Source organism: Telopea speciosissima, chromosome 1, assembly GCF_018873765.1.
Source record: "Telopea speciosissima isolate NSW1024214 ecotype Mountain lineage chromosome 1, Tspe_v1, whole genome shotgun sequence".
Lineage (NCBI taxonomy): Eukaryota > Viridiplantae > Streptophyta > Magnoliopsida > Proteales > Proteaceae > Telopea > Telopea speciosissima.
This window is the reverse complement of record NC_057916.1, coordinates 74,297,839-74,363,146: the sequence shown is the minus strand read 5'-3', so window position 1 is coordinate 74,363,146 and position 65,308 is coordinate 74,297,839. Positions and strand designations below refer to the sequence as shown.

Sequence of the window (65,308 nt, the reverse complement as noted above, 5' to 3'; positions counted from 1 at the left end):
GAAACTGATTTAACCCGACCGAAACCGAGCTAAATTGATTGTTTGACACCGATACTTCAAATGGTGAGGTGGAGAGACACGAAGGCAAAATGGGTGGTAGAAATTGAACCTTCCAAGAAAGTGGAAGAAGTGAAATCTTCCAAGGTGGTTGAAGTCTTAAAGAAAATGGAGTCTTCTAATGGTGGAAGAGGAGTCCTATAAAAAGAGAAAGATATCTACCATGAGGAATAGTGATGATCCAGTGAGAATCTAAGATGTGAGGATCCAAGTGAGTCCAAGGGGTACAACACGGTTGCAAAGTGTGTACAACGACTATGCGAGAAGCCAATGTAGAGAGAATGAAGGGAGAGAGAAAGGTGTATCGAGGGCTTGGGTTTGGGTATCAAATCACAAGAGTTGTATTATTTCTTTTCTCTTGATTCTTAGTGATAGTTGGACTTCACTCCATAAACATATATTGTGTTGTCGAATCACATAAATCTCGTCTCTTTTATATGTTCTTGATTTTATTTCCTATGCTCAATTTTGCATATACGTTTTTACCAGATTCCGTAAGGTGTTCACATTGAAAATAGAACGTTGTTTCCACACTAGCAAAATACGTTTTTGTCCTTCTTTGATATGAGCAGGAGCCTCTAACCACATCTTAAATGATTCAGATTGAGCCTATGGTTTATTGTACCAAGGCAATTTTAGTTTTAATAGAATTGGGTTATGTGCTGACAGACATCAAAGTCGAAGCTGAAACCAAGGCTCTCTTTCAGGCCTCCAAACAGAATATAGGCAAGGATGGATTCTTGTTCATTTTGGACTAGAACTCAGACATTGAAGGATATGGTGACAGAGTCTACCAACTTTTTGTAGCCATGGAATTCTTTCTTCTTCTTCTTTTTTTTTTTTTTTTTTTTGGGAATTTGACGAGTGTTTCTCTGGATTTTTTTTGCATACAGTCAGAGGATGATGTAAGTCTTTAATTCTTTAATCAAATGGGTTACTATTCGAACGGTTAGCGTTCAAGAAGATGAAAGAGAAGTCAAATTATTCAGCTTCTGGAAATTGTGTAGATATACTAACCCTTTTGATCTAATGGAAAGTTTTTGGTTTTTCTCATCAAAACTGAGGAACCTCAACTTCTCCACTCTAACAAAAAGAAAAATCCAATCACAGGATGATCCTTGAAAACAGGTTATAAAGGTGAATTTCACTGTCATGAGCCATCCGATATTCCGGTATAGACCACTAGCATCCATGAACAGAGGATGGGAACTCGTTTTCGTCGCAGCCAACTGGATACCCGGGCAATTCTTTGCACAAATCCACCGGCCATGACCAAGCAGAATTCCTCTAGCTGAAAAACTGGGAAGGATCAAATAACCTCAATAGGAATTTCAAAATCACAGTGGTAGCATCTGTGGTCCTCCCAGTAAATCTTGGCTGGCAATCAAGTACACCATGCCAAACCAAGCCCAGGCTAGTCTAACCTTGTAACAGCCCATTTATCAGTCAGCCTTGGTTCGGGCCAGTTGGGATCTCTCGCCCTATTTTGGCACACATGAAATTCATTAGACTATGCCAAATCCAAATCATCTCTAATCTGGCTCTGCAAACATTAGATGTTGCTTTGGGTAGTGTGGACAGTCTTGATGTTTAATTTTTGCTAACATCACTGCTCTGTACAAACAAGGCACACTTGATTTTGGAACAAGGAAAGCCTGTTAATTAGAGAGAGGAATAAAAATCATTTTTACAACTGTGTGATTGGTATGTAAGGTTCATGAGACTATCAGTATCTCTGACGTTAGCATTTTCGGAGATGTTAGGCACAGATAGGCTGCTATTCCATTGGTAGCACCACCCTGGGCCCTGGCACCCTACTCTCGACTTGGTTCAACAAAGCCACTCTATCCTTTATTGCCAAATCAATCCCATCCCCTCAGCAGCAAGCTTTGAGTTCTGTTCGTGTCAACTATTGCAATTGCTGTTGTTAGCTCAAACAGCGACAAGGATGAGTACCATCACTGCCATCAGAAAATACAAAGGCCAAGATGGAAGTTCTATAAAAGTACATAACAGCAAATGAGGAGATGAGGAAATGAAATTAACATATGCACATCAGGGTCATTGTTGTTCAAAAAGGCAAGCTATCAACCGAAGACTCCATAAAACCAAGTAAATCAATTCCTTGTGTTGCTGCTTAAATCTATTTCTGGAACAACAAATGGATGACAACAACCGAGATTCTAGGGACTGCAAGGGATTCAAAAGCCTCAGAACACAGTTGCTGACGAATTTTTATATTACTGCAGAATAAACCTTTCATTTCTTTTCTGTTCTTCTTGATTTTCCTTCTTTTCCTCCTCGAAAAGTTAAAAAGTTGATTAGTTTCTGCAGGTAAACCTTATTCCATTGATCCAGGCCAGCTCATCATAATTCAATGCCCCAAATCCATACCCAACAGGGTAGGCCTGACGTCCAATGAACTGCTTTTTGTAATGAATACGATTAGCTGTCTTTGACCATCCAAGTAGGATCATCAAATGAGTTCAACCTTGGGCATGGCCCATCCAATACTACACAATAACTTAATGATTTCCAGATGAGCCCTGATCTCAGCTAACTGCCCAGAATACCCCAAAATTGAAACACAACCCCAATGGTTGGAGACCTTGCACGCTTAGCTAGAATAATCTCTATGTACGCTCTGCCAAAATCTAAATTGATTCAACAAAAACCAGGTGTTACTTGCTATAGGTCCTGCATGAACACATTTTCTCACATAACTCCTGCTGCTGCTATTCTTCTCCTTCTCCTCTCTCACTTGTTTTGGAGTTTCTCCTCTTTTTTTTTTTTTTGTGTGCGTGTGTGTGTGTGTGGGTGTGGGTGGGGGGGGGGGGGTTGGAGAGGGGGCATTCAAGGTTGTGGTTCAGTTGCCAAACAGTAAACACCATCATGTTATCATTTCTATATCCTTCTCCAAATTTCGAATGAGCTTAGGCAGACATTGTCACGCAGAGTCATCTAGAATTAATTAACATTCTGAGATCCTGACTCCTCGACAATAAATCACCATGGTTGTGCTAGCTATGTCACCTGATTATGTGAATACCGTAGGTAAGTTATAATAACTAAAAAACCATTAAGCACTTTATCCTGATCATGGAATTGGTCGGGTAAAGTCAGCAATGGGTGACAAAATGAATCTAAACCCAACTCAATACAACTAAACTAAGCCTTATCCCAACTAAATGGGGTTAACTTTATTCAAAAATATATTTCCTGTCAACCATATTCCATGCCTGTCTATCCTCACTACTCCAGTCATTTTAGGCCTACTCCTTGCTCTTTTTGCTCCTCCAACCCTAAACTGTATCTAGGTATCTCATAAAATCAGGAACAGGTGTACGGCACGATCTAGATCACCATCCACTACCTGAACTTTTAATCAAATAAAAAAAAGGATGCGTCAACCACTACTACAAGGATGAATGTGAATACATTTGCACACACGTACACACAAAGGAAGCAGTGTTCTGCGGGATCAACACATTCGCAACCAGATTGCTTTCAACTGCAAACAGATCATCAAGAACCATCTACTCAATTCAACTCAACTAAGCCTCATATCCCAAATAAATGGAGTCAGCTACACGGATCCTGTTTCGTCATTCAAATCTAGTGAAAGCCATAAATGTTGTCTTAATCCATGCAGGTCTTACTCACTTCTTCCAAAGTTTTTTAAACTGCCCATTGATCTGTTAGCTCCTCCAAACATGGCTTATTAAGGCCAAGAGATCAAATAATTAAGACACTGCCACTTTATTTTGGACATTTAACTACCATCTATGAATCCAAATCAACTTTTACTTGGTGGTAGCCTCCAAGCTAGCATTCCTTAGGGCAGCTTGCAATAGTTACGAGTTACTACTTCATAAAAAGGGCGTACCCAGTGCACGAGGCTCCAGCCACTGCGGGGTCGGGGGAAGGTCATAATGTATGCAGCCTTACCCTGCTTTCACAGAGAGGCTGTTTCCAGACTCGAACCCATGACCATTTGGTCACAATGGAGCAACCTTACTGTAAAGAATCCCAGAACCTGTAACCAGTGCCTGACAAAGAGAAGATAGAAGGATACTAAGGGAGAAGAAGAGAGAACAATGGGAGAAAGGGGCTATGCGATAGAATGTGCGTTCTATCGTACCAGCCAACATATATTTATATTAAAGCCAAAACAGAATTACAAAAGGAATATAACTCTTACCTAATTAAGCCTAAAGCCTAAAGCCTAAACAAAAAACTTACTTAGACAAGGAAACTAACAACTAAAGACATAAAGCAATGAAGTAAACAAACCACAATACATATCTTAACACTCCCCCTCAAGCTGGAGTACACGTATATCAAAGGAAAGCTCCAGCTTGGACCAACAAGAACAGATATGAAAGGCAACACCAGTCTTGAACACATGTAGTAGTCATAGACGCCAGCGAGCTCAAAGCAACAATCCAATCAATTATCGTAAATCCATCAACAATAGCAGCCCAAACAAATTCAATCAGCAACATGCCAACACAAAAATGCAGTACCCAATGGCTACATCAAACATCCTTCTCAATGAAGGTAACAAAATGCAAGTAGTAACCTGCTCAAACAAAGACAGATAAAAGTGCAACTCCAATGGCTACACAGAAGCCCATAAAAGTGCAGCTCCAGTGGCTACACAAAAGCCCATAAAAGTACAGCTCCAATGGCTACACGAAAGCCTATCTCGAGGAAGGCACTCCAACAACAATCAGACTCACTCCTAAGTCCCAAACAAATCAAAAAGTCTCTAATAAAATTGCTTGCAGTAGACACCTTCACACTCCCCCTCACTTGTAGCATTACACGTGGACAAAGTCAGAAAATATTCCACCAAAATATGGTGGCAATAAACAACATCCCATAACGAATATCCCAATAATCTTCAATCAAGAGTAGCCACATATAATTGCCAATAAAATAAACACCCGTCACGATAGCAAATAAAATAACAAACCGATGCGATCCGAGGACCACCAAAGCAAGATAATGGTGAACTTGTAATCAATCCATCAATCCCAATGCAATCTCAGTCTTAAACCCAATTATTGATCCACCCGAGAGAGGTAAAACATAAGTACAAGAAAGTAGTGGAAACTTGGTAATTAACTAGAATTTTCAAGTGACTCCGGTGTAGATAAATAGGGGAATGGCAGAATGGTAAATAACAGAAAGTGCATAGGGCAATTTGGTAGGCAAGGTAAAGGACACAAGGGATATGATGTTGGACTTCTCTCTCCTAGTCGCCTGATGGTGCCAGTGACATCCCTGGACATGTAGAGAAGCTACTTGGACACAAATGTGCCACTTCGTAATTTCATTGCTTTGGTTGCTTAACTGCAGGCCATAATGCTTAGGTCCTCCATTGGCATCCTCTATTCTTATACATGAAGTAGTAACTATTGAGGGCGGGCCTTGGTGCAACGGTAAGTGTTAAGATATGTAACACGACAAGGGGAGTCCCTTTATTGTGGTTGGTTTCCTTTATTGCTTTTTGTCTTTAGTTGTTAGTTTCCTAGTCTAAGTAAGTTTCCTATTACGGCTTTAGGATTAATTAAGACATAAATTCCTTTTGTAATTCTGTTTTGGCTTTAATATAAATATATGTTGGCTCGTACAATGTAACACACATTCTATTGCACAGCCCTCTCCCATTGTTCTCTCTTCTTCTCGCTTAGTATCTTTCTATCTTCTCTCTTCTCTTTGTTAGGCACTGGTTACAGGTTTTGGGATTCTTTTCATGGTATCAGAGCTATAACTAGTTGCCAATTTGAGAGTCTTTTTTTTGGGTTTGTTTGGTTTCAATGAAGATTCTTGTATGATGAAGCATGTGCCTATCGATTTGCTATTGCTACTGCTATTGACAGTGATCAAGTATTTCTGTTGTTCGAACAAGGGTTTCTTGAACAAGGTTTTCTGGTTTGAAGGGGTACTAGCGATGTTGTCTATTCTTCCGTTGGACTGTCTGGTTGTGGTATCTATCCATTGAAGTCGATTTGCAGATCCTAGGATTGCGGTTTCTGTTTCATGAAGTAATCTCCAAATCATGGTGCCATCAATTGCTTCTAGAGTTATCATTGTTGCGCAAGGGTTGAAGACTTGAAATCGATTTGCTTAGTTCTCGCACGGTATCGTTGTTGGCACTTGCTGCAATCTGCTACTTTGCAATTTGTTGCTGGTTTTATTGTACAAGCCTCTAGTTTACTGTTACAGTTATATGTTACTGTTAGTAGAAGAACTAGAGCTCAAGCTTGGATGTGTTAATTAACACCCAACCCCCCATCAATTTATAATATAAGAAAGAGAGAAAACGTTACACAATTAACCCCACTCTACCGACTCTATTAATTAGAGTCGGTTAGAGGGAAAAACTTCCTAAAACACCCCTACGGTAGCTATTCTAACACTCCCCCTCAAGTAGGAGCATAAATGTCACACATGTCAACTTGACTAAAACAGGATGAAAGACTTTCCCACTTAATCCCTTAGTGAACACATCAGCTAATTGATCAGCAGACTTTACAAAGGGAACACAAATCAGTCCTCCTTCTAACTTCTCCTTGATGAAGTGCCTATCAACCTCCACATGCTTGGTACGATCATGTTGAATAGGATTGTGAGCCATACTAATAGCAGCCTTATTGTCACAATACAACATCATTGGAACACGAACAGCAACTCCAAGGTCTTGCAATAAACCTCTAAGCCACAACAACTCACAGATTCTTTGTGCTATAACACGGAACTCTACTTCAACTCTAGATCTTGCCATCACATTCTGCTTTTTACTACGCCAAGTGACAAGATTCTCACCTACGAAGGAGCAATAACCAGAAATAGACTTTCGATCGAAAGAGCCAGCCAATCGACATCAGTATATGCTTCAACTTGTAGTCTTGTAGATGACCATGAGGAGATAAAAGAATCTCTTTTCACAGAGCTGACTTCAAATAGCAAAGGATACAAAGAACAACATCCATATGAGAGGAATAAGGATCATGCATGAATTGACTTACCAAACTCATGGCAATAGCTATATTAGGGCGTATATGAGAGAGGTAAATTAATTTGCCCACCAACTGCTGATAGCAACCTTTGTTAACCAGTTCACCCTCCTTGTCGTTGAGCCATGCAGTATGTCACGGCCTTAGACCTTACTAAGCAACCGCGCCGGCACTTAGCACTCACTCTAGCACTAAGTCAGCCTTTCACCAACTCTAGCAAGAGACTTGGGAAGAGAACTTAGAGAACACTAGAGAGACTTTGAAAGAATACACTTGAATTGCTTGAAACCTTTGAGTACAAGACTTAATAGCTTGCTTGCTTGGTTCCTTGGCCAAATGAGGCCACCTCTATTTATAGGCAACCAAGCCTACAATGAATGGCTATGATATTTACATATGTCCTCCATCCAACGGTGGAGAACCCTCTAGAATAGAGTCTAGAATAATCCTAGATATTTACAAGAGTGCTCTAGAAGCTTGCTAGATCTTTCCTAGCTTCTAGAGGTTCTTCAATGCTTCTAGAATGAGTCTAGCCTCTTCCAAGTATGGAGAGTTCTAGACCTTGGTTCTTCCTTGGCCCAAGGTCCATGTCAATGGGCCTTGCAAGTCTTAGCCTTGGGCCATAATTAGGCGGGCTGTGACATTCCCCCCCCCTAAGTTGGCAACGTCCTCATCGCGTCCTCGTGGAACCTTCGTATTTGTTCCTGAAACTGCCATAAAGAGTCCGCATGTTCCCAACTCGCCTCGCTCTCCGGTAGCCCTTTCCACTTGACTAAGTACTCCCTACTAGGAGGTACTCCTCGCTTCAGTCCGCATGTTCCCAACTCGCCTCGCTCTCCGGTAGCCCTTTCCACTTGACTAAGTACTCCCTACTAGGAGGTACTCCTCGCTTCCGCACAACTCGGTCTGCGATCATGTACTCAGCCTCCTTGTCGTAGGAAGTTGTGACACTCATTGGTGCCCTTGTTGACGTTCCACGACTTGGGTCTTCCATGTCTCCATGATAAGGCTTTAACATGTTTGCATGAAAGACTGGATGGATCTTGAGCTTAGGAGGTAGGCTCACCTCATAAGACACCTTGCCTACCTTCCTTGTGATTTCAAATGGGCCCTCGTACCGACGAACCAGCCCCTTGTGCACTTTCCATAGGGACTTGAATTGTTGAGGTAGAAGCTTCACAAGCACCATGTCCCCAACTTCAAACCTTGCTGGCCGCCTGTCCTTGTCTACCCACTTCTTCATCTTCTTAGTGGCTTTGTCTAAGTACGACTTAGCCACATCCACCTTCTCTTGCCACTCCTTGGCAAACTTGAACGCCGATGGGCTCTTCTCCGTGTAGCCTGTCATCACCGTATGTGGCGTCAAGGGTTGCTGTCCTGTGGCAATCTCAAATGGACTTTGATTGGTTGCCTCGCTCCTTTGGAGATTGTAGGAGAATTGGACCACATCAAGCAACTTAGCCCAATCTCGTTGGTTAGCACTCACGAAATGCCTCAAGTAAAGCTCCAACAAACTGTTGATGCGCTCCGTCTGTCCATCGGTTTGTGGATGGAAGCTTGTAGAGAAGTGCAGTGCCGATCCCATCAACTTGAATAGCTCCGTCCAAAACCTCCCCGTGAAGCCAGGGTCTCAATCGCTGATGATCGATCATGGCACACCCCAATACTTAACGACATGCTTCAAGAATAGTCTTGCTGCCTCTTCCGCCGTGCAGTCTCTTGGTGCCGCCACAAACGTGCCATACTTAGAAAATCTATCCACAACCACCATGATTGACCCACACCCCTCTGACTTGGGTAGGGCACTGATGAAGTCCATGGAGACACTCTCCCATGCTCTCTCGGGTATTGGGAGTGGCTCCAACAATCCCCTAGGTGGTTGTTGCTCCACCTTATCTTGTTGGCACACAAGACAAGTCTTCACATAGGCCTCTATGTCATCATGCATCTGAGGCCAATAGTACGCCGCTTCCAACAATGCTCGCGTGCGCCGTTGCCCTGGGTGACCAGCCCATTTGGTGTCGTGGTATTTCCAGATCAAATTTTTCCTCAAGTTATTCCATTTAGGAACATATAGTCTTCTCTTCTTGGCATAGAGCAAGCCATCTTGCTCCCAAAACTTCCGTGTCTTGCCTTCTTTGGCAAGGGCAAGTAAGCTCTTCAACCTTCCTTGATCAAGCCTATGAGCTCTCATTCCGTTTGGCTAAGGGAAGCTAACTCCGCCTTTCTACTTAGCGCATCAGCCACCTCGTTGGCCTTGCCCGGCTTGTACTCGAAGATGAAGTCGAATTCCGCTAAGAAGTCTTGCCATCTAGCCTGCTTGCTTAGCTTCTTCTGGGTCTGAAAGTAGCTAGTGGCAACATTGTCCGTCTTCACCACGAACCTCGACCCCAACAAGTAATGTCACCATGTTCTTAGGCAATGCACCACCGCGGTCATCTCCTTCTCGTGGACGGTGTAGCGCCGCTCCGTGTCGTTGAGCTTGCGGCTCTCATATGCAATGGGATGTCTTTCTTGCATCAATACCCCTCCAATCGCAAAGTCGGATGCATCCGTATGCACCTCGAATGGCTTGCCATAGTCTGGCAGGGCAAGCACTGGTTCCTCCATGACGGCCTTCTTTAGTTCATCAAAGGCATCTTGGCATGAGTCTGACCATTCCCATGCCTTGTTCTTCTTTAGAAGATCAGTGAGTGGAGCTGCCCTCTCCGAATACCCTTGAATGAACCGCCTATAGTAGTTCACCAGACCAAGAAAAGACCTCAGCTCGGTAACCTTTGTAGGTGGTTCCCACTCCTGTATAGCCCGCACCTTACTCTCGTCCATCCTTAGTGTTCCACCCCCAATCTTATGCCCTAGGAACATCACCTCCTCTTGGGCAAAAGAACATTTCTCCTTCTTAACATACAACTGATTGTCCTTCAGCACCTTGAAGACAATCCTCAGATGTTGTACATGCTCCTCTAGGGTGTTACTATAGACCACGATGTCGTCTAAGTACACCACCACGAACTTGTCAAGGTAGGGATGGAAGACCTTGTTCATCAATGTGCAAAATGTGGCTGGTGCATTGGTGAGGCCAAAGGGCATAACCAATAACTCATATGAGCCATACCGTGTCACACATGTGGTCTTAGCTTCATCTCCCTCAGCGATGCGGACTTGGTAGTAGCCCGACCGCAAGTCTAGCTTAGTAAAATACCTTGCCCCACCAAGTCTATCAAATAGATCAGCTATCAAAGGAATGGGGTATTTGTTCTTGATGGTTACCTTGTTTAGCGCCCGATAGTCGATGCATAGTCGAAGTGACCCATCATGCTTCCTTTGAAAGAGAACTGGGGTGCCATATGGAGCTTTGGATGGGCGGACGAACCCAGCATCAAGTAAGTCCTTCAACTGCTTCCTTAGCTCCTCCAACTCTGGCGGCGACATTTGATAAGGTGCCATGGCTGGTGGTTTGGCACCAGGCTCCAACTCGATCGCATGATCCACCTCCCTCCTAGGTGGAAGTCTCTTTGGCAGCTCTGGTGGCATGACATCCTTGAAATTCTCAAGGACCTTCTCCACTGGCTTGGGCAACACCTCCGTAAGGCTATTCTCCTTCTCGAGCAATGCCGCAAGGTAGGTGTCTTCCCCCTTCTTGACCCCTTTCTCCAACTGCATGGCTGAGAGTAGCTTGGGGCCTTCCTTGGTCCCTTGCACCGTTGGGACCATGCACGGTGCACCTTCCTCCATGATGCACATGGTGCTGATGAATGGCATGGGTATAGCCTTGACCCTCCTTAAGAACTCCATACCCAACACCACTTGAAAATCATCCATAGGCACCACCGACATGTCTACGGTGCCTTTCCACGTCCCGATGCTCATCTCGACCCCTCGAGCGACACCTTCAATGGGACGAGCTTGGGAGTTAACCGCCTTGAGCCATCCTCCCTCCTTGGACACCTTTAGTCCAAGCTTCTTTGCCTCCTCCATTGAGACAGTTGTGTGTGGCGCCTGTGTCGACCATAGCTTGCGAGGGCTTCCCGTTGATGTGCGCCTCAACATACATAAGCCCCTTCTGAGAGGTAGTGGCCTTGACCTCCGTCGCCTTGGCCTTGATAGCACCCAGTTGTTGTAGGGACCCCACGTGTGCTTCCTCTTCACCCTTCTCCAATAGGGCATTGAGAGCTTTCCTCTTGGGGCAATCCCTAGCCCAGTGTGGCCCGTCACACAAGAAGCACTTGTCCCTTGGAGTGAACTTATCCTTCTTGTCAAACTTGGCCTTACCCTCCTTGCTTGTAGTAGCCTTACTACTTCCTTCCTTAGGAGGGTATTTCTTGGGACCTTTCTCTCCCCCGCCATTTCCTCCATTGCTCTTCTTGGCCTTAGCATTATCTTCTCTCCTGGACTCCACCAATGACTCCGCTGCTGCTATGGCCGAAGCAAAATCTTGCACGCCTCAGCGTTGTAGTTCTTGTGCAGCCCAACCTTGGAGACCATCTATGAAGTTGAAGAGAAGTTCTTCATCGGTCATACTAGGGACCTTAAGCATAAGTGTTGAGAATTCCTTGGCATAGTCCCTAATAAACCCAATGTGTTTCAGCCTTTTAAGGCTCTTTCTAGCCAAGTAAGCAGCATGTTCTGGGTAGAATTACTTCTTTAATTCCTTCTTGAACTCATCCCAGGTGTCTATGGTGCACGTACCTCTTTCTATGTCGACATGCCTCCTTCGCCACCATAGAGTTGTTGTGTCGGTAAGGTAAAGTGTTGCGGTCCGCACCTTAGTCGCCTCGTCCTCGAGTGCCATCGCCTCGAAGTACCTCTCCATGTGCCACACAAAGTTGTCGACTTCCCGCGCATCTCTCTTCCCATCGAATGGCTTGGGCTTTGGTACCTCCACCCTAGGTACCTCAAGCGAGGTAGTGGCTCCCCCAGCCGCTGCCCTCCTACACATTGCCCAATCCGCTTGTACCTCATCGATGCGAGCATCCATCTTGGCCAATGCTTCCCACACTTGGGCCTTGAAGCTGGCAAACTCTTCCTATTGGGCTTGCACTATGGTGTTGAGAGTGGTTTGTAGGGACTCCTTGAGCTCCCCCATTTGGCTCACTAGCTCCTCCTTGAGCTCCATCATGTGGCCTTCGAGCTCCTCCCCACTTTGCTCCACAACATCGAGGCGCTCCTTCACCTCGTCCGTTGCTAGCTCCACCCGAGCTAGGCGTGGCTCCATAGCTCCACCAACGTCCACAGACTTGTCCTTGCCTCTTCGCCTCTCCTTGGTGAGAATGGCCTCCCTCCCACGGGCTTGCTTGCTCACCATCATGTCTAGTACTTCCGATTCGTTAGCCACGATGTCGAATCCACAAGTATCTTCCCTCGCAACCGAAGCTCTGATACCACACTTGTCACGGCCTTAGACCTTACTAAGCAACCACGCCGGCACTTAGCACTCACTCTAGCACTAAGTCAGCCTTTCACCAACTCTAGCAAGGGACTTAGGAAGAGAACTTAGAGAACACTAGCGAGACTTTGAAAGAATACACTTGAATTGCTTGAAAGCTTTGAGTACAAGACTTGATAGCTTGCTTGCTTGGTTCCTTGGCCAAATGAGGCCACCTCTATTTATAGCCAACCAAGCCTACAATGAATGGCTATGATATTTACATGTGTCTCCATCCAACGGTGGAGAACCCTCTAGAATAGAGTCTAGAATAATCCTAGATATTTACAAGAGTGCTCTAAAAGCTTGCTAGATCTTTCCTAACTTCTAGAGGTTCTTAAATGCTTCTAGAATGAGTCTAACCTCTTCCAAGTATGGAGAGTTCTAGACCTTAGTTCTTCCTTGGCCCAAGGTCCATATCAATGGGCCTTGCAAGTCTTAGCCTTGGGCCATAATTAGGCTGGCTGTGACAAGTAGCTTCCATAGGTGTATCAGAAGGATGACATCGCAACAATCCAGTCTCAGACAATAGATCTAGGATATACTTCCTTTGAGGAAGAAAGAGGCCCTTTGAAGATCGAGCAACTTCTATCCCTAGAAAGTACCTCAATTTTCCCAGACCCTTTATTCCAAATTCACGGCCAAGGAAGTTCTTTAATTTACTGATCTCATTACCATCATTCCCGGTAACCACAATATCATCAACATAAAACTATGAGAATGGTTACTTTATCACCAATCTTTTTTATAAACAGAGTATGGTCAGCATTACTCTACTTATATCCCAAAGCAACCATAACCTTGTGAAACCTACCAAACCAAGCTTGAGGTGACTGCTTCAACCCATAGAGAACACGCTTCAATTTGCAAACCTTGCCTCGGATTTTGTCGCATGAAAAACCAGGTAGAATATCTATATATACCTCCTCCTCAAGCTCTCCATGGAGGAAGGCATTCTTCACATCCAATTGTTATAAATCCCATCCAGATTTACTGCACAAGATAATAACACTCGGCCAATGTTTAGTTTTGCAACAGGTGCAAAGGTCTCCTTATAGTCAATCTCCTACGTTTGAATAAACCCCTTTTGCCACAAGTTGTGCCTTATATTGGTCCACATTACCATCTACCTTCTATTTGACCATAAACACCCATTTACATCCAACTGGTCTTTTCCCTAGAGGAAGAACCACAAGATCCCACGTATCATTTTTTGTAAGGCTCTCATTTCTTCCATCATTGCCGCCTTTCACTTTCCATCTGTAAAAGCTTCCTGCCAATTCTGGGGAATACGAACAAAAGAAAGAGAAGAAACAAATGCACGAAAGGATAGAGAAATAGAATTATAAGAAACAACATGAGATATAGGATATTGAGTACATGTCCTAGTACCTTTACGGAGAGCAATAGGCAACTCAAGAGAAGGGATCTTACCAGATATAGAAGTAGGTTATAGATCCAGAGTCGGCAACTGGAAGGGTACTGGTACTGTAGTGGATTGAAGTTGTTTGCTTCTGGAACATACTCTCTGATAGGTTTTAAGGTTAGAATCATCAATTCTCCTCTGAAACTCACCAATGGTTTTCTGGACTGGAGTGAGCTGGAACTTCATCATCATCATTATCCATAGTCTCCCCCTGTATAGGATCCCCTCCAGTTGATGTAGAAAAAGGGGCAAGAGCATAAGGAACAAGAGGAGTCATGTGAGGAACAAGGGGGTAGTGGACTCAGACTGGGAATACAGAAGAGGAGCTTCAAGGGTCAACACATCTTCACTAGAACACTCCCCTTAAAGAGACAGTGATGAATAATGGAAAGGGATTCGTGGAAAATAACATCCATACTGACCACAGTACGTTTGGTGGGGGGATAGCAACACTTGTAACCTTTCTGGGTGGGAGAGTAACCCAAAAAAATGTAACAGAGTCCACGGGGCTCAAGCTTACAAGGGGATCTAGTATCCCTAGCATAACAAACACAGCCAAACACCTTGAGGAGAACCACAAAGGAGGAGGTGCCAAGTAACACCTCAGCTAGGGTACGAGAGTTAAGGACCCTAGTAGGCATCTGATTGATGAGGTAGACAGCAGTGAGGACAGCATCCCCCCAATATTGGGGGGAACATGTCGAGCAAACATAAGAGCTCTAGCCACCTCCAATGAGTGGCGGTTTTTTCTTTCAGCTACTCCATTCTAAGATGGGGTATCGACACAACTGATCTGGTGTACAATTTCACAATCAACAAGGTACTTTTGGAACTGACCTGCCAAATACTTTTGGTCTGGGTGGCTTGGAACTGGGTATGAACCATCTTTTAAAAGTGCCGAAAACATGAAAAAACTTTACTTTTAGTGTGCATCAGATACACCTACATATTTCTAGAGTTACAATCAATAAAGGAAACAAATCAATGATGGCCAAAAAGAGAAGTTTTGCGACTAGGACCCCACACATTATGGAAAAGAGAAATTTCTTTTAATAGAAATTCAATAAGTTGAACGAGCCTGTTTGGCCAGAACAAAAGCCTCACAAAAAAATTCATCCCTATTACATTGCTTTACTAATGCTGGAAATAAATGAGATAAAGTTCCTAAAGGGGGTGATCTAACCGATAATGTCATTGTTGTAATTCAGAGGAGACCAAAGAGTTCTGATGTATTTGAGAGTATTGTTGTTTGAGGATGACAACCATCTTCAAGCAGGTACAATCCACCATACACTTTACCACATCCAATCATCTTCCCCATTACCAGAACCTGAAAAATATAGTAGGAAGGAAAAAAGGTTACTTTGCAATTCAGACCGCAAATTAGACTACTAATAAAAGAAAGATTAGCAGTGAAATTAGGAATATGCAAAACAAAAGATAAGGTTATGGAAGGATAGCAGTTGATGGATCCTTTTCCAGAGACAAAGGAGAGGGAACCATCAGCGACTTGGACTTCGTCTTTCCCAGAAGTGAGCGAATATCGGTGGAATAGGTTGGATGATCTAGTCATATGATCAATGACACCGAAGTCTATTATCAAGGACTGGAGACGACCGATGCACAGTGATCAGCAAATAAAATACCTGAACGGACAAAATTGGAACCTGATGTGATGGAGTGATTGGCAAGAGTCGATGTAGTAGATGCAGCAGAAGCCTTTAACATACGAGGAAAAGCCCACAGTTCTTCCTGGGAAAGACCAAAGTCAGTAGTGGGAGCCATGGGAACAGTCTCAGTATGATTGGCTTTAGTTTTGAACTTTCCACCACCAGCACGTTTGGCCTCAAAATTAGCAAGTTTACCATGAATCTTCCAACAAGTGGCTTTGGTGTCATATGGCTTGTTACAGTGTTCGCACTTCACAAGCCCCTTAGAAGAATCACTAGTACAAGGAGGCACATCAGATATGGGAGTAGCAGTGGCAACAATCTGTAAAGCTGATCGGTCAGTGGTGGGAGTATGCAACATAGCAGCCCGACGGTTTTCTTCAGAATGGACTAAGGCATAGGATTGCTCCAGGGTAGGAAATGGAGATCTGCTCAGCACTTGCACACGAATCTGGTTATATTCAACATTCAATCCAGCCAAGAAGTCATAAACTCTGATTTTATCCACATGTTTCTGATAGGCAGCAATGTCGGTTGCACTAGTGGGCTGATAATCAGTGTAATGGTCCAACTGTTGCCACAAACTACGGAGGGCAGCATAGTACTTGGAGATGGAGAGTTCCTTCTGAGTAGTGTCATGAACCTTTTTCCAAAATTCATACACATGGGCATCATTCCCCATCAGCCATAGGTTTCTTTTGTAGTAGACCATATTTGGGCAGCAGTTTCCAAAAAGCAAATATCCAATAGCAAGATCTGGTTGCATGGGACCAAGTAAATAAGAGATTATCAAAGAATCACTGGAGATCCATCGATCTTGGGAAGAACCAGGTGTAGTTGGCTGCACAATAGTGCCAGTAATGTGTCCAGTAAGACCCCTACCAGCAATAGCAAGGTATGTAGACCTAGACCACATCAGATAATTGAATCCATCCAGTTTAATAGAGTTAGCAGTGAAAGGGAGGTATTCATTACGACCTTGTCCATCAGCACCAGAAGTTGCAGTAGAGTGATCAGAACCAGACATGATGAAATCGGTGCAAATAGAGATTTAATCAAATCTCATAAACCAGCCACCAGAATGGCCTCAAACTGTAATCGAGATGCTCTCTAGTAGTCCAAAATCTCCTCCAAAAAACAGCTCAAGAAGATGAGCCAATGATGAGATCGATAGATGTCAGGGTTTTGAGAAAACCCTAATCGCAAGGTGGCTGTTGTGATAAATCCAAAAAATCTGAGGCAGAATGGACCAAAAGTGGATCGAATTCTCCTCTAATGGTGGGAAACACTCCAAAAATCAGCAGCTGCAGACAGCCAGAACCCCTAGATCGATATTGTCAGGGTTTTGAGAAGTTTTGAGAAAACCCTGATATTTGGTGAGGTCGATAGAGGGAGAAGGCTGAAATATGTTGATGGAGATAAAAGCTTGTCCAAAGAATCCCTGCTGTTCTTGATCTTCGAAGAAGGGAAGATTGATCCTCAATAACAGAGAAAGAATCAGTCCTCAAAGTTGAAGTCTTCAAAAGTCGCACGTAGAAGAGGCACAGCTTCTATCGAATTTTTTGAAAAAAATTGGGTATTAATGAAAGAGGTAATGGAGGGCAGCAACTAGATCCATGGATCACCTTATTAGTGCTGCCCTATAACAAGAGAAAGAAGCAAAAGAAAGGAAGGAAAGGAGATTGAAGGAAGAAGAGAGAAGGAGAGAGAGGCGAGAATAGGAAGAAGGGTTGTTTAGAGTTCGAACTTAACCTGCTCTGATACCATGTTAATAGGAGAATTAGAGCTCAAGCTTGGATGTGTTAAATAACACCCAAGCCCCATCTATTTATAATATAAGAAAGAGAGAAAACATTACACAATTAACCCCACTCTACCGACTCTATTAAGAAAGAGATTTCTGCTATAAAAGTTTATCTGGGATTTTTGAAGGAGTCGATGGAACTGACCCATGTTTCCGCCTGTGTTTTTCGCTTGTGGTTTCTGTCGAAACTCCCTGCCCTAGTTTGAGATTTGTTCTGTTGGAGTTACTTTCTCATTGAGGAGTTCTCTCAATTCTCTTTCACCGCTGCTGTTCTACTGCCATAACCACAGCCTGTCAAAGGGTTGAAGACGTGATTGAGAAGAAGACTATTCTGTTGATTGCGTGGTAACCGCCTCCCCCTTTCCTCCACGATTCTCATCCTACCCTGGTTTGTTGTTGCCCTTTTTGCCCCCTCTTTTATCTTATATTCTTTTTTTTATTTTAATCTTATTCCCAGATGCTACCATATGTTCTGAACTCATGGTCACCGTCAAGCATGCCTCTGCCAGCTCTGCTAGAACACATGTGATTCTGTCATATCACTTGTGATGTCCTGCCACACCATTACACTGCCTGTACACCTCTGTACTCACAGCTGCCATCTGTACTTCTGCTCTGTTGACTGTATTACACCAAGATGCACTGTATTGCCAACAAGCAACACACATGCACTGTGTTGACAACAATGACAACCATGCACCAACACAATCCAACAACTATAACCCAAGTACAAGAAGCGATGGTAATTTTGTAATTAAATAGAAACTCAAAAACCAATTCAAAGGATCAATGGCAAATCTGTAAATAATGTTAACAGTGGAGGGTCTTTTGGAAGATAAGACAGAATTAGGTCTAAACTGGGATAAGATTTTAGACAAGGAGTAATTTGGGAAGATAACTTAAAAGAGGGATATAATAAAAGCAACTTTAGTAAGTAGGGGCCATTATGTAATTTGAATGAACAGTGCCTTCTAGTTCTCAACAATCCAAGAGCCTACGGAGAACTCTCTCATATAGACTCCAACTGGTCTGAAATTTTAGGGGCGGAGTCGCTTAGCCCTGCTGAGCAAAACCAGTCCAGAAAACTGTATTTTAATGGGGCTGGAATGGTACTATGAACAGTCACAGGAAGAAACCCAGAAACACCAAGCCCTCCTGCCTCTCACATCCAATTTTCAGAAATGCATCGAAGGTTATGAATGTACTCATCCTATGCTTCACGAAAAACAATAGTATCTCCTATCAACAGGTGGACACCTCCACCCAAACCCCAACTCACTATCAGTTAAGGATAGAAGATTATTAAGCCCCTCCACAATATCATGATCCTCTACATATTCAACATGACATCCACTTCTTCCCTACCCATTCTAAAACTTTGAGTAATTAAAAAGACCCAGTTGATAAGAACTTCACTACAACACATGACAATTCTGTGATATTCTCATTGATGTTGAAAATAACCTCTGAAAAATCCATCCACCAAGTATAAAGAAGTGAACCCATGGGTATCATAGATCCTTTTTTCAACCTTTCACAAAATTAGGTATTCTCCAATAGGACTTGGCAAATTCAATTGGGGGGGGGGGGGGGGACCTTTCACAAAATTAGGTATTCTCCAGTAGGACTTGGCAAATTCAATTGGGGGGGGGGGGGGGGGCGGTACTCAAGCAACATTATCATATACTTGTTGAAGTATAATCTGCTGCAAGCTACTTGATGCAGATCGTAGAAGAGGAAAAATGTTTGGTTCCTTATTGAACCATTTTTTCCCATACCAGGCCAGATACGTGATTGGGATTCCTTGAAATTTTAATTTTCTTTTTATGGGAATTTTAGATAGAGTAGATACATAGGAGTCTTATTTCAATTTCTTATTTAGAGTAGTTTCCTAGTTTGTTTAGTTTCCTGATTAGATGTAATTTCTTCTTTAAATATGCTCGTAGTACGTTGGAGAAGTTAGTGGAATGTGGAATAGAAAATTGGTTTGAGTGTTACTGTCGGACCCGAACAATCTGTTCGATCTCTCTCCCACCTCTTTTCCTTTCTTCCTCATACCTTGGGGTTAACATCCCTACACTAGGGCGACCTAGACCCTTGGATCTAAACCCCCAAATCAAGCCCTGTTGTGAGAAGCACTACCAATTTCAAGTCTGGCTGGTTTCCACCAAGTCCAGTTTCAGATTCTTTGTACTAGCTCCCATGCTGTTGAATCAGATTATTATGTTGAATCCATAGGTTTCTGAGTAACAATCTCCACCTAAAACGCCAAATCAATTGGATCTTCAGAAAGGAAGAAATCCATTTCGAACATCTTCCCTGCCGCTGGTTCTGTTGGTGGAAGTTTGAAGAAGACTCAATTGTGGATTATTTCTAACCCTTATTTTATCCTTGTTTCCAGAACTCCCTCTCCCTTCTTTCTTTATCCTCTTTTGCCTTATTTTATAAACTCTTCCAAGTTTATCCCTAAACAAGAAATCCTAATACCTAATGTGTCCTTAGACCTTTTACATACCAAGTCCCCCCTCCAAATTTCTAATTAATTACAATTCTGCCACATACCCTGATGTAGGACAAAACATGAAGAAGAAGAGATTAAAACAGTGTTCACGTGAACAGTGTCACAGCCCATATTTTCCTTGTGTGGGGATATTTTTTAGAAGAATTTGTGGGCCCATCAAGTGGGGAAAGATTTTATCCTAATGCTGTCATAGTTTAGTTTCTATTTTCAGTTTTAGAAAGTATATTAGGTAGTTACTAATTTCAGTTTGTTACTATTTTGCTCTCTAAAATAGGAGTTTCTATTTTGAAATAAGGCAGCTAGATTTTTTAGGAAGTTTCTATGTTGGTTGTAAGCTACTTGGTAGCAAGTTACTTTCTATTTTCTATTTACTTGAGGGGCAAGGTACTGCTGCCTATATATGTAATGGCTCTTAGCCTCCAGACAATTAATGAAGTTGATTTGGTTGCTTTGTGCAAAGTTTATTATGTTATTGTGAGGTTGAAGGGTGAGAGGGCCTGACTGAGAGAGCTGAAACCTTAGGGCTGCTGAGAGCCTGGTTGGTGAGAGCCGAATCTCCTTATCCGCTTCTCTCTTCTTCTCCTATCTTCTTTTCATTGTCTTCTCACCTCAATCGAGCTATACCCCTGCTGTTACTTTGAGACATCAACTGTTTGCTGCTGCTTCAACTGAGAAGATCAGAAATCAATCCAAACAAGTACTGGAGTTGCTGTTGCTGAACAGGGGCCAGAAATCCCATCTCCGCACGTGCCGGCTGCAACCCTTTCAAGTTCTCTGCTGCTGCCATCGAAGGACATAAACCCTGCAGCCTTTATTCCATTGAAGGTGATAATTGGAGGACTGTTCCAGACCCCTGAGGAGACTATTCGATCCCATTCTTGGGCTCTGTTGTTGGCTGGATTGGCCTGCAACTCTACACTTTCTATTTTGGAGTTACCTTCTAATTCCAACTCCAGTTTAGATCCCTACTTCTGGCCATTGGAATTGACTGAAACTTGGGGTAGAGATTCTCTTCACCATTATCTCCACTCGACCTAAGTTTGGAGACATTATGTCGGCTGGTTTGGTTCTTATTTACTAAGTTACTAATTCTGATTTTGTTTCTAATATGATGTTCGGCTGCAACTATTAACGATCCTCCTGTAGAGTGGTTCTTAGCTGAACCCCTTCTACATTATACCCTTTTCTACCTTTGATATATTAATGGTTTTGCTATTACTTTGCAACTATTACCTATTGTGCATTTGGGTGGGCCCATAGCAAACCAAACAAGGTTTTCACGAACCCGGGATTGCATCACTACTTGCTAAAGATTGTTTGCATAGACTTTCCATGAGCTCCAAACAGAGTAACAGACAATAGATATGTTGACGGTTTTCAATACTTGAATTAGAAGTTGAAGATAACATTTACAAGCATAATAAAGGTGGAGTTGCTACCATTTTGTGCAAGATGTTACGCTTAAAGATAATGATGTTAGGAAACCACCTGTGAATCTAGACTGCATAGATACAGGTGTAAGTAACTGCCTGAATTTCACATGAATGCACAATGCCAGTTTCAGCCAATCTAAATATCAGGATCTGCAAAACTGCCAGCTGCCATTTATCCAGGCAATGTTAATGTTGAGAATTAGGGGTATTCTGGTCATAAATTGTGGGGTTCAGGTTTTTATGTTATTTTCTTTTCCTCTTGGTGTTAGAATGCAATTTGTAAGGAGTTAGGGGTAAATAGTAGAACTCCTAACTATCTTAACTATTTTGAGATTATTATTATAATTATATATTGGGGTAAGGGAGCCACGATAGAACATAACAATTCTATCGCAGGCTGCCCTTCCCAACCTCTCGGCAGTTTGGTTCTCTTCTCCTTCTTCTTCTTCTCTCTTCTCTCTACTCTCTACTCTCTACTCTTCTACTGGTTAGCTGATTCCTGGTCTGTAACATGGTATCAGAGCTCTCCTAATCAGTATAAGGGTTTTCTTCTCCCATCGACTTCTGCTGAATTCCCTTCTCGGTTTCTGGATTACTTGTGGTGTGCAGCCACCTTTTGCTGCTACTGGTTGCGATGGATTAAAGCCTCCCTTAACATGAATGGAGTGCTAATTTGACGTTGTTTTTTGGCTGGCTGATCTGAAGAAGTTGCTCTTACGTTTTGACTGAAGAATTCTACTGAGATCAATGGTGGTTTTCACCTCTTCTTGTGGATGCTGCTGATTCCCCAGTAACTGATCGAGAATTGTGGATATTATTAGCCCTATCGATTCCTCAATTTTTTTTGTTGTTGGTTGTTGACTGTGCTTGCTGGCCTTAGTTGTTATTTGTTGAGATGGGTGACAACAAGTCCTCTACTCCTGCTCCTACTGCTGCTCCTTCCACTGATTCAGTGAATGTAACTATAATTTCCATCAAGCTTAAAGGAAGTTCCAACTATTTACTGTGGGCCCAAGCTGTGAAAGTCTATATTATGGCAAGAAAGAAGTTACAGTTATTACCACAGACCCTCCTGCTTCTGATTCTAGTGATTATGAGGGTTGGATGCAAGAGAATGCCGTCATTCTGATATGGTTATGGAACAGCATGGAGCCTGATATAGCTGTGCTAATGTGATGTTTCACACTAATGCCAAGGGGGTCTAGGATGATTTGAAGGACACTTATTCTCAGGAGAAAAATATGAATCAAGTTTATGATTTTATGAGAAGTTATTTCAGCTCCATCAGTCTGGCAAGTCTCTTCGGGACTACTACAACACTTTTAAAGGTCTTGTTGAAGAATTAAATGTGTTCCAGCCTCTTACTACTGACATAGACAAACTAAAGGCTCAGCGGAATGAGTTCTATGTTTCCAAATTCTTGGCCGGCCTAGATTCAAATTTACAAAAGGTTAAGGGCCATATTCTTGCTGGTGAGACAGTTCCCACACTTGCAGACACATTCTCTCGTCTACAACGTATTGACTCTCCTGTGAAGACTGGCACCTCTCCCAAAGATCACTCTGCTTTTACTGCTGGTCGTGGTCGTGGTCGTGGTCGTGGCCGAGACCGTGGTCGTGGCTCAGGTGGCCCACCTAGTGACAGACCTGCTCGGAAATGTTCTAATTGTTGCAAATTGGGCCACACAGTTGACAACTGTTGGAAGAAGCATGGCATTCCAGATTGGGCAACTCAGTCTGCCAATCATCCAGTGACAGATGGTGGTCATGACTCATGATAATGATTCCTCTAGTGACTCTGCACAGGTTCTGATAATGGGTGGCAGTTCTACTACAACTCCGCACCGTGATGATCTCTCCCAGATATTATGGCGCTTATAAAACTTGGAGGCATCCAGTCATAAATCCCTCAGGCTCTCATCTTCCTCTGCTACTCTGGCTCATGCAGGTACACCTGCCTTCTTTTCTACTACTACTCCACCTTGGATCATTGATTCTGGAGTTTCTGCTCATATGACTGGTGAGTCGTCATTGTTTACATCCTTCTCACACTAGTCCATCATCATCTGTTATACTTGCTAATGGTTCCTCTACCTTCGTCTCTAGGCATGGTATAGTATCTCCTAGTTCCTCTATTAATCTCTCCTATGTGTTGCATGTTCCTCAACTACCATTGAATCTTCTTTCTGTGAGTCAACTAACTAAAGCTTTACATTGCTCTGTACAATTCTTTCCTACCCATTGGGTTTCTCAAGATCTTCACACGCGGAAGACGATTGGTGGAGGGTGTGAAAAAGACGGACTATATTATCTTGACTGCGTTGGTGCTAGGTTTTCTGTCGTTGTTGCATCCGTTGGTGGTGTAACTCCTTTTCAGTGGCACTGTTGATTAGGTCATTTATCTTTAGCTAGGTTAAAGTTATTATTTCCTACTTTTAAGTCTTTGTCTAGGATAGAGTGTGAAGCTTGTGAATTGGGAAAGCATCACCGTGCATCCTTCCCTTCTCGCTCTGCGGCTCATAGTTCGTCTTTGTTTACTTTGGTTCATTCGGATATTTGGGGTCCTCGTCGTGTCAGGAATAAGAGTGGTTTTATGTATTTTGCTACTTTTGTAGATGATCACTCTCGTCTTACATGGTTGTACCTCTTAAAGGATCGTTCCAAGTTTCTCTTTGTATTCTAAAATTTTTATAATGAAATGAAAACTCAGTTTGGCATGTCTATTAAAGTTTTTCAATCCGATAATGCTTTGGAGTATGTCCAAAATGAGATTTCTGAATTTTGTGTAGCCCGTGGTATAAACCATCAAACTAGTTGTTCTTATACCCCACAACAAAATGGGTGGCAGAACGCAAGAATAGGAATTTACTTTGAGGTCAATTCTAATTTTTCGCCCACTCCCTCGGCCTCTAGCGAGGAGTGGCCTGTTGTTACACCTCCTCCTGTACCAGCTGTAGTTCCTTTTCCGAGTCCACCCATATAGGTATATCAGCGACGATACCACCCCGTTCCCCGGAATGAGGTTCCATAGGATGTGATTCCACCTGCTCTGCCTGGTTTTTCACCTATACCCACTTCTTCCTTCGGTGAAGCTCCGCCTCCTCTTTCCTCTGATGACTTGCCAGTCACATTGCGCAAAGGTACACGTTCTTAGACCCAAAAGTCCAATTTTGTGTACTCTATTGATAAAAATGTATCCCTTTCCCATTTACCATCACCCATCCACACTTTTGCCCTATCCTTATCCGCTAACATTATCCTCAACCATTATACTACGGCTCTTCGAATTCCTGGTTGGAAAAAGGCTATGGATGTGGAAATGGATGATCTTTTGTCTTGTAATACTTGGAGTTTGGTAGATTTGCCCCCTGGTAAGGATCTTGTTAAGTGTCGCTAGGTGTACACTAACAAATACCTTCCTGATGGATCTGTTGAGCGGCTCAAAGCCTGTCTGGTTGCCAAGAAGTATACACAGACTTATGGTGTTGATTATTTCGAGACCTTCGCCCCTGTTGCTCGCCTGAACTCTATTTGCTGACTTATCTCTATAGATGTTAACTTTGCTTGGCCATTGTTTCAGTTGGATATTAAAAATGTTTTTTTATATAGTGATCTTCACGAGGTTTATATGGAGCAACCACCCGGGTATGTTGCACAGGGGGAGAACAGTTCTCAAGTGTGCAAATTGCGCAAAGCAATCTATGGTCTCAAACAGTCTCTCAGAGCATGGTTTGAGAAGCTTAGTACTATGGTGGTTTCATGTGGATTCTTATAGTGTAACTCTGATCACTCTGTGTTTGTCCGTCGTCGTGATGGCAAGTTGGTTGTCTTGGTTGTTTATGTTGATGATATTATTGTATCAAGTGATGATGTGGCAGGTATTACGGAAATAAAAGCTTATTTACAGCAGCACTTTCAGACCAAGGATCTAGGTTACCTCCACTATTTCCTTGGCATTGAGGTTGTGAGAAGCAAGAAAGGGATCAGCCCGTCCCAGAGAAAGTATGTTTTAGACCTTTTGTCTGTCACTGGTATGCTTGCATCAAAACCAGTGGATGTCCTTATGGATCCCCATCAGAAGTTTGGGGTAGATGATGATGGTCCTCTTAAGGATGTGCACCAATACCAGAGTTTGATTGGGAAGCTGATTAACCTTACAGTCACCAGACCAGACATTTCTTTTGCCGTTGGGGTCCTTAGTCAGTTCATGCAAGCCCCAAAGAAGGCCCATTGGGATGGTACTGTCCGCATTCTTCGTTACTTGAAGGGTGCCCCTAGTAAAGGGTTGATTTATCGTCCTAATGGGCATATGGATCTGATTGTGTATTCTGATGCTAACTGGGCTGGCTAGGCAGGTGATCGGCGTTCCACCACAAGTTATTGTACACTTGTTGGAGGTAATCTTGTTTCGTGGCGTAGTAAGAAGCAGACTATTATTGCAAGGTCGAGTGCTACAGTACAGTATAGAGCTATGGCACACACTACTACAAAGTTGATGTGGCTTCGGTCTCTCCTTATTAAGATCGGATTTCTAGTGCCCACACCGATGAAGATGTATTGTGATAATCTGGCTGCTATATATATTGTTAGTAATCCTGTCTATCATGAGCGGACCAAGCATATTGAAGTTGACTATCACTTTGTTTGTGATGCTGTCATGAAGAAGCTTGTTGAGACCCCTTTTGTGTCATCTTCGGATCAGCTAGCAGATGTGTTTACCAAATCATAGTTATCAAGGCGGGAAGATGACCATGGCATTTTAGAGGGTCAAAAATCAAGGCGACACAGCCATGGCGGCAAGGCAACCAAGGAGCCTGAACACAAGGTGACGCCTTGATAACTATGTAACCAAATCATTGTTTGCTCCTAGTTTTCGCATCTGTTGTAACCAAGGTTCGAAAACTCGAGTCTCGGTGGCATCTCGGCCAGGCCAGAAACCAAGTCGAGCCGAGATCTCGGCGAGTTGCTGCAATTTTTTTTTTTTGGACTCGGACCCCCAACTCGATGGGTTGTACACATATTTTGGGTCTAAAACTTGGTATCCAGCCTATTTCAGGCCATTTAAACACAATGGCATGCCCAGATTTGCCAAAAAAACAAGTCCAAATATGAGTTTCACTTTGGACCATAGGTTGGTAGGCGACGAGTCGTACTAAAACAACCTAATCTACATATAATTTAGTAAAACATAGTAAATTAGCAATCAAAACATTCTAATTAGTACACATCAATCAAAACATTGAAATAAAACGTACATTACATCAATGTTCACTTAATTTGTTACATAAAATGAGATTGAACAAGAAATTCATCCCCATATCGATCCACATAGAATTCCCATGTCATGGAATTGCTATAGTGTTGCAAATAGTGTGACACAGTTTCCATATAAGTCTTCTGATCAACATATATCAATCTCCTTATCTTAGGGGACATGGGAGGCTGTTGGTATGAGGTGTAAGATCCACTGCTAATAGAAAATACCTTTGAAATCTTGCAAATAGGTGATGATGCTCCAAATTGGCACTTGAATCTTCACTTTGGCACTTTAATCTAACTCAAAACAGTGCATTCCAGTCAACAATCGAAAGAAAGAAGAAGAAATTTGAAGGAGAGGTGTTTTTCCCCTTGGTTTAGAGCCTATCAAGTTCTGTCCCTGCTCTCTCTTATGTTGGAAATGGGTTTTTGGGTGAAAAATGGGCTGAATACAAGTAAATAGCACTTTTGGGCCCAACCGAGATCTCGCCAAGATCTCGGCGAGATATTGGTTTTTTTGCATTGAAAATACCCTGTTTTTTAGCCTCGAGATATCACCGAGATCTCGGCGAGATCTCAACCGAGAAATTGCACTCCTAGGAACCGACTGGTAACTCGACTAGGTATTGCCCAAAACCGAAGTTCTCGAACCTTGGTTGTAACAAGCTGAGCATGGGTGACCTATATGCTCCAGCTTGAGCGGGAGTGTTGAGAATTAGGGGTATTCTGGTCATAAATTGTGGGTTTGGGTTTTTATGTTATTTTCTTTTCCTCTTGGTGTTAGATTGTAATTTGTAAGGAGTTAGGGGTAAATAGTAAATTCTCTAACTATCTTACCTATTTTGAGATTATTATTATTATTATTATATATTGGGGTAAGGGAGCCACGATAGAACATAACAATTCTATCGCAGGCTTCCCTTCCCAACCTCTCGGCAGTTTGGTTCTCTTCTCCTTTCTTTTTCTTCTTTCTCTCTTCTTCTGTCTTCTCTCTACTCTTCTACTGGTTAGGTGATTCCTGGTCAGTAACAGTTAAAATAGCAGTCAATTCAATACATTAAAAGCATAATATAGGATTAAATAATAAATACCTTATATATTGTAATTGTACCAGATATCTACAGCCATCTAATAGTGTGATGAAATCACCTTTCAGGAAGTTAATTCAGACAATAAAAGCAAGATAAAATCATGAATGGCAAGTTTCTACCTACTGAAGTTAGAAGATCACATGGTCCTCTCTTCAATCTGGAAAGTTCGCTTAATTTTAAACATCAACAGAGCACATACAAATGTTCCATCAAATATGAATCTACACTCAGTATCATTAGCTACAAGAATTTGCATGAAATATGGAGATGATATAATAAGAAATCATTAAGTATTGCATGTAAGAGCAGAAAGAAGTTGAGATAACATTACCTAGTAGATGAGAATGTTGAAGAATGAAATTTTACTAGATTCAGAACTAGAATCTAACAAGATTGGAGGCACAAAGATTCCCAGTAAAATAACAACACAGCTATATCACAATCAGAGTAGTGACTACCTGCATATTTTCGAACTACCCTTCATCACAAGCAACACGAGCAGAATGGCTTCCATAATGACTAGCAGATGCAAATCAATCAAAGTATGCGGCAGAAGTTGTTTACGAGAAGTGGTACTGAACCGGAAATGTTGCTGTTTCTGCAGCCATGTACCAGTGGAGGTGTGTAACTGCCTCCTGGGGAGCATGGATGTACAGGAAATACTTCAAGCAAACCAATAAAATTACATGTAAAGAAGACACTCTAACATAAGTACTTCAAAGGACCACTAAGGAGAAAAGTCAACGTACAGATTGTCAGAAGAACCAAATCTAACATATCAAAGTTCTACAACATGGTTAAAAAAGTTAATGAAGCCTGTGCAGGAAACCAAACAGGGGTACTCCACACAGCAACCCAACGATAAAGATGCCAAAGCATGTATGGTAGGTCACAATCTTCATTGTACATAATTTACAATCCCACTTCCAACTAATGGTCTTCGCTTAAAAAGCTATAACTATGCTGAAGTGAGCAAATCAAGTGCTCTAAAATTACACAATCTCCTCATGTCTGAATCCACTATCTCCACAATCTGTACTGGGATCCAAACTGCAAGGCGAATCAAACCACTTAGAATTATCTGGGTAGAAGCTGTCTACCTGTATACCAACAAGACCGGCATCAATTGTACCATCATGCCTCATGGGCTTAATTAACTTAGAATCCTCACAATCAAGGATGCTCTTCTCATCAAAATCACCACAAGCATCTTTCAACCACTTATCAGATTTACAGCTATCACTCATCAGCACTTTCCTACTCCTACAGTCTGTCCTGATTCGATCCCAAGACGCAACATCCCCAAGTGTCCGCTCAAAACTGTCATCATCCTCTTCAATGAGCTCAGTGTCCTTTCCATCCCCGTATAACCGATCATGGTGATGGTCACCCCAATGTGCCAGCTCATTCTCTGCCACCAAAACATCATCAGCTTGATGCTTATCGTGCAGTAATCCGACCGGCCTAGACACATCCTCCCCCAGACTCCTAATCCTATTCACAATATTTGACAGTTCTCTAGAAAATGGCCCCAACAGCTCCTGCGGCGTTTTTATAATTTTCCCTTCAAGCAGCCCAATTTCAGCCCTTAGTTCCTGAACCTGGTGCAAAACTGTAAGCTGCAAATCACCATCTTCCTTACTCATTAGAGAAAATGCGTCCGTCTCGGTATCCTCATTCATCCCATAAATAGTATCCTGATCCATCAAGAATCCACCTTTATGCCCAACAACCCTATGTATGATCCTTGCATTCCCGTCCAATGGCCCTGGTTCATGCCCAGAATGCACAGCATACAGCTTGAACACAGCCATCCCTTCATCCTGATACACAAATGTCTTGTCCTTCTCATTATAGTTGGCAATCGGAACAATTGCCCTAATCCGGAACCCACAACCGCACCGTTTCGACGCATAAGGCTCCCTCTTCAAAATCCTCGATTTCTTCGCGGCAGGCTCCCCAGCCCGATGACAAGCATAATCTTTAACCTCCGCCATGAAGGGTTTGTACCTGATATACTTCTGACGAATACAAAGGACAACCTTGTGCTTCGCCGCCAGCTGCTGAAGACGGTGAGGGACCTCCTTGGCAGGAACATCGAAGGACTCCGTATACTCAAATCTGCGGCGTTTAGTCCTGGGAGCAGAACCCGACGCGTCGGAGCATACGGGACACGATGTAACACAAACCCTAATAAAGGATTCGGGAATTCCGTAGAATTTGGCACCAACGGTCCAAACTTGTTTAATTCGCTCAATTGTCTCCTTAAGCCCTAAGTGCTTGAGATCGGCATCACCATGGAAGCTCGTGACGATGTCCTGCCACTGATCAACATGGGATACATACTGCTGGGAATTATTCTTGAAAAACAATACCTCGTGGCCGTGAGCGTCGATGTGAGCGTTGAGCTTGTCTTGGATTCGCTTCCAGGCCGTGAGGTAGGCGGTGTCCTCGTTGCGGTCCTTCCAGACAGAGCGCCAGCTCTTTAGGACCGGCCGAGGTGTGGCACGGCGGATCTCTTCAGGCGTAGCAAGGCGGCGCTCCAGAATACACTGGACCATCAGAGCATGGGACTCGCGGTTGAAGGTGTAGAACTGAGAGGAGATATGAGGCTCGGGGTTGATGTAGACAGAGGCACGCTGGTGTATGCTGGGGGGAACGGTTCCAGCAGTGGCGGAAGAGGCGGCAGTGGTGGAGTGTTGGTGAGCGTCGTCTGCGTCGGAGGAGCTAGGGCTTGGTGAGTCGTCGTGCTTGTCCTCATCTTCTTCTTCGTCGTCCTCATCTCGAAAAACTACAATTTCGGGCATCGAAGGGAGACAGAAAGGTTCTTGTGGCTGAACTAGAGATGGTGATGACGGAATCGGAGGTTGCAATTCCTCTGGTTGCTCCATGATTTGGTGGTAGTAGAAGTGGTGGTGGTGGTGGTGGTGGTGGGGGTGGAACTGTAGGAGATCCTGTGTTTTGTTGGGGCTCATGAGAGAGAGAGAGAGAGAGAGATAGTTGATGGTGACGATTAATTGATCTCAGTAAATCTAAGCTTCATATTTCTTCTTCCTCTTCTTCTAACGGCTGACATCGGAGGTTTTTGATTGGTTTGTTCTCCTTCTCCCCCTTTTTTTCGCCCCTTCCTCGTGTCACTTTCGTAGGAAGCAGGAGGCTTTCACAGTGGGCACTGGGCACCGCCCGTGTAGGTGGCACTTCTACACGAGCATATTGTATCGGTTTTCGGTCAAATTCTACTTCTAAATTTGAACTAAAAAAATTTGAATCCCATAATAAGATAAGGGCGCGGTTCATGAGTCTTGAGTTCCCCACGTGCAAAACTTAATTGGCAATTTTTTTTTATCAAACATTTTGACCGGATATCCTTAACATTCCTTGATACCCAAGAAAATTACTATTATGTATCTTAACATGGAAGGTTCATATGGAATTGCAATCCGTATTCCGTAATAATGCAGGGTGTAGATTCTTGTGGGGACAAAAGCAAGATGAAAGGAAAATACATTGGGTGGGATGGAACTGCTTTTGCTTGCTAAAGCTTGATGATGGTTTGGGGATTAAACACCTAAACGTTCAGAATTTAATCTTGTTGGCTAAATTGGGATGGCAACTTTTCTCTATTTTGGGCTTGGAGAAATATGTTGAAAGGTCAGAACCTCTTGCAAAAGGGATTGTTGTGGATAGCTGGCAATGGCTCTTGTATATTGATTTGGGAAGACCCCTGGGTGCCTCTAATTGAAGGCTATAGGCTCCACTCCCCCAAACCCCTTGACTGTTCACTTGAAAGGGTCTCAAAGCTTTTTGGCCTGCATGCTCCGTGGAATTTGACAAAGTTGAGATCTCTATTTTCAGACCCTGAAGTAGATGCTATTCTTTCTATCCCCATTAGCTCTATGGGCTTCCCTGATCAACCTTTTTTTTTTTTTTTGGTGGAAAATCAACTCTTTTTTTATGGAAAGAGAAAAATATATATATATTCCTTAAAAAGTAGTATTTACAAAATATTTAGGGTATGACATGGCACAATGGTTCTTAAGAGTCAAATGCGCCACGTTTGTAACCTCGCGATAAAAAATTCAGTACTACACCAATTAAAACTAACACTAGTGAAGTAAGTTCCAAGGTAAACACATTGAGTCAGTAGGATGAAGGAGAGCGCAAAGATCTTTGTTGTAGCACCAAACTTATTTGAGTTTAATTTTAGCCTTCACAGTAGGTTTCCACCCCTGTAGAAGTCTGTAGAGTTCTGCTTCTCTTTCATCTGTTGTTGAGAGACTACCTGCAGATGTTAAAACACCCTGGCCAGCTAGCAAAACGCAAAAAACCCAACTGGTTAATCTTAGTTGAGAGTCATATATGCCTACGCAAATTAAACCAAGGAACTCTAAATAAAAGTTAGAAACCTAATGCATTCCATTTATGGTGTGTGTGCAAAGTGGAGATGCAGAGGTAATTGTTAAGTTGGATGGGGGATGAAGCATAAGTCAGAAAGCCATTGAAGTACATCCCTTAAGACCAGCATAGGATCTGCATTGGCCAACCCCTTAATAACTTTGTTCCTTCAAATCCAAATATAATAGCAATTGATAATAAACACTGGAAGAAAAAAAAATTTAAGATTGTTTATCAAGGACATTAGAGCAAAGGAGAGAAGCACACAAGAGTTCCAATGAAGGGCTGGATAGATGCTCGGTTCTCAATCCGAGAGGACCAGATGCCCAGATACGCTTAGTCCAATCACATAACAGGAAAAGATGTCAAATTGATTCATCATTATAACCATAAAAAACACATGTAGGCTCGACGGACACCCATTTCGAGATAGAAGCTTTGACAAGTAGTCATGCATGTAAGACATGCCAAAAGAATTGGTGCTCAGATTTCTATGGGCTCCCCTAATCAACTTTGTTGTGACCCCCCATCCAAAAGGCTCTTTCTCAGTGAAGTCTGCCTATAGAATTGGTGCTCAGATTTCTCCCACTTCTTCTCAATCAGCTGCTAGAGCCTTATCTATTCCAAAGTTGGTTTGGAAAATTTTACGGAATTCCAAAATTCCTCCCAAGGTGTAGTCCATCCTCTGGAAGGCATGCTTAGGGGCTATTGGTGTGATGAGCAACCTCAAGCATAAGAACATTGTTCAGTCAAATGTCTACCCTGGTTGTGGGCAAGCCCCTAAGACTGTTGAGCATGCACTCCTTTACTGTCCCCTAGCGCAATAAGCATGGTTTGCTTCTGCAGTGACTATGAGATTTTCATCCCTTAAAAGTGTGTCATTCTTTGAGTGGATCATCAAGTGGGGTCAAGTATTGGGTTCTTAAAAAACCAGGAGCAGCATAAGTTCCTTGCCTCTCTCATGCTACTGTTGTTTGGGAAATATGGAAGCTCAGGAACTCAAGAGTTTTCAGAGCCACTCTTCCTTCTTTCAGTACTTGGGTGTCTATGGTGAATAGAAATGTGGAAGAAGCCCTCTCTTTGATTCCAAGCTCTTCTTCCCCTCATGCCTCCTTGAGCCCATCTGTAGATCCCATCTGTTCAGTTGGTGAGTCCTTCTCTATTTTTACTGATGCAACGTCTTCTACCAGGCCAAAAGCAATGAGTGTTGGATGTTTTATCTTGGACTGCTTGAAGAATCATAGGCTTGTTGCAACTGACCATATGGTTGTCATGCCAATGCTTGTGGGGGAAGTTGTTGTTTGCTTGGCTTTGTCTTCTACTTGCCTTGTTGGTCTATCTCAGGTTACTATTTTTTTTTGACTCCAGGTGCTAGTTAACTGCTTCTCTCCTTCCCTGCTACTTCCTCCTTCTAGTATTGCCACTATAGTTTTGTATATCTTATGCATAAAGGAGGAGTTTAGTTTTTGCTCTTTTTTTCTTATAAGTATATCTAAAAATGTTGTGGCTCATTCTATTTCTAAATGGGCCACTTCTTATCCTCGTAGGGGGTTTTGGGAGTCCCCCTTTCCTGAGGAGCTTCTTTCCATTGTAAAGCAATTCTTGCCTATTTTGGTGTAATATATGTCCCCCTATGGGGGAATCTTTGCACAAAAAAAAATCCTTAACATATTAAATAATTGAGTTTAAGAGGCGGAAATCCCACCCAGGATGATGCTTGTGCATGCTCTTTCATTGGACAGCGTACGTGTGAAAGCTCTAGGGGCTCAAGCAGTGATCTTTTCCCCGTAATAAATAATTGAGTCCTCATGTTTCAAGGTGTTTTGATTGATATTCTTTAAGCACATCCAAGTTGCATAATTTGAATTTTGTTATATTTGTAAATAATGAATTAATAGGATTGTGATAGTCTACATGTGTGCTTTGAGAGCTTCATTTTTGTTTAATTCTATTTCATGTATGGTGGATGATATTGCCTTTTCTCCCTTTTATTGTATCTTCCATCCACCCAATGGAAATTTTTTTTTTTTCCATATAGGTGTTTCATAGTAATAAATCATGATAGTTTTTTACATAAAAAAATTAATAGGATTTTGATATATTCTATGTTGTTTTATTATTGATACATGCGACACAAAAAAAATTTGTTATACATACAAAGAAAACTGTTCTAGTAACAATTTTAGCATTCTTTCCCAAAAAAAAAAAAAACAATTTTAGCAACATGGCATGTCCATCGGCCAAGTTAGATAATTAAATGGGAAGAGGACATGATGTACTACTTGGAGGGTGTGAGAAGAAACCATGCATTGATCACATGTCAAATTTGGAGTCATACTGTAATCTTATGACAAAATATCTATTTTACTTTCTTACCCCCTGAGGAACCTTTGAATTTAAAAAATCCGCAATCCTTTTATACATCAATGTTTTTGTGATAATTTATTCTTACTTTATTTTAATAAGGTGATGTGCTTCCGAAAATCACAAGTCAAATATGAATTCTCTTCATTTATTTTTATTTTTATTTTTGTAATATAAACCATACCTCCCGTTTAGAGTTGGGATGGTGAACAGTAATGTCTAGAGTACTTGTACACATGCACAGATATACATAGGATGTGTGCCAATACAAAAGGGGGAATTTGATTAAAAAAGACTATGAAATTTAACACATGGCTAATTTAGACCATGTCTTTTTTGTCCAACGGTCGGAACGAACATATCATATATCCACATGATAAAATAGATGCCTTGTGATATTTGGAAATAAAAAACATTTGTGACAATAATAATTCACCTTTCAATAATTAATTAAAAAAATATATTTGAATTTATATTTGACTCATAACTACCTATATGAATAAACGAGGCTGGACCTGATTGTCAATGAAATTTGCTACTCACCAAGACTCTAAATAAGTTGTCCTTCTGATGAAGAATGGGTACTTGGGATGATATGGGTGCCTTTGGTGCCAAAAGCACACACATGATAGTGTACTCCTTGGCATGGATATGTTTGTAGCATAGAAAGGCTTCGGTTTGGGAGTTAAAGCAATGATGGCAAGGATAGCACATTTAAAGACTTGTACATAATTGGCTTTTTTTCTCTCAAAGACTGGTGATGTGGTGTGTCTCTAGGGGTGTTTCAGATTACTTTTATTTAATTGTGAGTTGTGTAGTAATTTCTTTACCAAAAAAAAAAAGTTGTGTAGTAATTTTAAACAAATTGTAATTAGTTGTAAGGATAACATTTTAACTCGTTTAGTAATTTTTTTAGCGGATCGCGTCTGTTAATCTAGTCTTTCGGTTTTCATTAAAAAAAAAGGGGGAAATTACAATGCCACCCCCTGAGATTAGTATCAATTACAGCGCCACCCCCTGTGTTTTCAAATCATACAACTACACCCCTTTAGTTTTGATGATTTGTTACAGTCAGCCCCATTTCGTTATGTCATTCCCATTATGTTGCAAGGAGATGGTAATTCATGACCTAAAATGACTCATTTACCCCTAATAGTTATTTGAGTTTCCCACACCCATCCTTGCCTTGTTATTCGAACTAAGGATCTTCCCTCCCGTTTTGGTTCTCTACAACTTCAGAAGAGGGAGATGTATATAGGGAGGGTTCATCGCCATCTCATCCCTGCTACATGATTTGAGAAGTGTGTGACCACAACCTGCGACCAGAACCTGAGAACTGCAACGTTGGAAAGCCATCACCGAGATCTGCAACCTGCGACAATAAGGAGGTAATCCCTTCCCTTTTTCCATTTCTGATGTTTCATGGCAGCAAGAAACTTTTAAGGTTCTTATTTGTTGCATCCAAGTATGTCGATTTAGTGTTTTGAATCCAAACATTTAGGGTTTTTTCACAGAAAAGAGGAATCGCATAGCACTTCTCTCCCCCCCCCCTTCCAATCATCTCCTTACTCCATCTCCTTGGTAGAACAAAGAATTCCTCTGCATCAAGTTTTTATACCAATGACTGCGGACCATTGCAATTTTTGAATTTAAATTCATTATCTTATTTAATTAATAATTTTCTTCAAGCTAGCTGTAATAAATTAAGGGGTTTAATTGGTTTGAGGTTGCAGGGCTGCAAGGTGTGGAAAAAGTTGCAGACTGAGATGGATTAACTACCTAAGATCAGAGTTGAAAAGGGGTTCTTTTTCTGAACAAGAAGTAAGAACCATCATTGATGTTCATAGAATTCTAGGCAACAGGTTTGTTTGTGTGATCAAATTCTTTAAAATCCCAACCCATCAAATTTGTCAGCATTTCCGATTTCTCTTCACATGGAATTCCTTCCCTTAATTTATTTATTTTTCACAAATGGGCCCAGATAGCAAAACATCTACCAGGAAGAACAGATATGAGGTGAAGAATTTCTGGAACTCAAGCATTCAGACAAAACTGATTGCACAAGGATTGGATCCATAAACTCACAATCTCCTCCCTTCTCATCAGTTTACCAGCAATTAAAATATCCCTAAAAATAACAATGGATGCAATAATCTTCATATCTACCAAGAACCCACTTCAATTTTCTCAATAAATTCACATATGAGAGATGGACCAATGAACACAAGTTCACTTTTTATCAAATTTTGAAATTCGCCAATTTTAGAGTTAATAGCAAATGAGAAAGGGAAAAAAAATCCGAGATGGAGTTGCAGTTGCAGATCAGAGATGGAGTTGCAGTTGCAGGGAGAATAGATGAGGGAGAGAAATAGATGTATACCTGTATGATGGAGTTGTAGTTCACCAATGGAATCGCAGGTCAGTGATGGAGTTGCAGTTGCAGGTTGGATTGCAGGCCAGCGATGGAGGCAACTTCACATTTGGGAAGAAAACGGTAAAAAGGGTTTTGGGTTATAATCTTATATCAGGGCAAATATGAAATTTCCACTAAGTTTAAACAACATATTAGACAAAGGCAAAGTTGGTATATAAAATGTATAAATTAACACCATCCATTTACCGTCAGCTTAGAGGGTGTAGCTGTATGATTTGACAACACAGGGAGTGGCGCTGTAATTTACCCAAAAGAAAAAAGAAAAAAGAATTCCACATAAAACTCCCTCCTTAATCCACCAGGGCAATAGATGTTCCTTTATTAATTTATTGCATTAAAAATGCAAGGCTAGTAAAGAAAGTTCCGGTCATTACTTAAAATAAACAATGATTTCGTCTTGAGAATCTATTTAAATGACTTTTAATGGCAGCAAAAGGTGTTAGATAAAAAATGTTGGGACTCAATCCACGTGTGTGTTAGAGCATTCGAAACGATTTCATATCAAAGTAGGGTTTAATCTTACCTCAAAACCCACAAGTGCAGTATCTTCTAAGGAATACACAACATTGAAACATTGAAACATCGAACTCATCACACAACTAAGGAATTGCAATATTGTCTTTCCTCTTCATAGTAGGGTTTCTCAAATTCTAGAATATACTCTCAAGAATAAGGAAGAGGAGGAGAGAAAGTGTTTGTGATTTAGACGGCCCACTCTTTCGTGAAATCAATCAAATGCATCTCCCCTTCACATAAAACGTATACGTAACTAATGCAAAAATTATAATCCTTATATTGAGTAAATATGCCAAGTGGTGGAAACTTATAAGGGTGATCCTATCATGACTACTAAGACTGCGTTTGGTGAGGAGGAGAGAAAGTGTTTGTGATTTAGACGGCCCACTCTTTCGTGAAATCAATCAAATGCATCTCCCCTTCACATAAAACGTATACGTAACTAATGCAAAAATTATAATCCTTATATTGAGTAAATATGCCAAGTGGTGGAAACTTATAAGGGTGATCCTATCATGACTACTAAGACTGCGTTTGGTAACGGTCTGAACAAAGAACACCCGTTCTTGATTAGAAACGTTCTTTTGCGTTTTTTGTCTGGAACGGCGTTCTGAGACAAAAAGGATGCGTTTGGTAACGATTCCGTTCTGAGAACGGTGTTCTTCGATAAAATGATCTTTTTCTGTTTCTTCTTCAAAAGATCATTTTTGTCCTACTGTTAGGCGTTTGGTAAATCTGTTCTGAAACTGTTCTCGAAATCATTCCTGAACCAAATGGTGTTTGGTAAAACATGGTATGGGACAGAAATTTAAAACTATTGCCATTATTTACATAAAAATCATTTCTGATCTTAATCCTAATACCCCTTTTGCCTGTAACCTTTAGAGAAAGGACATGATAAAAATAAATGTCAACTAGTCTCTTTTTCTTTTGAATAAAAGACATGAGTATCCCCAACACAAAGAAACCGACTAAGATTCCCCCTAGTAGTAATTCCACCATTGATCAGTTAAAAATCCTAAATTTTGGATGCACTTTAGTTTTCCATATTAGACGCACAACTCAAGCCAAGTCTTCCAAGAACAGATTTATTGTGCACAAAGCTCATGTAAAACCAAACCACTGCAGCTTTTTGGTTTACACACACGTGACCAGGGAATTAGAGAAATCTTTTTATAACCAGGAAATTTACCTCTCCAAAAAACGAGCACTAATCAAATCCAGCTGAGAATACGCAATCGCTACCACATAAAAGATTCTGATTTTTTCCCCCTATGAACACAAAGACGGTTACCGTACCCAACAAAAGAAATAGTGTATAGCTTCCATCTCTCTCTCTCTCACAGAACATCCTCTAATGGAAACTGCAGATTTTCTAAAACTACATAAGATGAAGCATACAAATACAAATTTAAAGAAGAAAAAAAAGAAGCATACAAATACAAATTTTAAAACAAGAATGAAGGGAAAAAACGAATTTGCAGAAGAAGAAGAAGACCTGAGATGCTCTTGAGTCTTGCGTCTTGCCGTCGAGACGTCCAGCGGCCTTCGTTCTTTTATCGTGGAGAAGCCTAAAGATTTTAAGATTTTATCGGGATTTCACGTACCAAGTTACCCTAAAATTGATCTTGGGAGTGAGAAACATTAGGTAACCATGTTTCTCCAAACCAATCTCCAGACCAGCTTTGGTACCCGGTTCGTTCTTGGGAGTGAAAACCAGAATTAGTTTTGCCAAACATTAGATTCCATTTTTCTGGTCCCAAGACACTCCCGGGCTTGAAAAACAACTCCCGAGATCGTTACCAAACGCGCCCAAAATGACTGTTTGGTAATGGTCTCAAGAACGCGTTCAGAACGAAAATGGTGTTTGGTAAAACCTGTTCTTCCAAATTTGATTTTAATTACAATAATGCCATTTCCTTCTAAATTATACCAAAAAAATACTTGTAAAATCATTTTCTGTTACCAACCTTAGCATAAAACTAAAATATCTCATTAACATAACCGAAGCGATTATAAAAATACGTCAAATTTCAAAGATGCCTTTAAAAATTGGGTTTTTATGTGGATTAATGCCATAACTGACTATGCTATGAACATTTGAATAAAATGGGCATTGGTGGATTCGAACCACCATCCCCTTTGAACATACTCATGTTCCAAGTGCTCTACCAATTTGAGCTAAAGACCCATCAAGTAGTATTCAATCAGTGGAGACAAAAGGTATTTCAGCAGCTAAGATGAACCAGGGAAAGAAGCACTCAACAGATGATTTTGGCTTTAAATTCTAAGCACCAATAGATCAAAGAAGCACACAACAGATGAATTGAGATAACAATATGATGGGAAAATGATTCAAGTAAATAATGAGCAGCACACCCATTTACTTGTTAACAAATGTAAAGAAAAGTATTGACTTGTCTAGCAAATATTAGGATAAACAATAGTATAATCCATTCACATACTTCCCCCTTGCATACACCCATTCACAACAGTAGTCGATCTTAACTGGGACTTAACCACATCAAACATTAACCATTTGCACTTTACTTGATCGCAACCTCTATCTATTCAAGGTTGGGTGAAGAAAAGGCAGATCTCTTGAGCTATGTAAGTTACATAAAGTGTATTACAGTTTTTTTTTTGGGGTAAAGAAGTGTATTACAGTTTATAACTAAGTTATGAAGTAACTTTCTGCAGATTTAATCGATGGTATATATATAAGAACTATTTTACAATTATTGGAGCATATGGTACCCTCTCAATACATACTCTCCATTGATGGCTGCCTCTGGGGATGAACATGGTCAAGAAAGAACTTATCATAGTTGAATCTTTCTTGCTGTACCATAACATGTTCTTTATTGGAGCATATGTTATCCAAACTCTCCATTGATGGCTGCCTCTTTGGATGAACAAGGTCAAGAAAGAACTTACCATAATTGAATCTTTCTTGCTGTACCATGACTTGTACTGAGTTGGTTTTAAATTTAACTCTACATGACTGTTGGGTATAGCATTACCTTATATTGTTCCATTTAGTCATCCCAGATTGGGGGTGATGGTCCAGAAACAGGTTTTGCTATCAGATGACTATATTTATCTGTCCAGTTAAGCATCCTAGATTATGGACTCTGATTCTGTGATATGGATCAATGAGCAAAGGAACTGGAGGGAGAATTAAGCTTATATAGTGCATGAGACCCAGTAAGTGATCATTTTTGGTGTACCTACATAAACTACAAACAGTATGAATAGAATACGATACTACCTTTAGAATTGAACATTATTGATTCTTGCTTCCTGGTTGAAAATAGGAATAGCCTAAAACCACTGATGTTCATTACATATATATATATATATATATATATCTTGAAGAGCTATAATTTGTTCCATTTGCTAAGTTTTTGTTTCGTCATTTCATAGGCCTGGAAGCTCTACCAAGAAGGAAATGCATTGGACTTAGTGGACCCTAGGCTTGCCGAGTTCAATCATGATGAGACAGCAATGTGCATTCAGATGGCATTGTTATGTCGTCAGGCATCTGTTGCTGAGAGACCAGATATGAATTCAGTGAGGTTGTAAGTAATAAGTTTACATCAAGAGAATCAGGTCTGAGTGAATGACCCAGTGATCAAATGCTCAACTAGAACCTGACCCAATTACTAACCGGACTGTTCTGTGTTGTGCAATTGAAAATAAAAATGAGGAAGCACATTCATAATGCACTTGAATTCACATGGCAGACAAGCACACGGCTTCTTCAAAATTCATATTCCATAATCTCAAATCATACCAAAAAAATCCCTAAAATTACAGACCATACAAAATTCCCAAATCATAGCAAAAAAATCTCTAAAATTACAGATCATACAAAATTCCCAAATCATACCAAAAAAATTCCTAAAATCCCATACCTTTTTGGCTGAATTCTTCCAAGTATAGGGTTGGTGATCCAATTCCTGAGACACAATGACACACAAAAACCCCCCATCAACCGCTGATTTTCGCACAACAGGGACTACCTAGACAAAAAGAGAGCGAGAGAGAGAGAGAGAGAGAGAGCGAGCGAGACAGAGAGATAGAGACAGAGAGAGAGAGAGAGCACGAGACAGAGAGAGTAAGAGGGAGAGAACGAGACAGAGAGAGCTAGAGAGAGAGAGAGAGAGAGAGAGACATGAGATCATGGTTTGGCCGTAGTTGCAGGTACCTTCTCTTCCTTTGCTCCTTCTATTTCCTTCTCTTCCCCAGATCTATCGCAAGGAGGCAACGAGCCTGTTGGCTTCTTTTCTCAAAATCACGGGTTTTCCCGATATCGCGATGTAATTGTCGTTCTTGTTCTTTAGGTGCTCAAGACCTCCAGTTCGTTCTAAAAGAACAAAAAAATGAACCGCAAAGCCAAACACTTTTTCATGTTTTTTTGTTCTTTTTGAACAAAAGAACTGTTCAGAACGCTGTTCTGAATGTTACCAAACGCACTCTAAGACTCACTTAGTATATAAAATATTTACCAATGAGTCACACTCATTGCAGAAAATAAACTATTTACACATTGGTGCAACCTCAATTAAATATAATCGATAAACCCAGGTTGATAGAAGCAAATACATTTAAGTCTTTCTACAAACATTATCATATGGTGGATTTGAGGGTAAGAAAAATTACATCTTCAAAATCCTAATTAGTCAAAATAAACAATACAGAGAATCTTGAATTCTTGACCGCAAATTAGATACAAAAACATTTGAAAAACACTTTTCAAATTAACTTAAATAATAGATAAAAGTTTCATGTGCATGTGCACGACCTCCATTAAATGCAGTTAGATTGGCTTAAATATCAATCTGAAATAACATAAAAAAACCTTGGCCCTTCTATTTGATGGAGTTGATGGGAGAATCTCTTGTGTACGAATACCTTCCCCTAAATAATAACATACTTTAAACATTTTTTTTTATGAGAAAAAGGAAATAAACATTAACTAAGAAACGATAATACAGTATACACAAAGTTTGAATTAGATTCCATCCCACAAGTTTTATGGGCTGAACTATTAAACAACTTAATTAATTAATCTAATATCCCCATCATTACAAAAATGAATTGTTTTAAAGTGTAATTCTAAAAAAAGAAAATATGTAAAATGAGTTCCACTACCATCGATTGTTCTCTGAATCCTTAAGCAAATCCTGCAAATTTTGAGAGACATTCCAGACTATAAAGTTAGTCCGTCCTAGCCTATTTCTTAAACACTATGGGATTGTTTGTTAGAATTGTCTAAGGACACCAAAACAAAATTACATTGAGCCAAAACACCGAAAACCTTATCCAGATTTGTTCAGAACTGTGTTAGTATATCCTGCACAAATTAAAATAGGATCAGTTAGATAAAAATTCATTACCACATTGATTTGGTATCTTAATCAATCTGTTCTCCGAAAAAGGAGACTATTTCTGACCCGAAATCCATCGACTAACATTGTAAATAATCTATTTTGGAAGCGAGGCTATATCCGATGAGATAACTTGATTCTTGTGTCTCCAAATGAAGTAAGTCGTGATACCCATGATGCTAAACACCCATTTTTGAGTAGATTTATTTGATGCCAAGGAATCGAAGAGATAGATGAAGAAAAGTTTGACAGAACTCACCCAAATCTTTCAGTGAGAAGGCCTAAAGGGCCAGCAGCCCAAATCCACTTGGTGAAAGGACAAGTGAATAGAATGTGATAAACTGATTCTGGGTGGATGTTATAGAAGGGGCAGTTTGTGTTCAACTCCAACCATTTTGCTAGAATGATTCGAACTGGAATTCCATTATTAATCACCCTGCAAATGATCGAACATTTTGAATTTGGGGTGGATACCCAATTTCCAGAAGAATATCCGACATTTGAGAGATTGAGTTTCCCAAATAGAATTAGAAGTACTCGGGGAACATGGACAAGAGAGATTGAACAAATATTTAGCGGCCAACTAGGTCGAAAAATGGCTAGATCGAGAGAGCTGACACCATCATTGATCATTATCATATTCATTGAAAATTGGGATCTTAATAATTTTATCAACCGTAAAAGGGGGAAAATAAGAAATGAGAAGGAAATGATTCCAAGATGAAGACCCAACAAATTAAGTGTTGAACCTTTAAATCCGAATTTAGAGATACTTGGGATTCTTGGAGTGAAGTATAATTAGGAGATTTTAAGGAGCCTAGGGATCAAATAAAAAAAAGTGTTTTTACTTAAACCAATTATTCGAGTGATCATAAGTTTTAGATGGGGAAATATACCTACAATACTATTCTAGGTCCAAGACCCCCTTTTTTTTAATGTGATTTGATCAAATAAAATTCTTTCAAGATATTCTCCCTGATCGGGAAGTGGATCCCATGTTGAGCATCTTTTTCATTAGCATAATAACAATATGAATCTAGCGCACTAATTTATAATCAAGAGACACGTGTCAACCATTAGTATACCAAAACTCATAAGATCCAACTATGTACGTACAATGGTAAAGACCTTACAGGTATGGAGACAAAAATAACTATCTAAGAGTCTTGTTTTCAGACAACTGACGGTAATCTATACAAGAGTCTCAAAATGATCATATTCGACACACATACAATATGAAACACTCACATTTATATTTTGGAATCACATCCCGAATTTTTTTTATGAGGTCTCGAAATTATATAATGTGACAACTCTAAGAATAAAATGCCCAATCCCGTCCCTAGTTGCAAACACTTATAGATTAAAACCTATTGACGATGTCCATAATATCATTCAAATTAATATGAATTAAAACCTATAAAATGAATTTGATGGATACACTTCCAACAAGTTCAATATTTTCCATGTGGCAAATAAGTTTGTGGTCTTGAGCAAACCTATATATATAGCTCCTTATTTACTTGTCAAGTTACAAGCCTAGAAGAGCCAGCATGGTCAAATTAGCTATAACAAATTTATTGGAAAGTGAAGTTTTTAGGGGGGAGGGGCAACCCTTGTTTTGATGCTGAACCTGTATCACACATTGAGATGCCATAAAGATGAAATGATTTCATTCCATATGGTTTACAAACAAAACTAAGAAGAAAAATATATGGATTTATGTTAGCATTTCCCCAAAAAAGGATATTTCAACAACATTAAAGCTAACTCAGTTCAATTATATGTCCACAACTTCTTCCTCATTACCAACCAAAAGATATGGAGAAGTAGGTCCAGTTTCCATGAGCTTCATGGGGATGGATATCTAGATCAAAGAAAAAGTGCAGAGACTTTGACAATCAAACTTGACAAGGACCAGACCTAAGATGAGTTGCACTAGTTTTAGTAATGGGGGCTTGTAAGAACTAGCTGGTCCCTAAATTGGCTCAACTTGCTTACATTCTAACAAGAATCCGGTGGCCGGAATCTTCCTCCTGGCAAGTATTTAGAGACAAACTCTCGTGCCAATGCCGGTAAATTGCCATTGTTAGGATCTTGATCAACTTGGTTCCAATAACTTGCCATTCCGAATATCTCTTGTACCTGCATTGGATCCAACAATGCTGATGTACCAGAAGCTGGTAGTGAGTTTTCTGAGAAAACATGGAAGCTTGCACAGGCAGTAGACTGATTTGGAGACATGGGCAGTGGTGGAAGCTCCAAGGTTGAGAGGTGAGCTTGAATATACGCTAGCTCCGCCTGCAAATTCACCACCTACATTTCAAGAAAACAACTTCTCTTGATCAGAATTTGTGATTATTACCCTAGCGAAGTAGCCAGTGATCAAGGCTACTGTCACTGTGGGGTCATGGAAGGTCATAATGTACAGAGTTTTACCCCTGCAGGTTTCATCTAGAGACTGTTTCTAGACTCAACCCCTGACCACTTGGTCACAATGGAGCAACTTTTACCGTTGCATCAAGACCCACCTTCTATAAGAAAAATTATCACTCCAATTCCTTGTCTGGCCTAGTTCTTCCAGTGCATGTAGAAGGGGGTGAACTTCACCCAGACAAAATGTTCGGACAGGGGTTGGGTGGTCATTGCGCCCCCTCTGTAAACCCTATATACAATTAAGTAATAATACAAGAAGGTAGCTAGTAAACCCCACATTTATAAGTATAAGACCATGTGTCTTAGGTTAATTTTTCTCCCTCGAGTTGATAAACACACGTAAAAGTCAAAATTAAAACGTTTAATTAAATATTTCTTGAGTTCCGAAGTTTCCTTGCTGACTCCGGCAAGCAACAAAGAGTCTCACAGAGGAGAGTCCAGTTGGCTACCTACCATGGCAGCCATTAATGGTGATGATCGATCTTCATTCAACCCACCACCACCACCACCACCACTACCACCAAAGACCCACAAACAGAGCAATATAAATATGTATATATATATATATATATATATACCTGTTGTTGAAGAGCAAAGATGTGTCCAACACAGCCATAAACAGGATCTTTAATACGAGCCAAGGCTTCATAAGAGATGGTAAGAGAAGCATCGACACGCTCATGGACAGGTAAGCGAAGGAGGAGTTTGGAAACGTTGCTAGCACCAAACACTTTATGAACTGCTGCGAAGTGGGAAGCTCCTTGTTCTGAGTTGAAGTAAGGTGCAAAAATACAACCTTTAATGCATTTCCGGCGTAAGAACTTACAAGCACCACAAGGCCCACTACCATCACCGCTACTTTTGCTCATTATCTCTCTCTTTCTAGCTTCTGAAGAGGCTAACAACAAAATCTCCTTTCTTTACTCAATGATGAAACACTCATCTCAGTGGGGTCTTCGTGAGTGAGAGAGAATGGAAAAGGGCAGGGAGGGTATTTAGAGAGAAAAGCTAGAAGAGATGGTGTTTGGGGGTGTTGAATGATTAATATAATAAAAGAAGTAGTGTTGTTGTTAGCTCTAGTGGGTCATAGCTAGCTAGTAAAGAGACTAGTTTTCCATTCTATGTAAAAATATTGTGTTTAATTTGATTCAAACTTTAAAGCCACGGCAGGCCCTGAAAGACACCCTTGCAGCCGCTTGCGTGAAGCAAACATACATCCGCGTCGATGCGATGCGATGCGATGCGATGGTAGCAAATCCCCAAGCCCTTACCCTTCAACTTCCAACTGCCGTTCTTCTGCTTGCGTGTGGCCCCCACGTGGGACAAACATCCCCTTCTCTGCTCTGCCCTTTCTGACTCCTCTCTTGTCTTGTCCAATTTGCTTTCTTTCCCCCCTTTCTCCAAATGCTTGTTTGGGTCTTATGTACTGTTTCATCTATTTATGGCTTCAGAGTTCAGAGTTTATACTTGGAGAGTTGGAGGTGGAGATATGTGATTCTGACACTAAATACTGCATATGTGACCAGGAATAAAATTGATGATTAAGAGACTCTTCCACTCTGACACTAAATCGAAACCAAGAATCACCTCAATTTTAGAACGGGAGGTGATTCCCATTTCCTTATCATAATTCATGGTGATAGGCAAAATATCTTTTCGATCCAATGGTGATGTGAAACTATGATTAGACTCTGGGTTCATCATTTACTTTCATTCAATGTTATTCATTATCGAAAAGACTCTTCTCTCACTCTCACTTGAATTAGAGTGTTAGATTGAATGGATGAAGAGATTCTCCATTCACTAGGAGTGGAGAGAAACTAGATCTAATTCTTGTGATCAATTATTGATTTCTAACTCAAGGGAGAATATAAAAATAAATATTTCCAAACATAATCTTAGAAGTTTACACTATGGACTGAGTTTCTTTTCACCCACGATGAAGAAATTTCTACTTTCATTGGTAAGGACAAACTTGGTATAATTAATGAAGTAAATAATCAATTTGTGGAAATGTTTCCTGTCTGAAAGTGTATGTTATATTCACAAGAAACAACCACTCACAACCCCCATTTGGTATAATTAAATCTTAAGTGTAAATTGGTTTGGAATCGGTTATTTAGTTTGATTCCATAGAGTGTTGGTGTGAGTTGGAATCGAATCGTGAAAAAATTCAGTTCTGATATTTGATACTCAAACCATTGCTCGGTTCGATTTGGTTTCGGTTCTTATTCGGTTCCAAAATTAGGTTCTTACACAGTTCGGTTCTAGTTCCTATACTCGGTCCATATACTATGATATATTAAACTATAATGTAGTAGTATTATAAGATCTAATACTAATGTTAGTAATTTTTAGTACAATATATTAATATATTAGTATTGTAAAAATTTGGTTCAGTTTCGGTTCCTATGTTGAAACTTGAACCGAATTGAACCAAACTCGGTTCCTACATTTCATAACCGGGTTGAAATCAAATTTGTTTTGGTTCGATTCGGTTTGACTTATTTGGTCTGATCTCGATTTTGATTTTGATTTTCGATTTTCGATTTTGGTGCCAAATTAACACCCTTAATTTAAAAGAGCATGGAGGTCATTACATAGGCAAAGGAGAGTTCTTTTTTTGATAATCAAAGGAGAGAGTTAGATACATAGGTCTAGGATGTAGGAATACTCCTGAATAGAGTTCTATAATTTTTCCAATTTATAATTTTGGGAAAAGAACATTGCTAGACTGCATAGTGTATGGTAGTGCCTCCTTGTGTCTATCTTTCCTGTCCTATAAAATGACATATCTACCCCTATTATAGTAAGAGAATTAATTTTGATCTTGATTTCCTTCACTGGTGAAGGAAAACTTTCTCATGATAGTTGAGACTTTAGATATTGGCCTCATAATTGATGGTTAAGGTCCATTTGGCCACATTGAATGAACCAGTTTCAACCATAAGAATGTTTGCTTTTCCAGTGAAGATTTAATTAGGCCCCGTTTGTTTAGCGGGGTTTTAGCGGTGTGGGAATTTAGGGGTGGGATAACTTGATAATATCCCATGGTTAAGGTAAAATAACTATGTCTGGATGTTTGGGGTGGGATTTCTCGTTTTTCAATAAAATCATTGTGGGGAGATGTCGAGAGCTAGTGTGTTTTTTCTGCCCCATCAATTTGATATTCTTGAGGGAAAAATGAGGAAAATGGTAACGATTATCTGGTTCTCTTCTCCCTTGCATGCTACACAATCACCTCTTCTTGATGATCCATTGTTCTTCACAGGTACTTAACCGCTACCAAATACACAATGTTTGATGCAACTAAGATAGCATACTCTCTCTCTCTCTCTCTCTGTGGCTCCACCCTCTTTCTCGTTCTTTTTGGATGGCAATCAAATATAAATTTAAAAGAAAAGAAGACTATTCATGGATATTTAATAAAAACAAAATTAAGGATATTTTTATCTAATGAAATATTATCCCACCCCATTGAAAAATGGTAACTAAACAGGCCAAATGTGAGAAAATACAACTTTTCCACTACTTTATTTTCGTTGTCTCCCACCCCTAAAACATGTAGGATTCAATCCTCCAATTTTTCAATCTCACATTCACCGTTAAACAAATGGGGCCTTAAGGACTTAAAAAACTGTTCAATCTAGCTGATTGCAAACTCTACCACGAGGGTCCTTGTGATTAAACGTCTAGCCTTACACTTTTCAATAGAAGTAGTTGGATTTGGGACTTTACCAAAAAAATAAAAATAAAAGTTGGATTTGGGACTAATTATATTACTTACTTTGACATCTAATTGTGATTATGATGCTAATATTAAAATATTCAATTACTAATAATTGTGAATTACTTTACACCATACTAAGTCGGAGAAAATTATGCTTATTACATTGCTAATTGGATTCAATAGATTAAAATCCTCTCCAATTCCTTAATTGCAGAGTACAGCAGACTTCAGGGTTGAGAGGTTGACACTTAACAAATGTGACATCCAACGGTCTCTGACTCCTCTACTTCCGTCTGTTCGGTGCTGTCGTGTGCCCTCACACACAAGCATGATAAAAAGGATCACCTTAACCCTGTTCGGGCAAGGTACTTGGACAAGGGTAAGGTGGTACATTTTGCCTTACTTCTGTGAGAGGCACACACGGCGATAGGGGCCGGCAGGCGGAAGTAGAGGAGTCCGACTGTAGGAATTAATAACTGCTACCTCATGCACGTGCAATATTAATCCACTAATATCGACCGCCCATCTGACACGTGGTAGATGATGACGTCAGTGATGTAGTTAGGCTATAGTAGCCTCCACCTTAAAGCAAAGAAGAGGTGGTTAGTTAACCTAGCGCTGCAGAGAGGCACAATGCTGGAGCATTGCATAAGCATGATGCAATGGTGACAACACAACACCCTCTCTCTCTCTCTCTCTCTGATTTCTTTCTCTTTCTCTTTTGCAGACACACGCATGGAGGCTGGAGCTCTGTATCTTCATTTTCAGAGAAGTGTAAATTGTAAGCTTTTTCTTTTGTTTTGGTCTATCTATTATTTTATGATTTATGGAATGAAATCGCGGCAATCTGCGCGAAGAGGCCGCGTTGTTCGCCACTTGTCTGGTATGGTCCCTCCGACGGACGGACGACGAAGTAAGGAAGCAACCAAGCAAATCTCTTTTTTTGATTTGATTTGGAAGACTATTTTGGATTTGGATTTGGATTGCAGAAGGAAGGGATGAGAGGGGGCGTCAAGCATGGTGTCACGTCACAGCGTGTGCGGTGTTACACTGTTTGATCATCTGATGAGCGTAGCTGACGTTACAGTTCGTGAAGATTAAAGCTAGGTTGGATAATAGAATATGATAGTATTAGCTTGCTAGACACAGGATCATGCTTGGTTTTCAGTGATTCGATCACCTCCAGTACTACCTTTTCTTCTTGACACGACGATTAAAAATCATGGTTCCCCTGGATTCGTCTCGCTTCAACTTTTAGTCTTCCATACTCCATAGACTGATTTCCCTCTTCAATAATAATGAAACCAAAGTTAGTTACTTAAAAACACATTCTTTTGCTTATTTAGATGGCATTGCCTACTTAACCTAAGCTCATTTAATTGATCCTCATTACTTCTCCTTAATCTCCTGGAAAACTGACTAGCTAGGGTCTTAATTATTCTTATGATTCCCACCATACATATCTTCAATTGACTCTTCAATTAATCTATGTTGCACCACCATAGTTAGCAAAAACAGGAATAACAAGAAAGAAAAAACAAAAAGAAATCGACGGATTTTAAACAACACAAAACTTTGATTGGTAATTTAAAAAAAAAAAAGTCCAAAAAGCAGAGAACAGCTAAAAACATAAACGGATGGTACTTCAAGTTTTAAAGATGTAGATTTCAAAAAATGGACCAAAAAAAGGTAGTATACTCATATAAATTAAACAATTATTACCCTCATACACATCTAATGTTCAAAACAACTATAACATCCAACATTAATGTATATGTATATATATTATAGAACCCATTATAAGTTTCAAGACATATCATCCAATATAAATTAAAAAATCTCATAATATAACAAAAAAACATGTCCAAAGTTCTATTAAGCAATGTGGCTTGGTTATAGTGTTGTTCATTGTCGTCAACATAGCCAACACACTCTTGAAGTGATGCATTTTCTGTTGGAGTTGGGAGTCATCACTTTAGAAACTCTTTTCAACAGATGCATACGTTTATAACTCAATTTCGGAGTATATGCATTGAATGTGAGAAATGTAGCCCTTCGAGTCAACTTTACATCGTTGAAAGAATCAAGTCGATCGGAGTTTGGGAGAGAGAGATATGATCAGTTATGCAAGGCATTGTCTTCCACAAGTCCAAAGTCTTAAAAGCACAAAAGAAAAATAAAAAAGGAAAGTGTTTTATACGGGTTTAAAAATGAAAATGCTGGTCGTTTGCCTTTTTTCTCATATTATTGGAAAATAAACAACAAAACACGTTTAAAACAATAATAAAATGAAAACATCATTTTAAATGGTTTTTGCCAACAAATTGTTACACTAACAAATAACTTGAAACCTATTTTATATTCAGATGTTCATGGCTTCAAGGAAGTGGTTGATTTGAAACACTCGATGTTCGGATCAAAATAATAATAATAAAAAAAATGGAGTTTGTCAATTAAGCGGTTGTAGCTTTAGCTAAGATTTGTTGAGAAGTGTACAGGTTGCTAGGGACTTGAGAATGACTCAACCTCAAAAGTTAACCTTTAAAGAGAAGGTGTCCAAGTACCTATAAGTCTTCACATCAAGCTACTCACATCCAATGTAAGATTATTATTTCTGCCTTCCGCATGGATCCCCAACACAAACATGTAATGAAGCCAAAAACATATACGATTTGCTATAGCCGCAGACCCTTTGGGTGGATAAAATATTAACGCTGCTTCAACATTGATAAATAGACTTTGGATTTCAAGTCCCTAGGCTTTCATGTAATTATATATAGGTGGTAAATGCAACGATCCATATGGCTGTACAAACTCTTTTTTTTTTGGCTAAATATTAGCAAATGAATTGTATTACTATAATGAAATCAAAAGAAAGAGATAAATACTATTGAACTACTAATCCACCTTTGGCATGGCCATCAGCAGAGAAGTAGCCCAATAAAAAAAAAACCAAAGTTACGAGAACCTATATCTGGGTCTTAGACAGATAATATCATCAGTTAAGAAAGAAGGTGGACTATCCAAATCTGTAGAAATCAAAGTAGTCGCTGCATGTTTCTCGAGTCTGTCCGCAACACAGTTAGCCTCTCGAAAACAGTGAATAACAAACCAAGAGATGATGGCCAGATGTTGGTTGTACAAGCTCAAAACAACATTAGTTTTATTAATTTGAAAATTATCTGTACTATATCAGTTGATCTAAGTTGACAAGGTATCATGAATCGTTCAACACGATCGATTCGATACCAATTCCTCAAACCGTGGTTACAGAGATTCTTTTCTCTCCAATCAACTATATTCAGAGTGCATGTTACTATTCCTAAATTATATATGCATGCATGTCTTTTCTCACTGCTTTTAATAGAGTCATTTTAGGTTTCCCCTAATTCTTATAACTCCTTCATTTTAAATTAAATCATCCCACAATAATAAAGTGCTCAAAGGCCTCATTGCGCATAGTTTTTGTTATTTTAATTTGGAAAAAAGAATTATGTGGTCGCATGATTCTTACATACTAACATAGACAAAAGAACACCTAAATTACTATTTTACCCCTATAAAATAAAAAATCACATCCTTATTGATGCCCCTGTACATATTCTCATAGACCCTACATCAATACAAAAACCACACGATCAGGTCTCTTACCCTTTAAATTTATGTTTTAACTATGAAACAATTCTTAATAACATCAGCAAATTTTCAACGTCAACTAAAACTAACACGTGGTAGTTATAGGCAACCGTGCAAGAATTCCACCTGATAGTCATGCAGTATTTGCATGGGACCATCCATGTTCCGAAAAGAGCAAAAATGTCTTCTATTTTTTTTGGGGGGGGGGGGGGGGGGTGGTTAAACAGTAGCAAAAATGTATCGATAATGATGAAAAGTAGGATTAAAGTAACCTTAATTAACTAATTGTATTACTTTAATGACCTACAAAGACGATCAAGTAAGTTCCCTGTTTTAAATGCATGCATTTAAGACTAGTTTAACGTTCAAACAATCCCTATAAGCTATATATAGGTCCCTCAAAATTCCATAAACGATGCCTTTCGGTGATCGATGTTCCTAACTCCTTTGACTTTCCTACTTTAATCATCTTTAATTTCAACGTTTACATGAAAAAAATGTAACATATATTCATAATTCATAAATATACAAGTATGCAAATATCCATTCATAATCATACAAAAGAAAGTTCAAATGACTCAAAACGTCAAACCTTAACTCCCGAAGCCCTTCCTTCTCATAAGCCTCCTTGTCCCAAATTGACACCCTTATTTCCTACATTCTCTGGAGTAGAGTAGTCAGTAAGGTTGTAAATCGATCCAAAACTTGTCTTCGGTTCGGTTTCATTTCAATTCTAAGGAGTGTTGGTGTGATCCACATCCGTACCAAGTCCTGTCTTAGTTCTGAAAATTGGTACCCGTATCGAACCTGTTCGAGTCTAGTACTTATTCGGTTTTGATTCATCTAATCGGTTTATATATTATATTGTAATATTATACTATGATATTGTTCGAAAAACAATGTAGCAGATTGACGATTTTGTAGAAGAAAATGAAATAAGAAAGAGAAATCACAGACATACACAAAAGACAAGATTTATATGGTTCACCCCCAAAAAGGAAAGCTACATCCACGGCCAAGCAATAGAACGAATCCACTATTTTTGTGAAGCTACAAACCCTGTCTCTCTCTCTCTCTCTCTCTCTCTCTCTCTCTCTCTCTCTCAAAAGAATTACAACAATATATAAGAAAATCTTAACCCAAAAAATAAAAAACTGCTCCTAGAGACCCACCCGGTCTGGTTCAAACCTAACCCAACATAGGGCGAAATACATATCAAAATCGAAGATCTCAACGAGCTCTACAGGAATTAGCACCTATGACGCTGGTGCATGCACTTTTTGGCCATTCTGGCGCGTTTCAAAGGCGAAACGGGCCACCAAAGAATCACCACAACACTTTCTGAACTGAGATCAGGCTTCACCAATAACAGATATCATAGCATTATAAAATCTAATACTAATATTAGTAATATCTATTATGATAATATATATATATCAGTATTATATAATATTAACATACTTATTAGTATTATACTATTTCAATAAACTATAATATATCGGTACTCAAATTTGGTTCGATTTCGGTTCTAACAGACGGTTCCTATGCTGGATCTAGAAAGTAACCAGGTCCTACCTCGGTTCTATTCCCTAGTTCCAAATTATAAAAAATTTCTATTCAGTTCAAGTCATGTCCGGTTATTAGACTCAGATCTGATTTCGGTTTTCGATTCCCATTCCAATTTGACACCCTTATCGCCAGCCAGTCTCTTGACTCATAAGAAAGGTCAGCATATTAATCGGATATCTTGAATCCTTGGAGAATGGATCATCTGCTCATACCAACAGGTGAACGTACATCTCAGAGCCAATCACATTTTAATTTTGTTTCCAGAAAAACCCCTTCTCCCCTTGTAAATGGCTAAAATAGGATAGGTGGTTGGCTCTCACATGTACGTTCACCTGTTGGTAAGTGCAGAGGAACCGAACTCGAATCCTTGGCCAGTTCAGCTGGATTGCAGGACAAGTGATTTCTATTTTTCTAAAACCCTGATGGCAATGTGGCCTCGTGGGCTCAATTTGGGCCTTAGCTAAACTGGACTTTGGCTTGAATATAGACCTAAGGAAAGAATGACAATGGGCCGACTCTAACTTTTGACCCACCCCGTGCTGCCCCTAAAAATGGAGTTGATATGGTTAGTATGGAATGAATCTTATCCGGTTAGATGTGAATCGGTGAGCCAAGTAAGCCACAGGATAAGTTTTAGAAAAGGTTGGATTTTCCAACCTAAAAGTCCTTTGCCAATTCTAACTCTGTTATGCCTTAGAGTTGTGGATTTGTAATTAGGCCCAAGTATTCTTGTCCGAAACAAAGCCAGTTGCTGGCCCATATGGCAGTGTCCCTTGTCGAGAGACCCTTACGGCCTTACCATTTACAGGTTTTGACTCTTAAGTTATAAATCTTGTCCTAACATGCTTATATTGAAGGGAAATTTTTTCCTTCCTGATGACTGTTCTTATTCAATCAGAATTGCTTTCATTTGCTTTCTTGTATGTGAATCTTTAGCTCAAACAAGTAGAGCACTTGATTGTGGAGAACTCAAAAGGAGCTTTACAATTTGTGGCATGAAAGGTCATAGAAAAAATATGAAAGCCTGTTATAAAAGCCCATATGACAGATGATTAAGTTTCCAAAAAAAAAAAGATAATTAAGTTTATGTCTAATCTACAAACTGTCAAACTTGTAGAATTTTTCATTTTGTTCTACTCAAATAAAATAATGCACTAAACCCAAGTTGTTTCGAATTTAGCTCCTTTCCAGGGAGGCATGCGCCCAAGGTGCTGACAGGGGGCATCCAACGGTTGAGCTATGCCACACACATTTTGGTGCACGTCTAGGGATATGTACGACATAGTCTAACGGCTGGCAGGGCCCTGGACGTTCCTGCTCCCTGGAGACGATCTTGATCCGGCCAGTTGTTTCACTCCTGGGATGGGAAACATACAAAACCAAAGAAATTTCTGTCCGTCGCTATCAAGCTTCTAGTTCTCCCACCTGACCCTTTTCAAAATCTCATCAAAATAGGTGGGACTTTGCAGAATTCTTGTGGAGAAATTACAACAGTCAATTCTAGGGTTAATAATCGGCTCCAAAATCTAGACCCAAGATGTCTCAATTATTAATGGGACAGCTCCGTTCTACTCCGGTAAGAGTGGGTGGTAAAATTAACTTCTAAGTAGTTTTCAGGGAAAAAAATATATTGACCGACTAAAACCTCAATCGATTTCGATTTAGTTGAAATCAGCTTAGAATCTATCAGAATTGCCCAAACCCTAGAAACTAGTATGGTAACCCTAAACTAGTAATAGTAACCTGAAGGTAAATGTTTGTCGCAACCACTTATTTTTAATTAAAGTGATATGCTATTTTATTTTTGATCAAAGGTTTCATACATGGTAATGTAGGAATACGGTCAACACTTCAACTGTTAAATAAGAATATTCGTTTTAGTTGGAATCAACTAGAATCAACTTAAACCTTAGAAATCCAGTAAATAAATTTTTTTTTTTTTGTGGTAATAATATCATAATGCTAGAAGTATTAGTAGTAATGTTTCAAACATATTCTTTTTTATCATAATACAATTTTATTTAACGATGATTTTTTATTTACCAATATATAAAGTATTTCGGAATGATTAACTCTAGGGTTTCTGGGACTGGATCAGTGGGTTTTTAGATTTGAGGGTTGATTTTAGAGTTTACTGATTTCAATTTGATCCGGATCGGAATTGATAGTGACTGATTCAATCTACAATTTCGAGTTGGTTGAATTGGTCAATTTAGATCAAAGTCGCGGCCATGACTGATCTTGATTTCGGTGTTACGCAACAACCAATTCTAGGGTTTTTGGGAATGAATGTTGAGTTTTTTAGATTTGAGGGCCAATTCTATGATTTTTTTGAACTGATTTCTACCAATTCCGATCCGATCCAAATTGGAATCGATAGGTAATGATTTGCTCTCTGATGCCGAGTTTAAAATCCTTGGTTGAATTGATGGAGAGTTAAATTCAACATTAAAGATCAAATGATTTTTTTAAAAATGTATAGGCCCTAAGAAGAGTTGAAATCATGACCTCTTAATTGTTAGGTGTTGGTCTTTGCCAATTGAGCTAACTCTTATTGTCAATGGTAGGGGCATCAAACCCTAGCCCAGACCAGTGAAATCGGTTTGAACCGATTTCTTATTAGTTTGGTTTTATATTGGGTAATGTGGAACATGCTGAAAATGGATTTTACCAAATGTGAAAAATCGGATTGAAACCGAATCAATATAAACCGATACCAACCCAAAAATCATAAAATAACATTTATATATATATATATTTTATTTTTTTTCATAATTATGCATATATTTACATAAGTGGGCGAGCCTTGGCGCAACAACTAACTTGCGCTATTGCAACCATCAAGTTGTGGATTCAAATCATGGAAACAACAGTGAAGTGGGGGTAAGGTTGTGTACATTTGTCCCTCCCAGATCTTGTAGTAGCGGAAGCCTCGTGCACTGATCTACTCTTTATTTACATAATAAACCGAACCCAAAAAAGACCGTTTAGAGAATTTTCTTTTCAAACATTCTGATATTGCTGCAAAGAAAGGGGTGATTTGGCAATTATGATCGTTGGATATGTAGGGTCTAGATTGGCAGTCAGAGATATGGAATGAGTGTAATTCACCTTATCGTTTCATACGATAGAGGTGTGTATTTATAATGACAATCACTGTAACAATATTTCAAAATATACAAGCTATTTTACAAGTGATAAGGTTGAGTTTGATTCAAACTCTGTTCAAGGATGGAGAACTTCCAACGTACTAGGAGTCTTGCCAACTTGGGTTGACCGATTCAACTGTGAGTTTAAATTTGAATTGCAGTGATCGTTATCCTTATCTGTTACACTCCCCCTCAAGCGAAATGGTCTGCTGCAGACAGTGAGCTTGGCCCTTAAGCTTCTAAAACGTGGACCAGGGAGTCCCTTGGTTAGGACATCGACGATTTGATCTTGCCCAGGAAGAAACCGGATGTTCAACATTTTGGATGCTACCTGTCCACGCACGAAATGATAGTCTATTTCTATATGTTTCGTGCATGCATGAAATAATGGGTTGGCAGCCAGATATGTGGCGCCGATGTTGTCACAGTAGAGCATCGGTGACGAAGACTGTATACCCAAATCAAGTAGCAATTGACACAGCCACATGAGTTCCGCTGTAGCATTTGCTACGCTCTTGTATTTGGACTCCGTAGAAGATCGCGCCACCGTATGCTGTTTCTTGGAACTCCAGGAGATTAGATTTGGTCCAAGATAGACACAATAGCCACTTGTTGATCTGCGATCATGAGGGCAGCTTGCCCAATCAGCATCGCTATAGGCGGTGAGTTGAAAAGACGACGAGGGTCTAACTTGAATCCTAAGATCCACAGTATCTTTTAACATATACATATCCGATCTTGTTAGAGTCAAGTACTGAAGGGCTCCCACTGTGCTACGGTAGAGAGTGAGGTCTTCAAAAGCTACACCAACTCCTGGTGAGAGTAAGGATGTTGAGGTTGGTGTTGGCATCGGCTTCGCAGCTTCCATTTGGGCTTTGTGCAACAAGTCCAATGTATACTTTGTCTGGGACAAATGTAGACCCTGTGGTGTGCGAAGCACCTCGACACCAAGAAAGTAGTTCAAGTCACCGAGGTCTTTTATCGCAAATTCCTCACCAAGCTTATTAATTAGATCTTGAACCAGTGTAGTGCATGTACCGGTGACTACTATATCATCCACGTACACTAATAAATATACAATTGAGCCTTTCCAGGTGCGAACAAAGAGAGCTGTATCTGCTGCCGATGACTTGAACCCAAGAGACACAAGAAATTGGCCAAGTCTGTGGGACCAGGCACGGGGTGCCTGTTTCAAACCATAGAGTGCTCGTTTTAGATGGCAGACATGTGTTGGATAGGCTGGATCTATAAAGCCCTGTGGCTGTGACATAAAAACTTGCTCTGTCAAGTCACCATTGAGAAAGGCATTTTGGATGTCCAACTGTCGAATTACCCAACCATTCGAGACTGCAATTGAGAGAACAATTCGAATTGTTGCGGGTTTGACAATAGGGCTGAACGTGTCAAAGTAGTCTATACCTTCACATTGATGGAAGCCTTTCGCCACTAGGCGTGCTTTGTATCGATTAATTGACCCATCCGAGTTTCTCTTCACACGATACACCCATTTGTTGCCTACCAAATTCATTGATGGCTTATACGATACCAATGTCCATGTTCCATTCCGAAGAGAGCGTTGAACTCATCACTCATTGTTGCCCTCCATTTCGGGTCCTTGCTTGCCATGGTGTACGAGGTTGGTTCAACATCAATATCAGTCACGGCTGAGAGCAACGCAATTGAAATTGGGTGTTTAGTTGCTATTAAATTCAGCTTTAATTAAGGTTTGGAAACCCCAGATCGACTTCTAGTGACCATTGGATGAGAGGCTCTTGGACGTGGCTGTGGTTGGGTAGGAAGATGGAGAGTGGGTTGGGCAGCAGTAATGCCTTGGCTTGGCAAAGCCGTGAGTTACTGGTTGACTTCGGTTTGGGGTGGAAGACTGAATGGAGCTATTGTGGTGAGTTGTTGGCTCTCGGTGGGTGGTGTTGGTGTGACTTGTTGGTTCTCGGTGGGAGGTGGGGCTGGTGGATTGGTTGGGTCTTGTGCCAATCTGATGTTAGCACTTTGTAGTGAAGATAGGGCTTGGTTATGAGGTAATTTGGAAAGAATATTGTCACTGGTTATAATGACAGGGTTATTGGGTTGTTGAATAGGTTTGGTGTTGGTGGATGAAGGCTTAATTGAGAAGGGGAACAGGCATTCATCAAAGGTAACATGCCGTGAAATGTATATCCGCCCAACCGTTGGGTCAAGGCACTTATACCCCTTGTGACTACTGTTGTAGCCAAGAAATACGCACTGAGTCGATCTATATTGCAGCTTGTTTTTGTTGTATGGTCGCAGCCAAGGGTAACAAGCACACCCGAATGTGCATAGGATCTTATAGTCAGGATTACTACCAAACAGTACTTTGAATGGACATCTATTTTAGAGCACTGGTGTGGGGAGCCTATTGATTAAGTACGCTGCTGTTTCAAAGGCTGCTGGCAAGAACTTTAAAGGAACAGAAGCTCTAGCCATTAGCGATAACCCCATCTCTACAATATGGCAATGCTTGCGTTCTACTCGCCCATTTTGTTCTGACGTGTGAGGGCATGAATACTGATGAGTAATGCCCTTTTGCTTAAAAAAGGAATCAAATGCTTGGCACTCACGAGCTCCATCAGATTGAAAAATCTTAATCTTTGAATTGAATAGATTTTCAATGTGAGAATTAAATTGCATAAAAATAGAAAATGCCTCTGAGCGGCGTACAAGAGGATACACCCAAGTGAACCTGCTAAAGTCATCCACAAATGAAATATAATATTGGTAACCTTGAGCAGATGGAGACGGTGAGGGGCCCCAAATGTCTGAGTGCACCAGCTGAAAAGGAAACTTTGCACTGGACTTATTTATTACAAATGGAAGCTTGTGAGCTTTACCCATTTGGCATAAAACACAAACCAATGGAGGTCGTGATGGATGATGTGGTAGGCTTGAGCAGCAGAGGAGAGATTCCAAGCTCTTCAACGATGGGTGTCCTAATCGGTCATGCCATATCGATTTGGAAACCCGTTCGCCAGCATAAACACTAGGCAACAATTTGTTATTTGAAGTAGATGATGGAGAGGCTGCCTGACATAGCCTATAGAGGTCGTCTTCAGTTGTTCCTTGGAGTAGGATCTTCCCGTTCGTGAGTCCTTCACATAACAACAAGTTGGATGAAATTCTACAATCACATTGTTGTCAGTAGTAAACTTGCTTACAGATAGCAGGCTTTTGGTAATAGTTGGAACATGTAACACATTATTCAAAAATAAATGTTGTGAAGAAGATGGAATTTGAGATGTTCCAATGTGTGCAATTTTCAAACCGGCCCCGTTACCGACGCGCACTTGATCATTACCAGTGTATGGAGAGCTGAGCGTCATGTTTGCCAAATCAGAGGTGATATGGTGGGAGGCCCCAGAATCGGGGTACCAGCTGAACCAGTAGGGGCTGCAACAAGGGCTTCCAGAGTGGAGTTGGGTGCCTGTTGCGGTGTAGTTTGATAATTAGGATTAAAACGGTTGTAGCACGTGGCGACAGAGTGATTGGTGCAATGACATATTTGACATGGTTGTGAAGGAGTCGGCAGCAATGCTGGTTTCTGCTATTGGCCATTGTTGGTGTTCCCACGACCACGATTACCATTGTGATAGTAGCCACGGCTACGACCACGGTATGATGAATAACCTTGGCCACGAGTTGAGATGTGAGCAGAACTTTTGGCAGCAATATTTGCTTCAACAGTGGGGAGTTCTAGATGCGATGTTCGTTGATCCTTCAATATCTCTTGGCTTAGTAGAAGGCCAGTGAATTCATCCAAAGGAAGTGGATCAATGCGAGTGGTGATGGAAGTGGCGAAGGACTCATAATCAGGTCCTAGACCTTGAAGAATACTCAGAATTACATCGGATTCTGAAACTGGATTTGCAGCAACGGCTAAGTTATCGACCAGTCCTTTGACGCGCTGAAGGTATTCAGCCATGGATAGAGTTCCTCTCTTTATCTGGAAGAGCTGATATTTCAGCTGCATCACACGGGCTTGGGATTAAGACGCATAAATGCGTTCAAGAGTGGTCCAGGCCCTATGTGAAGAAGTGAGACCAACGATCTGTGCAAGAGCACCTTCACTGAGAGATGAGATGATCCAGGTTAGGATCATTTGGTCTTGCCTGCGCCAAGCTATGTACGCAGGATTTGGAGTAGTGATAATGGTGGAATCTGATGCTGGAGAGGATGATATGTCCTGGGGTGAACTGGGATTACTGCCATCGACAAAGCCGTTTAAGTCGTGGGCATGAAGAAGAGGAAGAAACTGGGATTTCCACAGTAAATAGTTGGTTTTGTCCAGCTTGATTGGCAGAAGGGAAACAATGTTTGTTGGAGAGACTAGAGAAGAAGCATCGGTGGTGGTGGAAGAGATGGTGGTTGAGTTATCTGAAGTAGCCATGAGGATCGATGACATTGGTCAGCGGCTCTGATACCAAGTCAGAGATATGGAATGAGTGTAATTCACCTTATCGTTTCATAGGATAGAGGTGTGTATTTATAATGATAATCACTGTAATAATATTTCAAAATATACAAACTGTTTTACAAGTGATAAGGTTGAGTTTGATTCAAACTCTGTTCAAGGATGGAGAACTTCCAACGTACTAGGAGTCTTGCCAACTTGGGTTGACCGATTCAACTGAGTTTAAATTTGAATTGCAGTGATCGTTATCCTTATCTGTTACATTGGCCACCTAAAAAATTTATAACTCAAATTGAATCTTTTATTATCCCTGGTACTGGAATACTCGACAGTGTATATCTTTGCATCTAGTGGTCATAGTTTTTTAATAATATATTTAGTTACTTAGAATACTCTGCTAGCTGAAACTTGACATGTGAGCAAAGGACATAGGATATTAAACAATACTCCCCTCCTTAATGCAAACACATCCCCATCCTCGTCTTCAGCTCCCGTCCCATCCCCTGCTCTTTGCCGCACATCCGCCCTTAAGCATCGAATGTAGGAACATGCCTTTCAAACACCAAGATCTCCCATGTCTCTACTTCCTTCCCTAGCGCATCACTGGCATCCGTAATTGCCAATGAAACCCCACTTGCGGATAGAACTAAAACTCATGTATCCTCATCGTTAGACCTTCACACTTAAAATATGTACTCATGTTGAACGAAGCACCCTAAAAAGGAAGGGTGGTTCCCTGCAGGGTGGGGATTCAAATTCGTAAATATAGGTGTAGCTTAGGGAGTATGGATTGCCCTTTATTTATTTATTTATTTATTAATGTTTAAGGTACAAAATATTTTAAACAAGTAGAGCCTAGGGCTTAAAATAGATACCAAGATTCAGCATTAATAGAGTTGGTCAAATGGTGAAATAAGGCTTTGGGTATCCATTAAAAATCAAATTTCTGAAAATGGTTTTGGAAGACTTAAAAAAGAAATTTTGATTGAATTTGGCTATGGAGTTTGACAAGTGATTAATCCAAATGGTACACAATCTGTCAGACAATTGAAATTACCATGTCACCCTTCCACATGGAATTAGGGAAAAACTTCCTTGATCAACTATATAAAGAACCTTTTGCCATCATAAACACCTTCTCCCATAGTGTAATATTAAGTATTAAGAATGACTAGATAGACCACCAATGTATTATTCATAAAAAAAACATTTATTCAAAATAATAAATAATTAAATCATAAAATAATTATTGTAGGCACTGCTAATGGGTGCCTTAAAGTCATTTTTTCAATAATAGAAATCATAAAACATTACTGTGATAAGATGCATGTCAAGTGTTGTTAATTAATTATATATTAAAAGGCATGCATTTGTTATGAACAATGGATATACAAAGTCATACACATTATTGGCATGATGTATGGTTATTACAACTCATAGTCCCTTTTCATCGAAAAAACAACTCATAGTCCCTCATCCAATAAAACAAACTCATATATAGTCCTAAGTACCTACCATACATAAACCATTATTCTTCTTTCCCATCTCGACATAGATATATGTTGTTAGAATTCGAAGAAGAATTATGAAGATGAACGTTCAAATGAAGACTAAGACATTGGAGGAAATCATAGAATTTATCTTGTAAGTATATTTTTGCCATAGACCTTTAAGATTGTTTTTCCTTTAATAATTGAAATCACAATTTTATTATGCTTGTTACATACAATTCATGCTGATTATACTGCAATTGCTAAAAATATGAATGATTTAGTTAATTAGATAAATGCATTATTTTGCTTTTAAATTTTGATTTGTTTATTCAGGAATGATAAACACTATTCTATAGTTAATTGCAAGCATATATATAATTTTTTTCATTTGTCATATTTGGCTTGATTTTAGTTCGCTACATATCATAATATGAAAATTGATTGTTAGCTCGAATTATTAAGAAAAAAAATGTTTGGACTCCTAAATTTGGAGAAAAAAAAATCTTGATACATGGTCCACATTATTAAAATGACCACAAAATTTGTTTATTCCAAATCCCAAGCATACCATATCTAGTGAGTTAATGAGGTTCCATTTTTCTCCAAAAGAAAATTCCTTTTAAAAATTTATGTGAAAATGATTTTACCTTAAAGTTCTTTCAGATCCATTTGGTTGCAAGAGAAAAAAGGGAACTACTAAAGTGAAAATTTATGTAATCCTTCACATGATGGTGTAACTAGGGGTGTAAATGAATAGCCGAAATCTGTTTTCGTGTCCATGTCCGTATCCGTTTAGCACTATCTGAGTCCGTTCGAAAGCTAAACGGATGCGGATACGGATAGGTTATAGCTATCCGAAAAGCTATATTTACATGTAAACGGATAAAATATCCGATCCGTATCCGTGTTCGTATCCGTTTAGCATTATCTGAATCCATCCGAAAACTAATCTGATGCGAATGCGGATATAGCACTATCCGAGCCAAATCCGATCCGTTTACATCCCTAGGTGTAACTAACTCCAAAACATATCAAATTTGATGGTTATTAAATTTCAGTTTGTGTTCCAATTAAATTCCAGTGATTTGAAGAGTAAAATAAATTTTGTGTTGAAAATATACTTACCAAATATGGCAAGAGTTTCAGTAGGTAACATAATCTTGATTATGAATTTTTTTATTTTTCTTTTCAAAAGTGATTTCATTTTTCTTTATTTTCAACTAATAAACGGGACCATAGATTTTGTTTTTTCACATGAAAAAGAAAAAAAGATTGAAAAAAAAATAATTGAGAGCCATCATTTTGTCGGTCTCTTGGATTGAAAGGTGATCCCTAATAGAGGATCAATCCAGCTGCAGCCATTATAGGGACATTGCTACTGCAATTAGATTAGAGTCAAGTCGGGAGGCAGAGCATGATTTGGGTTCGAAATCTGGTTACTAGGGTTGTGTGTAATGTTAGTATTTGCTTGCTCCAATAAGATGATGTTAGTACGATCACGGACCTTTATCTGCTTTATTTCTTGGATAGTTCCATTTTCTCAAGTTCTTCTAATGGAGGGGGGTGGATATGACCATCTTACCCCTGCCTGAACACACTGCCCAAGAGGGCTCCATCCCCCCTCTATTAGAGGAATTTGGGGAAATGGAACGGGCAAGAAATAGAGTAGATAAAAATACCTCACCTTATACCCTCATGATAGAGTCCATCCCAGTAACATAGCATTGGTACGGTTTATTCCAGTAGTATAATGTTGGTGCGATCATTCATCTTGTAACCTTGTGATCAAGTCCATTCTAGTAACATAACGTTGGTGTGGTATACATTAGTATATAATTCTTAAGACTTAAGGTCATGAGAGCTAAGGTCAAAACTTTTTATTATTTTAGTTTTTCAATTTTGAGTGTAATTATTGTTTCATATATTATTTTTAGAGGAAATTACTTGAGCACCCCCTATACTATGGTCATTTTGCTTATAATTACCAACGTTTGAAACAATTACTTGACAGCCCCCAAGACTTGACGATATTAGTCGACTGT

General features: G+C 40.1%; 2 protein-coding genes across 2 annotated transcripts; both read right to left on the bottom strand.

The window, feature by feature from the left end:
* Positions 1-28,459: 28,459 nt before the first annotated feature.
* LOC122671508 lies at positions 28,460-30,803 on the bottom strand. The gene has a single exon (XM_043868768.1). It carries the CDS (start codon positions 30,680-30,682, stop codon positions 28,700-28,702), a length of 1,983 nt encoding a protein of 660 aa, XP_043724703.1. The 5' UTR covers positions 30,683-30,803; the 3' UTR covers positions 28,460-28,699.
* A 13,886-nt stretch (positions 30,804-44,689) lies between these two features.
* Positions 44,690-46,211, bottom strand: LOC122646022 (LOB domain-containing protein 19-like). The gene is made up of 2 exons (XM_043839480.1): positions 45,824-46,211; positions 44,690-45,125 (listed from the first exon to the last, which is right to left on the bottom strand). The coding sequence occupies exons 1-2, from the start codon at positions 46,112-46,114 to the stop codon at positions 44,814-44,816; spliced, it is 603 nt and encodes a 200-aa protein (XP_043695415.1). The 5' UTR covers positions 46,115-46,211; the 3' UTR covers positions 44,690-44,813.
* Between the last annotated feature and the right edge of the window lie 19,097 nt (positions 46,212-65,308).

Bases quoted from the DNA above. Each gene is read 5' to 3' on its own strand.
- LOC122671508 (XM_043868768.1), bottom strand. From the start codon at position 30,682: ATGAGCCCCAACAAAACACAGGATCTCCTACAGTTCCACCCCCACCAC.
- LOC122646022 (XM_043839480.1), bottom strand. From the start codon at position 46,114: ATGAGCAAAAGTAGCGGTGATGGTAGTGGGCCTTGTGGTGCTTGTAAG. The intron at 45,126-45,823 runs GTATATATATAT...CTTGAAATGTAG, and splicing joins TCTTTGCTCTTCAACAACAG to GTGGTGAATTTGCAGGCGGA.